The sequence below is a fragment of the Alosa pseudoharengus genome, unplaced genomic scaffold (genome assembly GCF_046254945.1).
Source record: "Alosa pseudoharengus isolate Yale_2024_CS ecotype anadromous, Long Island Sound unplaced genomic scaffold, YU_APseudo_1.1 YU_APseudo_1.1_scf_16, whole genome shotgun sequence".
Classification (NCBI taxonomy): Eukaryota; Metazoa; Chordata; class Actinopteri; order Clupeiformes; family Clupeidae; genus Alosa; species Alosa pseudoharengus.
Genome location: NW_027468630.1, coordinates 21,129,822 through 21,190,769, shown reverse-complemented (window position 1 = coordinate 21,190,769; position 60,948 = coordinate 21,129,822). Strand labels below are relative to the sequence as shown.

The following is a 60,948-nucleotide window of genomic DNA, read 5'->3' as shown; positions in this document are numbered from 1 at the left end:
ACTGTCGGGCCTATAGGCCTATTGCCTGGCTTGCCTCAGCTTCGGTCACGTCCTTTTACAATTTTATCATTGTAATAAAAAACGCAATTTGCCACATAATTTCAGCATTCTCCTGGCCTACTAATTAATGCCTATTGTACTTTATTTTTTGCAAAAAGAAAGAAATCCTTGATAAAATAACAAGTTATTCACATTATAGGCTACTTTACACATATGTCAGGTTGACTGACAAGCCTGTTCTGAAGACTCCCATTCATTTTGACTGCACGAGCGCGTCTTTTTCAGACAGACATCGCATTTCATTTTATAGCAGGCCATCGGACAAATATGACGCCTCGATATTAAAGAAACTCCGACTCCATTCATTCTGAAAGTCCACCGCACAACAGTGCAACGTGCATGTTCACATTTTTAGTAACAACCGCCAAACTTGCTTGCTTGCCTTACACATCTAAGTTTTCCGACTATTTTTCTTACCTTCTTTTTCTGCTGTGGATGTTATGGAGTTTGTAGAAGTTTTAGCTCTTACGTTCTGAACATCTCGCACTGCCATCGCCCGATGTCATTTCTGAGTCATATCACTCTCTCTCTTTTAAATGCCTATTCCCTGAATGGTAGGCTACAATTATGTGTTTTATATATAGGCTAATATCTAAACAAAATAACCCAGGCAGTCTCATCTAGGATATAACACAGGTTGAAGTCAACGTCAAGTTGGTTCTATTTAGGGAGGTGAATGTGTGTAAACATCTGTAGATGACTCAGAAATGACATCGGAAGACAAGGAGTAGCCTATAGTGGCAAGAGGCAAGCCGAAGTCTGCTGACAAGGGCCCGACGGTAATTGGGGGCCTAGCAGCGAAGCTGCGAAGGCACCCATTGTTTTAGTAGTTTTTCCTATTATTGGGGGCCTAGCAGCGAAGCTGCGAAGGCACCCATTGTTTTAGTAGTTTTTCCTATTATTATTATTATTATTGGGGGCCTAGCAGCGAAGCTGCGAAGGCACCCATTGTTTTAGTAGTTTTTCCTATTATTATTATTATTATTATTACACTTCTGCCATTGGAGTCTATGGCAGCCCATAGAACGCCTGGCTAAAAAGTGCAGATTTTTTGGCAGAAAGTTTCGGGACACTCCACTGACCACTCACACTCATTTACGGACCTCTAAACCCAGCCGTCTAGCGCCACCAACAGGTCAAAGTTTGGCTGAAAGTTGAAAAGCTGGGTTGAAAGGTATTTGCAAGTCATTATTATTATGAAATTTAGCGCCCTGATTCAGGACCGTCCCATGATCACTCTCACGAATTTACAAAGCTCTATGCCGAACACTCTAGCGCCACCAATAGGTCGAATCTGGACTCACATTTACGCATGTAACAATTGAACGGTGTGTTCGATTTTCACAAATTAAGCACCGTTGGAATCCCTGGACTGACTTGAGTTGATTGACCCCTATTACATCACTTTTGGCCATACTGGACCTCCGCCATATTGGATTTAGTCCAAACTCTACGAAAAGTTTCAGCGGTTACAAATTTCCTCAGATCTTCACGAAACTTGTTGGAGATGATCTTCTGCCCGAGCCGCACAAACGATACTGGTCAGATTTTTCAATTTCATTTTTGTTTGCCCGTGACAGCCAATCAAATATGGTGACGAGGACGCCAAACAGGAAGTGGACAAACATCTAGGTGATGCTTTGAGATAACATAACAAAACTCAAGACCATTAGTCAGGACACTGTCCCAATCACTCACACCAAATTTCATGCATATACATTGAACACACTAGCGCCACCACCAGTTTAATGCTGCACATGCGTTTATGCGCGTGATCCTTGACTCTTTTGTCTGATTTTCACAATTGAGGTAGCGTCTGAATCCTTGGACCATCCCGAGTTCATCGACTCCTATCCCGTCACTTTCTGCCATATTGGACCATCGCCATATTGGAATTGGTCTAAACTCTACGAAAAGTTTCAGCGGTCACAAATTTCATTTGATTTTCACAGAACTTGGCAGAGATGATCTTCAGACCGAGCCGCACAAACGATACTTGTCAGATTTTTCAGATTCCACTTTATTGGCCTATGGCAGCCAATCAAATATGGCTATGAAGCCGCAAAACAGGAAGTGGGCTAACATCTCGGAGACGCTTTAATGTATGAAGTCCAAACTGGGTACAGGGACTTTGTATCTGATTGTGAGGACACAGCAGGAAATTGGCATCATTTGGCCTCTATAGGGGGTGCTGTAATACAGGAAGTGAGCTTGTATCTCAGCAACGCTTTGGTGTACAAACTCCAAACTTAGTATAAGGACCTGTTACCTGATTATGATGATGCACTAGGAAATTGGAATCATTTGGCCTCTACAGGGGGCGCTGTAATACAGGAAGTGAGCTCGTATCTCAGCAACACTTTGGTGTATGAAGTCCAAACTTGGTAGAGGGACATGGTAGCTGATTGTGAGACCGCACAAAGACATTGGTGTAATTTGGCCTCTTGCTGTAAGTGCTTGCTCATGCCGTGGCAATGCCATTTCTGCTATAGCGCTCTGCTAGGCCCCCGCATTGCTGCTTGCAGCTATATTTATTATTATTATTACACTTCTGCCATTGGAGTCTATGGCAGCCCATAGAACGCCTGGCTAAAAAGTTCAGATTTTTTCGTCGAAAGTTTCGGGACACTCCACTGACCACTCACACTCATTTACGGACCTCTAAACCCAGCCGTCTAGCGCCACCAACAGGTCAAAGTTTGGCTGAAAGTTGAAAAGCTGGGTTGAAAGGTATTTGCAAGTCATTATTATTATGAAATTTAGCGCCCTGATTCAGGACCGTCCCATGATCACTCTCACGAATTTACAAAGCTCTATGCCGAACACTCTAGCGCCACCAATAGGTCGAATCTGGACTCACATTTACGCATGTAACAATTGAACGGTGTGTTCGATTTTCACAAATTAAGCACCGTTGGAATCCCTGGACTGACTTGAGTTGATTGACCCCTATTACATCACTTTTGGCCATACTGGACCTCCGCCATATTGGATTTAGTCCAAACTCTACGAAAAGTTTCAGCGGTTACAAATTTCCTCAGATTTTCACGAAACTTGTTGGAGATGATCTTCTGCCCGAGCCGCACAAACGATACTGGTCAGATTTTTCAATTTCATTTTTGTTTGCCCGTGACAGCCAATCAAATATGGTGACGAGGACGCCAAACAGGAAGTGGACAAACATCTAGGTGACGCTTTGAGATAACATAACAAAACTCAAGACCATTAGTCAGGACACTGTCCCAATCACTCACACCAAATTTCATGCATATACATTGAACACACTAGCGCCACCACCAGTTTAATGCTGCACATGCGTTTATGCGCGTGATCCTTGACTCTTTTGTCTGATTTTCACAATTGAGGTAGCGTCTGAATCCTTGGACCATCCCGAGTTCATCGACTCCTATCCCGTCACTTTCTGCCATATTGGACCATCGCCATATTGGAATTGGTCTAAACTCTACGAAAAGTTTCAGCGGTCACAAATTTCATTTGATTTTCACAGAACTTGGCAGAGATGATCTTCAGACCGAGCCGCACAAACGATACTTGTCAGATTTTTCAGATTCCACTTTATTGGCCTATGGCAGCCAATCAAATATGGCCATGAAGCCGCAAAACAGGAAGTGGGCTAACATCTCGGAGACGCTTTAATGTATGAAGTCCAAACTGGGTACAGGGACTTTGTATCTGATTGTGAGGACACAGCAGGAAATTGGCATCATTTGGCCTCTATAGGGGGTGCTGTAATACAGGAAGTGAGCTTGTATCTCAGCAACGCTTTGGTGTACAAACTCCAAACTTAGTATAAGGACCTGTTACCTGATTATGATGATGCACTAGGAAATTGGAATCATTTGGCCTCTACAGGGGGCGCTGTAATACAGGAAGTGAGCTCGTATCTCAGCAACACTTTGGTGTATGAAGTCCAAACTTGGTAGAGGGACATGGTAGCTGATTGTGAGACCGCACAAAGACATTGGTGTAATTTGGCCTCTTGCTGTAAGTGCTTGCTCATGCCGTGGCAACGCCATTTCTGCTATAGCGCTCTGCTAGGCCCCCGCATTGCTGCTTGCAGCTATATTTGGGGGCCTAGCAGCGAAGCTGCGAAGGCACCCATTGAGTTAGTAGTTTTTCCTATTATTATTATTATTATTATTACACTTCTGCCATTGGAGTCTATGGCAGCCCATAGAACGCCTGGCTAAAAAGTTCAGATTTTTTCGTCGAAAGTTCCGGGACACTCCACTGACCACTCACACTCATTTACGGACCTCTAAACCCAGCCGTCTAGCGCCACCAACAGGTCAAAGTTTGGCTGAAAGTTGAAAAGCTGGGTTGAAAGGTATTTGCAAGTCATTATTATTATGAAATTTAGCGCCCTGATTCAGGACCGTCCCATGATCACTCTCACGAATTTACAAAGCTCTATGCCGAACACTCTAGCGCCACCAATAGGTCGAATCTGGACTCACATTTACGCATGTAACAATTGAACGGTGTGTTCGATTTTCACAAATTAAGCACCGTTGGAATCCCTGGACTGACTTGAGTTGATTGACCCCTATTACGTCACTTTCGGCCATACTGGACCTCCGCCATATTGGATTTAGTCCAAACTCTACGAAAAGTTTCAGCGGTTACAAATTTCCTCAGATTTTCACGAAACTTGTTGGAGATGATCTTCTGCCCGAGCCGCACAAACGATACTGGTCAGATTTTTCAATTTCATTTTTGTTTGCCCGTGACAGCCAATCAAATATGGTGACGAGGACGCCAAACAGGAAGTGGACAAACATCTAGGTGATGCTTTGAGTTAACATAACAAAACTCGAGACCATTAGTCGGGACACTGTCCCAATCACTCACACCAATTTTCATGCATATACATTGAACACAGTAGCGCCACCACCAGTTTAATGCTGCACATGCGTTCATGCGCGTGATCCTTGACTCTTTTGTCTGATTTTCACAATTGAGGTAGCATTTGAATCCTTGGACCATCCCGAGTTCATCGACTCCTATCCCATCACTTTCCGCCATATTGGACCTCCGCCATATTGGAATTGGTCTAAACTCTACGAAAAGTTTCAGCGGTCCCAAATTTCATTTGATTTTCACAGAACTTGGCAGAGATGATCTTCAGACCGAGCCGCACAAACGATACTTGTCAGATTTTTTAATTTCATTTTTGTTTGCCCGTGACAGACAATCAAATATGGCGATGAAGCCACCAAACAGGAAGTGGGCTAACATCTCGGCTATGCTTTAATGTATGAAGTCCAAACTTGGTACAGGGACTTTGTATCTGATTGTGAGGACACGGTAAGAAATTGGCATCATTTGGCCTCTATAGGGGGCGCTGTAATACAGGAAGTGAGCTTGTATCTCAGCAACGCTTTGGTGTACAAAGTCCAAACTTAGTATAAGGACCTGTTACCTGATTATGATGATGCACTAGGAAATTGGAATCATTTGGCCTCCATAGGGGGCGCTGTAATACAGGAAGTGAGCTCGTATCTCAGCAACACTTCGGTGTATGAAGTCCAAACTTGGTACAGGGACATATTAGCTGATTGTGAGGACATGAAGGAAAGTGTTCTCATTTGGCCTCTAGGGGTGCTGTAATAATGAAAGTGAGCTCACATCTCAGCAACACTTTGGTGTATGAAGTCCAAACTTGGTAGAGGGACATGGTAGCTGATTGTGAGACCGCACAAAGACGTTGGTGTAATTTGTCCTCTTGCTGCTGAGTGCTTGCTCTGCGCTCTGCTCTATAGCGCTCTGCTAGGCCCCCGCATTGCTGCTTGCAGCTATATTTGGGGGCCTAGCAGCGAAGCTGCGAAGGCACCCATTGTTTTAGTAGTTTTTCCTATTATTATTATTATTATTATTACACTTCTGCCATTGGAGTCTATGGCAGCCCATAGAACGCCTGGCTAAAAAGTGCAGATTTTTTGGCAGAAAGTTTCGGGACACTCCACTGACCACTCACACTCATTTACGGACCTCTAAACCCAGCCGTCTAGCGCCACCAACAGGTCAAAGTTTGGCTGAAAGTTGAAAAGCTGGGTTGAAAGGTATTTGCAAGTCATTATTATTATGAAATTTAGCGCCCTGATTCAGGACCGTCCCATGATCACTCTCACGAATTTACAAAGCTCTATGCCGAACACTCTAGCGCCACCAATAGGTCGAATCTGGACTCACATTTACGCATGTAACAATTGAACGGTGTGTTCGATTTTCACAAATTAAGCACCGTTGGAATCCCTGGACTGACTTGAGTTGATTGACCCCTATTACATCACTTTTGGCCATACTGGACCTCCGCCATATTGGATTTAGTCCAAACTCTACGAAAAGTTTCAGCGGTTACAAATTTCCTCAGATCTTCACGAAACTTGTTGGAGATGATCTTCTGCCCGAGCCGCACAAACGATACTGGTCAGATTTTTCAATTTCATTTTTGTTTGCCCGTGACAGCCAATCAAATATGGTTACGAGGACGCCAAACAGGAAGTGGACAAACATCTAGGTGATGCTTTGAGATAACATAACAAAACTCAAGACCATTAGTCAGGACACTGTCCCAATCACTCACACCAAATTTCATGCATATACATTGAACACACTAGCGCCACCACCAGTTTAATGCTGCACATGCGTTTATGCGCGTGATCCTTGACTCTTTTGTCTGATTTTCACAATTGAGGTAGCGTCTGAATCCTTGGACCATCCCGAGTTCATCGACTCCTATCCCGTCACTTTCTGCCATATTGGACCATCGCCATATTGGAATTGGTCTAAACTCTACGAAAAGTTTCAGCGGTCACAAATTTCATTTGATTTTCACAGAACTTGGCAGAGATGATCTTCAGACCGAGCCGCACAAACGATACTTGTCAGATTTTTCAGATTCCACTTTATTGGCCTATGGCAGCCAATCAAATATGGCTATGAAGCCGCAAAACAGGAAGTGGGCTAACATCTCGGAGACGCTTTAATGTATGAAGTCCAAACTGGGTACAGGGACTTTGTATCTGATTGTGAGGACACAGCAGGAAATTGGCATCATTTGGCCTCTATAGGGGGTGCTGTAATACAGGAAGTGAGCTTGTATCTCAGCAACGCTTTGGTGTACAAACTCCAAACTTAGTATAAGGACCTGTTACCTGATTATGATGATGCACTAGGAAATTGGAATCATTTGGCCTCTACAGGGGGCGCTGTAATACAGGAAGTGAGCTCGTATCTCAGCAACACTTTGGTGTATGAAGTCCAAACTTGGTAGAGGGACATGGTAGCTGATTGTGAGACCGCACAAAGACATTGGTGTAATTTGGCCTCTTGCTGTAAGTGCTTGCTCATGCCGTGGCAATGCCATTTCTGCTATAGCGCTCTGCTAGGCCCCCGCATTGCTGCTTGCAGCTATATTTGGGGGCCAAGCAGCGAAGCTGCGAAGGCACCCATTGAGTTACTAGCTTTTCCTATTATTATTATTACACATCTGCCATTGGAGTCTATGGCAGCCCATAGAACGCCTGGCTAAAAAGTGCAGATTTTTTGGCAGAAAGTTTCGGGACACTCCACTGACCATTCACACTCATTTACGGACCTCTAAACCCAGCCATCTAGCGCCACCAACAGGTCAAAATCTGGCCAAAAATTGAACCGCTGGGTCTAAAGTTATGAAATTTGGCACACTGATTCAGCACTGTCCCATGATCACTCTCACCAATTTCCAGAACTCTATGCCCCACACTCTAGCGCCACCAATGGGTCGAACCTGGATTGCATTCACGCATGTGACCATTGAATGGTGCGTCCGATTTTCACATATCAGGCATCGTTGGAATCCATGGACTGACCCAAGTTCAATGACCCCTATTACGTCACTTTCTGCCATATTGGACCTCCGCCATATTGGATTTAGTCCAAACTCTACGAAAAGTTTCAGCGGTCAGAAATTTCATCCGATTTTCATGGAACTTGGCGGAGATGATCTTCTCCCCGAGCCGCACAAACGATACTTATCAGATTTTTCAATTTAATTTTTGTTTGCCCGTGACAGCCAATCAAATATGGTGATGAAGCCACCAAACAGGAAGTGGACAAACATCTAGGTGACGCTTTGAGTTAACATAACAAGACTTGATACCATTAGTCAGGACACTGTCCCAATCACTCACAGCAATTTTCATGCATATACATTGAACACTCTAGCGCCACCACCAGTTCAAAGCTGGACATGCGTTCATGCGTGTGATCCTTGACTCTTTTATCTGATTTTCACAATTGAGGTAGCGTCTGAATCCTTGAACAATCTCGAGTTCATCGACCCCTATCCCGTCACTTTCCGCCATATTGGACCTCCGCCATATTGGATTTAGTCCAAACTCTACGAAAAGTTTCAGCGGTTACAAATTTCATCCGATTTTCACAGAACTTGGCGGAGATGATCTTCAGACCGAGCCGCACAAACTATACTTGTCAGATTTTTTATTTTCAAGTTTGTTTGCCCGTGACAGCCAATTACACATGGCGACGATGCCGCCTAACAGGAAGTGGGCTAACATCTCGGCTTCTCTTTAATGTATGAAGTCCAAACTTGGTACAGGGACTTGGTATCTGATTGTGAGGACGCCCTAGGAAATTCATTTGGCCTCTATAGGGGGCGCTGCAATACAGGAAGTGAGCTTGTATCTCAGCAACGCTTTGATGTACGAAGTCCAAATTTGGTATAGAGACTTGGTACCTGATTGTGGGGATGCACTAGGAAACTGGCGTCATTTGGCTTCTACAGGGGGCGCTGCAATACAGGAAGTGAGCTTGTATCTCAGCAACGCTTTGATGTATGAAGTCCAAACTTGGTACAGGGACTTGGTATCTGATTGTGAGGACACAGTAGGAAATTGGCATCATTTGGCCTCTATAGGGGGCGCTGTAATACATGAAGTGGGCTCAAATCTCAGCAACGCTTCGTTGTATGAAGTCCAAACGTGATACATGGGCATATTATCTGATTGTGAGGACATGCAAGGAAAGTGGTCTCATTTGGCCTCTAGGGGTGTTGCAATAAAGAAAATGAGCTCACATCTCAGCAACACTTTGGTGTATGAAGTCCAAACTTGGTAGACGGACATGGGAGCTGATTGTAAGAACGCACAAGGACATTGGTGTAATTTGGCCTCTAGGGGCGCTGTAACAAAGTAAATGAGCTTATTTCTCAGCCGTTCTTTATCCAATTGCCATCAAACTTGCTGTGAGTGGTTGCTCATGCCATGGCAACGCCATTCCTGCTATAGCGCACTGCTTGGCCCCCGCATTGCTGCTTGCAGCTATATTTATTATTATTATTACACTTCTGCCATTGGAGTCTATGGCAGCCCATAGAACGCCTGGCTAAAAAGTTCAGATTTTTTCGTCGAAAGTTCCGGGACACTCCACTGACCACTCACACTCATTTACGGACCTCTAAACCCAGCCGTCTAGCGCCACCAACAGGTCAAAGTTTGGCTGAAAGTTGAAAAGCTGGGTTGAAAGGTATTTGCAAGTCATTATTATTATGAAATTTAGCGCCCTGATTCAGGACCGTCCCATGATCACTCTCACGAATTTACAAAGCTCTATGCCGAACACTCTAGCGCCACCAATAGGTCGAATCTGGACTCACATTTACGCATGTAACAATTGAACGGTGTGTTCGATTTTCACAAATTAAGCACCGTTGGAATCCCTGGACTGACTTGAGTTGATTGACCCCTATTACGTCACTTTTGGCCATACTGGACCTCCGCCATATTGGATTTAGTCCAAACTCTACGAAAAGTTTCAGCGGTCCCAAATTTCATTTGATTTTCACAGAACTTGGCAGAGATGATCTTCAGACCGAGCCGCACAAACGATACTTGTCAGATTTTTTAATTTCATTTTTGTTTGCCCGTGACAGACAATCAAATATGGCGATGAAGCCACCAAACAGGAAGTGGGCTAACATCTCGGCTATGCTTTAATGTATGAAGTCCAAACTTGGTACAGGGACTTTGTATCTGATTGTGAGGACACGGTAAGAAATTGGCATCATTTGGCCTCTATAGGGGGCGCTGTAGTACAGGAAGTGAGCTTGTATCTCAGCAACGCTTTGGTGTACAAAGTCCAAACTTAGTATAAGGACCTGTTACCTGATTATGATGATGCACTAGGAAATTGGAATCATTTGGCCTCTATAGGGGGCGCTGTAATACAGGAAGTGAGCTCGTATCTCAGCAACACTTCGGTGTATGAAGTCCAAACTTGGTACAGGGACATATTAGCTGATTGTGAGGACATGAAGGAAAGTGTTCTCATTTGGCCTCTAGGGATGCTGTAATAATGAAAGTGAGCTCACATCTCAGCAACACTTTGGTGTATGAAGTCCAAACTTGGTAGAGGGACATGGTAGCTGATTGTGAGACCGCACAAAGACATTGGTGTAATTTGGCCTCTTGCTGTAAGTGCTTGCTCATGCCGTGGCAACGCCATTTCTGCTATAGCGCTCTGCTAGGCCCCCGCATTGCTGCTTGCAGCTATATTTATTATTATTATTACACTTCTGCCATTGGAGTCTATGGCAGCCCATAGAACGCCTGGCTAAAAAGTTCAGATTTTTCCGTCGAAAGTTTCGGGACACTCCACTGACCACTCACACTTATTTACGGACCTCTAAACCCAGCCGTCTAGCGCCACCAACAGGTCAAAGTTTGGCCGAAAGTTGAAAAGCTGGGTTGAAAGGTATTTGCAAGTCATTATTATTATGAAATTTAGCGCCCTGATTCAGGAATGTCCCATGATCACTCTCACCAATTTACAGAACTCTATGCCGAACACTCTAGCGCCACCAATGGGTCGAATCTGGACTCACATTCACGCATGTAACAATTGAACGGTGTGTTCGATTTTCACAAATCAAGCACCGTTGGAATCCCTGGACTGACTTGAGTTGAATGACCCCTACTACGTCAATTTCCGCCATACTGGACCTCCGCCATATTGGATTTAGTCCAAACTCTACGAAAATGTTCAGCGTTTATACATTTCTTCCGATTTTCATGACACTTGGCTGAGATGATCATCAGACCGAGCCGCACAAAAGATACTTGGCAGATTTGTCAATTTCAAGTTTGTTTTCCCGTGACAGCCAATCAAATATGGTGACGAAGCCGCCAAACAGGAAGTGGACAAACATCTAGGTGACGCTTTGAGTTAACATAACAAAACTCGAGACCATTAGTCAGGACACTGTCCCAATCACTCACACCAATTTTCATGCATATACATTGGACACACTAGCGCCACCACCAGTTTAATGCTGGACATGCGTTCATGCGCGTGATCCTTGACTCTTTTGTCTGATTTTCACAATTGAGGTAGCGTCTGAATCCTTGGACCATCCCGAGTTCATCGACTCCTATCCCATCACTTTCCGCCATATTGGACCTCCGCCATATTGGAATTGGTCTAAACTCTACGAAAAGTTTCAGCGGTCCCAAATTTCATTTGATTTTCACAGAACTTGGCAGAGATGATCTTCAGACCGAGCCGCACAAACGATACTTGTCAGATTTTTTAATTTCATTTTTGTTTGCCCGTGACAGACAATCAAATATGGCGATGAAGCCACCAAACAGGAAGTGGGCTAACATCTCGGCTATGCTTTAATGTATGAAGTCCAAACTTGGTACAGGGACTTTGTGTCTGATTGTGAGGACACGGTAAGAAATTCACATCATTTGGCCTCTATAGGGGGCGCTGTAATACAGGAAGTGTATCTCAGCAACAGTTCGGTGTATGAAGTCCAAACTTGGTACAGGGACTTCGTATCTGATCGTGAGGACACAGCAAGAAAATTGGCATCATTTGGCCTCTATAGGGGGCGCTGTATTACAGGAAGTGAGCTCGTATCTCAGCAACACTTCGGTGTATGAAGTCCAAACTTGGTATAGGGACATATTAGCTGATTGTGAGGACATGAAGGAAAGTTGTCTCATTTGGCCTCTAGGGGTGCTGTAATAAAGAAAGTGAGCTCACATCTCAGCAACACTTTGGTGTATGAAGTCCAAACTTGGTAGAGGGACATGGTAGCTGATTGTGAGAACGCACAGACATTGGTGTAATTTGGCCTCTTGCTGTAAGTGCTTGCTCATGCCATGGCAACGCCATTCCTGCTATAGCGCTCTGCTAGGCCCCCGCATTGCTGCTTGCAGCTATATTTATTATTATTATTATTACACTTCTGCCATTGGAGTCTATGGCAGCCCATAGAACGCCTGGCTAAAAAGTTCAGATTTTTTCGTCGAAAGTTTCGGGACACTCCACTGACCACTCACACTCATTTACGGACCTCTAAACCCAGCCGTCTAGCGCCACCAACAGGTCAAAGTTTGGCTGAAAGTTGAAAAGCTGGGTTGAAAGGTATTTGCAAGTCATTATTATTATGAAATTTAGCGCCCTGATTCAGGACCGTCCCATGATCACTCTCACGAATTTACAAAGCTCTATGCCGAACACTCTAGCGCCACCAATAGGTCGAATCTGGACTCACATTTACGCATGTAACAATTGAACGGTGTGTTCGATTTTCACAAATTAAGCACCGTTGGAATCCCTGGACTGACTTGAGTTGATTGACCCCTATTACGTCACTTTTGGCCATACTGGACCTCCGCCATATTGGATTTAGTCCAAACTCTACGAAAAGTTTCAGCGGTTACAAATTTCCTCAGATTTTCACGAAACTTGTTGGAGATGATCTTCTGCCCGAGCCGCACAAACGATACTGGTCAGATTTTTCAATTTCATTTTTGTTTGCCCGTGACAGCCAATCAAATATGGTGACGAGGACGCCAAACAGGAAGTGGACAAACATCTAGGTGATGCTTTGAGTTAACATAACAAAACTCGAGACCATTAGTCGGGACACTGTCCCAATCACTCACACCAATTTTCATGCATATACATTGAACACAGTAGCGCCACCACCAGTTTAGTGCTGCACATGCGTTCATGCGCGTGATCCTTGACTCTTTTGTCTGATTTTCACAATTGAGGTAGCATCTGAATCCTTGGACCATCCCGAGTTCATCGACTCCTATCCCATCACTTTCCGCCATATTGGACCTCCGCCATATTGGAATTGGTCTAAACTCTACGAAAAGTTTCAGCGGTCCCAGATTTCATTTGATTTTCACAGAACTTGGCAGAGATGATCTTCAGACCGAGCCGCACAAACGATACTTGTCAGATTTTTTTATTTCATTTTTGTTTGCCCGTGACAGACAATCAAATATGGCGATGAAGCCACCAAACAGGAAGTGGGCTAACATCTCGGCTATGCTTTAATGTATGAAGTCCAAACTTGGTACAGGGACTTTGTATCTGATTGTGAGGACACGGTAAGAAATTGGCATCATTTGGCCTCTATAGGGGGCGCTGTAATACAGGAAGTGAGCTTGTATCTCAGCAACGCTTTGGTGTACAAAGTCCAAACTTAGTATAAGGACCTGTTACCTGATTATGATGATGCACTAGGAAATTGGAATCATTTGGCCTCCATAGGGGGCGCTGTAATACAGGAAGTGAGCTCGTATCTCAGCAACACTTTGGTGTATGAAGTCCAAACTTGGTACAGGGACATATTAGCTGATTGTGAGGACATGAAGGAAAGTGTTCTCATTTGGCCTCTAGGGGTGCTGTAATAATGAAAGTGAGCTCACATCTCAGCAACACTTTGGTGTATGAAGTCCAAACTTGGTAGAGGGACATGGTAGCTGATTGTGAGACCGCACAAAGACATTGGTGTAATTTGGCCTCTTGCTGTAAGTGCTTGCTGATGCCGTGGCAACGCCATTTCTGCTATAGCGCTCTGCTAGGCCCCCGCATTGCTGCTTGCAGCTATATTTGTAAAGTAATTTACAAAAGATTCACTGAACAAAAATGCTGATGTGGTACATGAAAATTTAGCTAAAAATGTGGAGAATGCAGGGGCGTAGATTTGCGTGGGGACCAAAGGACGTGTCCCCACCAATGTCAAATTACGACTGAAATGTCCCCACCAATATTCAGGTTGAAATGGGGGGAAAAGCGCTCACATGCGCTACACAAAGAGTTAAATCATTTCTCACTTCAGTGCTGCATCTCGTACAGATCTTGTAATGTGCAGTAGCCTATAAGGGTAAATCGCGCTGATTTGAAGTTACCTATAATAACTACCAGTGAGCCGCAGTCTCCTGCGCAGCATGCAGCGCTTCATCTTTACTTCACTACAAGCACTTCGTCTCGGTGGAATATCGTAATCCTACACACTCTTCACACAACACGACAAACCATATATCAGAATAAACAGCAAACCTTACCGAACACAAAGGTGTAATGCATTCCCGTGTATAGTTAGCTGTTCCAGAGTAATCCGGTTTTGAAATAAATTATAGCAAAATTCAACATGGTCTTTCGGCTGCATTTCTTAAAACTGAGCTGTGCTTACATCGCCTAGATATCTGTAAATATTAGAATGAGAGAATATACAGGCAGCTCATGTTTGTTTGATTACTTTTCACAAAATGCTAAGCATGCATGTATTTAAGTTTCTTAAAACTGAGCTGTGCTTAAATGGGCATGATTTCATAACAGACCAAATAGAAAATAAATGTTAAATATAGCCTACATATCTGTAGCCTACATATTAAAATCAGATTATGTAGGCTACACAGTGTAGTTAGATCAAGTTGGACAGTAGCACATTTTTAATCATGGATAGTAGTTGGACAGTAGCACATTTTAATCATTTTATATATTCGGGGGGGGGGGGGGCTATAGTGGGTAGTGTCCCCACCAAAGCTCAGACCAAACCTACGCCCTTGGGAGAATGCAATGCAATCAAGCATTTTGGACGATATATTGTCACAAGCTGGCAGAATAGGCAACAGGCCGATGTGCGTTTTATTTGGAGACTGTTTTGCGCGACAGAGACTGAGTTTGCTGCTGATATTCTGGGGATAGGCCTAGCCAATGTACGACTTCAGCCTTTTAATATATTTGCTGCATTAGATCAGTCTTTCTAGAACAGGCAAGGGCTTTCTAGCCTCACGTCAGCAGCGCTGCATCACCCATATAGCCTACATTAAAACAACCAACGGATGGTGGGCGGGTGCAGTTTTGAAAATTGGTCAACAAACTTTGGTGCTGATGGATGGCTGATGGATGATAAGTTTTGCTATGCAGTTATGGTTGAAATAAAAGCCCATCAGCGCATCTCTAGTGTGTGTGCCTCTCTCTCGCTCAGAGGGGAGGGAGAGGCTGAGGGTCGATCCAGCATGGATTCTAAACTCTGTGGTGGATAGGATCTACAATTAGGTGTTAATAATATTACCACGCTAGGTCGAAGTACTCCCAAGTGCTATTGCGCCACACATTGTAGTTCTCCTGTTTATTCGCTTGGAAAATCGCCACGTTTCATGTTGTGTGACGTACACATTTTGATCAACTACTCGTGCAACTGTATTTAAGTAGGGAAAAAATGGAGGTGTTTGATTACTGCTATGTTCCTCTCTCTACGGCCACGGCAGAGCCCGCTAGCATAGCAACATGCTAACACATTCGCGCCGCGCGACAGAGCGTTTGAGTGCACCTACCGGCGCGGGAGAGGTATGACTCAACTCGTGAAAGTTAAGGTAAGAACATATATTACTACTGATTTTGGGTGGCGTGTTCCTTTAAGGTACCTAAACAACGACTGTTGCAGCACTGTCCTTTACTGGAAATTATTTTCACACTTTCAGATCACTTGGAGCTAGCCTAGCATACCGACAAGCTAGATCCGACCCAAAACCTCACGTATCTGGCACTGCTGAACTTGCACAGAAACATCACCAGCTTTTTAAAATAGTTTTGAAAACTAAACATTTAGACTATTTTAGCACAGATTATGAGATTATTTGCCGCTTTTTAATAATTCTTGACAAAATTAAAATATATTAAAAGTTTTATTTTTTTTTTAAGAAAAGTTTTGGGTGGGCCTGTTAAAAAGTGGGTGGGCCTAGACCCGTCCAGGCTCACCCGTAGCGCTGTGCCTGAGTGTGGTATCTTTTATATATATTTTATGTATCTTTTATTAAGTATCTTTATTTTGTCTGCTATTTATTAACATAGGTGGTGGGAAAGCCACAGAAGGTCCAGTCTAGGATAACTTGAAGGGGTATAAAGGCTGGACAGCAGCCAGAGTAGGGCAGCTTGTTTCATGAACCAATGCTCAGGTGTGCATTAAAGCTACACTTCTTCAGTATTCTTTCGCTTTGTCAAAATTATTCTGAGTTTGACTCAGTTGATCAGAATTTTTCTACAACAGAAGATCAAAGAATAAGGATGGGCGACTAGATAGGCTGGTAAGGAAAGCTGGCTCTGTCGTGGGAGCCGAACTGGAGTGCATCACTTCAATATCAGACAAAAGGACCCTGAACAAACTGATCAGCATCTTGGACAATGTCATCCACTCCACAGCACTATTATAAAGCAGAAGAGCTTGATCAGCTGGAGACTTCGCTCACTGTCATGCACAACTGACAGACTGAGGAAGTCATTTGTCCCCAGGGCCATTGAACTGTTCAATGCTTCACTTAAGGGTATAGGAGAGATAGACTTCTCTGCATAGTCTGTCTGCCTCTTCATCTTCTCCATGTTTGTGTACGTACTGTCCACTAGTCGCCCTCACACTGAACAAGTCAATCAACACTGTTCTGCTCATCTACCTCATGTGTACTTCAACCTTACAGTTACAATAGTATTATTGATATATGATCATTGCACTGAACTGCCTTGCACTATATTTATTTTTAATCTTAAACCTCAGTGTATACTGATATTGCACTATCCCCACCCTTTCAACTGTATATTGCATCTTGCTTGTGTCTGTTGAGGGGTCCACGACCATGGCACCCTTGACAGGGACAACAAGGAAGCGATCATCCTCAGCTGCACACTGAATTACAGGCTCAGTCCCTGCCCTGTCATGCTTGATCATCCTTAAGCACACTATGTTGATATTTGATTTAGTTTATATATTACATTCAGTATTTAGTATTTTAGTATCATGTTTATCTTCTACTGTCTCTATTGTACAATGGAGTTTTTTATATATTACTTTTTCTGCTGTAAGTGCATGTTGTATGTGATGTCTGTATGTTACTGAGACCTTGAATTTCCCCTTGGGGATCAATAAAGTATCTATCTATCCATCTATCTAAATATCTATCTATCCATCCATCCATCCAACCAACCACTGCCCTCTGGGAGAAGATATAGGTCCATCAGGGCCAAAACCAGCAGGCTGGCCAACAGTCTTTACCCCCATGCAGTCAGGCTGCTTAATGGACAGTCTAACCCCCCACTCCCCATCGGACATCCCTTTGCATTGCTGCAAAAACACTCCAACAACCTTATCTCTATTAGATTTATCTAATCGGAAGTGGCTACCCGCCCTAAAACCAAACAATCCCAATCTTATCTGCTTTCGGCCCCCCCTCAACCAGCACTGGACTTGGCCAAGGCCACGGCTGGAACAACAACTCCCCTGGTAGAACACTGCAGTGAGACGCTCTTGCATTCCTTCCCCCACTCCAGGCGCGCGGGAACATATTTTTGACCAGGGGTGCTGAATAACAAAATAATGGATGTCCAACGATTTCTCCCCTAGCTTGATATGATTGGAATTTAGACAGCTAAATACGCCATTTCAGCGCCGTGTATGAGTAGGCCTAAGAGCGAGAAGTTTTATAATGCCCTGGGCAGCCACATTCCACTGCAACTATGCGCAGCACTTGCCACTCCGACTCATCAATAAAAACTGTGCGCACACACACCAGACAATAGGCTACCCCAAGCACTGTTTGACATGGGCCGTGTTTGCTTATTTAACACTTTACACTAGACTAGGTTCATTAAACGAAGACACAACAGTGAATAATTTATTAGTTTATCCATTTATTAATTTCAACAGCAAATAGCCTACATTGGCCTGTAGCCTACTACGGCTCAAGTTCATTGGTAATGCTCATGTATCCAAAGCCTTCCAGAACAGCTCAGAACACACTCATAAGTGTCAGGACGCAGCAATGTCTCCCTCTGCATCTGAAGTTCTGGTCTCGAGCTGACATTATCAATCGCTTGGCACCTTGATGCAAGCTGAACTGTGTTTGATAGCCCTCCATATCTACATCCGCTGATAAAATGTGATCACCAACACTGCGCGCTCTGTTATATGTATCAGGTCACTCCCCCTACGCTTGTGGTTCAGCCCAACAAAAACGATAAAAAAAGGCAAAAATCCAATATTAACTGAATTTTACTTTTGTTTCCAATCCAGTTTCTGTTTTTTCTTTATCTTGTGTGACAATTGACAAATGTAGAAAATAGCAGCAATTATCTATTTGCTGACCAGTTAAAAAAAATGAAAATTGGATTATTGAACACATTTTGTATTTGGATCAGCTGGATGGAGCAAATAGAACAAAGCACTGCAAAGCGTTACACGGACCACGGACACAAGTTACTCTCCTTCTTAAAGTATATATACAGCTCTGCAATTAAGAGACCACTGCACATTTTCTGATGTTATCCTTTTTCTGAGTGATACTTATATTTATAATGAGTATACTATGTGGTATATATAAGATTGTAGTGTTACAATACAATAGAGTCAATCACAAAGAAAATAGGTAGGCTTCCTGCATGACCCATTCTGAATGAATTGTCTCTGATATAATAAATACAACACATTGGGTTTGGCAAGAAATTAGGTAATACTTTCAAACAAGTGATGGCACCCCTGACCCAAATGATAGCAAAATGACAGCAATCGGTGTTAAATGCAATACATTTTTTTTTAAATGCAATTAAGTACAATTTAAGAGCTAATAATTAAATAGAGTCAATTGAATAGAGTCATTGTTTTTGGTAATCCATACTGGAACTTAGCAAAGCAATTCCTACCCCTGACCTGGAGATGTACAGGTACCGCTACAGCAGGAGTGCACCTGCTGTTCACTCAGATCTTTTTCAATCATTTTTGTTGCAGAGACAAATGTATTCAGTTGCATCATCAGTACATAGGTACTGATATTTTTAGATGGAAAATGTTTCAATTCATGAGTACACAGTATATATTCATATAGTACAGTACTTCTTTGAATAACTGACAAACAACATTATTTACAGTTGCACCAGTTTATTCAGTGAGCACCTGTCAACATCAAGTCAACATGTATCATATCTCATTTTGAGGCTTAGCCAGGAAATCATTCATGTTTTATTTTCTTCATTCCTAACAGTTTAAAGCATGTATATCTGATTACAACAAAGGAAATCAAAACAACAGAGATAACCGCAGCCAGTAAGAATACAACCACGTCCACAGAGTGGTAGGAGTACCAGGGCATCTTGTAGGACTCTGTGCGCAGGTGAGCAGCACCTTTGTTCCTCATAACAAACTCAATCCAGAAGAGGGCTCGGTCCAGGGGCTGCATTGGCTGGTCTCTGTGCAGCCTGGAGAGCCTCTGCATGTTCTCCCTGTAGGACGACTCATGGAGCACCTCCTGCAAAGCCTGGAGGAACGTGTCTTTATTTATGGTGGCAATGCTGAGCATCTTCGCTCCTCCTCTCTCTTTCAATCGCAACAGATTGTCATACTGGTCAAAAAACAGAGGTATGCCCACAACTGGAACACCATGATACAAGGCCTCTTGAACTCCATTTGTTCCTCCATGGGCTACAAAGGCTCTGATTTTAGGGTGACCTAGTAGGTCTTTTTGGGGCATCCACTCCACTAGGAGGGTGTTGTTACCCAGGGTGGATGGTCTCTCTCCAGTGTACCTCCAAATAACTTTCTGGGGGAGCTCAGCAAAAGCTGCTGCTATATCTTCAGTAATGTCACTTGGAACTTCACTTACAAATGTCCCTAAAGACATGATGATGACTCCATGTTCTCCAGAGCTCTGGACAAAGTCCTCCAGGTCTTCAGGAAGGGGCTTTGCTGGCTTACACTGGAACCCACCCATGTAAACAACATTGGGCATAGTGGGGCGTGGGAACTCAAACACAAAATCGACCCGCATCAGCCAAATATCAGCTGACTGCTGCAGCTCAAAGAAATCCACCTTTGGTGTCAAATACTTATCACACACAGCTTGGTACCGTGGTTTAAGGATCATGTTGTTCTGTGCCATTAACAGCAAATAGAATAGCATGTTCTTAACCCTCTCTGAGAAGGTCATCTTGTCTGAGAGCCCTGATCCTGTCAGTGGTATGTAGGATAACGGTGAAGGTGCTAACGTAAGATGTCCTTCCCCTGTGGTGATCCATCTGACATTGTAGACTAAGGGTAGCTGAAGGTAGTGAGCCAGCATTATACCACTTCCCCAGGCAGGGTCTGTGAGCACCAGATCAAACCGGCTCTCATTCAGGCTCTGCATCAGGGCTTTGTCTTCGAACATGGTGGTCGCCATTAAACACACATGATCAACAGATTTGGGGATGAAATACATTGCCTCCAGCTGCAGACTAAAGAAATTCAAAGCTGAGCTTTTACCCCTCTCTATGTCAAACAGTTTTTGCAGGATTGGCTTTATAAATTCCTCATCAAAGCCTTCAGTGACAGATACCGTGATTGAGTCGTAGTAGGTTGAGTCCTCTTTGATGTACCAGCTCTTGGTTGTCCGTACCACAGTGATGGAATGTCCACGGTCGTGTAGAGCCCTTATCAGAATGTCCATGTTCACCCAGTGGCTTCCTTCCAGCGGAACCACCAGTATCTTCCCGCCATGGCACCCGGGACCCGACAGGTAGAGGATTGTCATAGTAAGTAAGAGAGATGAAAGGAGACCGTGGTGGAAATGTACAAACATATTTCTATGAGGAAAAATAAGATGAAAAAATGTATATTTAGGTTAGTATGTGTAAATCAAGTCAAGTCACTTCATTTACATACATCTATACATACATCGGAAAACAACAGGAGTTGTACATTCCGTCCCCTTAGAATTACAGTATAAGGTTTTGACATTTTGACAGGTTCTGACATCTGACATTTTTGTCAAAACTGAGTTATTGACATAATTCTTATTCTGTGACACTTTAAGAATGTGAGGTGAGGTGTTTCTTGTAGTTGTATGCATTTTTGGACACTGGTAAGACTAAATGAACACTAAAAGCCTAGTAAAAATCAAATCAAGTCAACTTTGTTTATATAAAGCATTTCATACACAGAGGTCGTTCAAAAAATATTGAATATCATGCTTGCAAACTGCATGAAAGAAAAGCAAGTCTATGATAATACAGTTTCCAGTTGCTTTGGCACATTTCTCAGATCAGCATGGTAATTCTCAAAACCTTTTGTTCAAACTCCATATCATCTTATCAGTTGTGCACATCATTGAAGCCATTTCTCCCCATTTTGAACAAATAGCAACGCTTTAGTACACCCATGATGCAACTGATTTTGTACAAATGTCTGCTGTGTTTTTAATTTTCAATGGCTAATGTCATGTTGGTCAAAATGCACTATACTGGTTCCCAGCTGAATAGTCCTAAACAAATTGGCCTTTTTTCATTGCTTGTGTCATTACATGCAAATGTGTTGAACTAGTTGTCATAGTCTGTCTAGCATATGTGACCTGATAGGAACGTCAGGATGTATAGAAAGATGTGCACAGCTCTGACCAAGGGATATTTTACATATATTGGTCATTTTTCCTTTGCATTTGTTTACTTTATACTGTCACAATGTCTGTCAACAGAAAAAAAAAACGTTGAAACATATCCACTGTCTTGCAATTAAGCCCATCCACACACAAAAATGTGTAACTTTGTAGTTTTGAAATAGAAAATAGTGTCACATTGACATTACAAAACAGCTTGACTATCTTGACATACACAATGGCATCATGACTTGTCATTTTGATTGTACTGACTGTTTCATTGGGATAAATATTTGCTTTTGAGGCACAAACTAAGCATTCTGAGCAAGACATGCTTTTGCAGCTTATAACATATGTGGTGCAGTTGGCACTAATTGTTTTGAGAAATTCATTGCAGAGCTTAGAGCCTGAACAGTGCAAACCCTGGACTATGCTCTCAGGGTATATTCATGCTGTTGTTGTGTACTTTGCATTTGCACCCCGTGGCTTCCATTTTATCCCAAAAACTTTTCAGAGAATTCAGACAGTCATATATTAATTCATTCCAAGGCCCAAAAGGTTAGTGTTGAACCAAATAATAGATCAAGGAATATATTGACATACAACTCACCCAGGTTAAGTGACCAAATAGGCTGAAATGTTCTTCTGTTGTAAAGAAATACAAATAGATGTGATTCCATGCATGCCAGCTTCCTGAGAGGCATGTGTCACTTAACTTTAGGTGTGATTGTATACTGCTCCTCAGCCTGTAGAGTTCAAAGTGCAGAGTAAGATAGCCATGGTATGTTGTCCCCTGAATAACTGTAACAGATCGCTTGTGTTATAAAACCCTAACAAGAGCCTGCGATTTCCATGTTTTGAACATGGAGATGATGGCTGTACTGTGGTTGAGAAAGTTGAACTTTACGATTGGGTGAGAGGGCAGAGAGTATTACATTTTGTACTTTGTACATTTGAAGACCGCATCAACCATCTGAATCCGCAAGTTCAGCCAAGTTTATTCAGGTTCACTCAAGTTCAATCTCTGTTGTTTTGTATGCTAAAGGTAATCCTCATATTGTGTGTTACATATTTTAAATCTGGTAAAAAAGGGTACATTTGACCCAGTCTCATGTCAGAACTTTTCGAAAACATTTAGAATGGGCTACAGTAAAAAAAAATTGACCATTAAGATGACTGTTATGTCGTGGTTGAAAAAGTTGAACTGCATGACTGGGTGAGAGGGCAGAAAGAATATTACATTTTGCCCTGAATGTCATGACCAGGAGTTACACATCAAGTTAAGTGAAGTTTGTTCAGGTCCACTCAAGTTCAATATGCCCACATGACTCATTCTCAAGTTACATTTAGAATACAGCCAATTATACAGATCTTAGTAGTTGTGTTATATTGGTATTTTTTGAGGACAATATTGCTGTGCCCCAAGGCAGTTTTTTTTATAGTGGTAAATGTATTAGATTTCTCTTTTTTTGATGAATGAAGCAACTATTGACATACAGACTTCTGTCTGTGTAGGTCCTTTGCAATACCACTAGAGAGCAGAGCTGGTTTATCTTTCAGGAAGTGTGGGGAACTTTGGATGCACAGGTAAATGCTTAGTCACAGTGAGCTGTTCTGAGCATGATCACAATGAAACAATTATATAATGTTTTATGTCCTTTACGTGGGGACTTTTACACATTTGCAGTACAGCAAACACCACTACAGTATGTGTGCATTATACCAGGACTTCTAATATGTGGTTAGTGGCAGGATACAGGAAAACTAGACTTAAAGCAGCTCTAAAGATTTCCTCTCGGGGTCCCCCGACAGTTGAGAAGCGCAATAATAAACGACCTAAATATGCAATCTCCAGTACAATATAGATGGACTGCACCGGCAGCAGTCTGTAAAGAGAGATTACTGAAATTCTGTAGCATAGCAGCTGTTTTGGATTTCAATTTTGGAGTTGGGATACTATAACAGCAACTTCCTATGGCTTTTGTTATAAGGAATAAGTTCGCCCTATTAAATGTGCCATCAAAATGATTTTGGAAACTTTATTTCAAGGTAAAAAACTCTTTAAGGGGCCTTTAAGCAGAGAGACTCGACTAACTTTCATAACACACAAAGCTGCTGTTGAAGTAAACATGTGCTGACTATTTACAGTTGATCCTACAGGTCATCCTTGTAAAACACATGTAAACCATGTAAAAACACACTGATAATCTCTGTGGTGTGCTTGTGCACAGAAATAACAGTTCAATGCATTAATGACCCTTCAAAGCAAGACCTTTCCCATTCATTTTTGAAATAATTTAATGTCTGGCAGACCTCCCGCACAAGAATCTCTGTCTCATCTGGTGTAAACTGCTCTGTTTGTGGCACATTTTATGTTTACTCTTGTAGAAATATTAATTATTAATACTGATAAATTTGTACCGTATCCGAACATTATCAGATAATGTGATTGATTGTACAGATAAAGAATGTATCTCCACTTATGGTTGCTCATGTACAAAGCTAGTTCCCAATGCTTTTTGCATTTTCATATTAGGGCACTTTGTTCTCAAATAAAAATAAAACAAATAAAAGATTATCAACATTTTCAATAGCATGATGTCACTCATGTTTAATTTTCCTTCTCAAACAAACCCTTCCGCAAAAGAAACTAATGCTGTAAAGCAAAATGTACATAAAGCTGAGCAATACGGCAACTAAAAACACCACCACATCCACTGAGTGGTAGGAGTACCAGGGCATCTTGTAGGACTCTGTGCGCAGGTGAGCAGCACCTTTGTTCCTCATAACAAACTCAATCCAGAAGAGGGCTCGGTCCAGGGGCTGCATTGGCTGGTCTCTGTGCAGCCTGGAGAGCCTCTGCATGTTCTCCCTGTAGGACGGCTCATGGAGCACCTCCTGCAAAGCCTGGAGGAACGTGTCTTTATTTGTGGTGGCAATGCTGAGCATCTTAGCTCCTCCTCTCTCTTTCAGTCGCAACAGATTGTCATACTGGTCAAAAAACAGAGGTATGCCCACAACTGGAACACCATGATACAAGGCCTCTTGAACTCCATTTGTTCCTCCATGGGCTACAAAGGCTCTGATTTTAGGGTGACCTAGTAGGTCTTTTTGGGGCATCCACTCCACTAGGAGGGTGTTGTTACCCAGGGTAGATGGTCTTTCTCCAATATGCCTCCAGATGACTTTCTGAGGCAACTCCGCAAAAGCTGCTGCTATATCCTCTGCCAAGTCACTTGGAATATCAGTTACAAATGTTCCTAAAGACATGATGATAACTCCATGTTCTCCAGAGCTCTGTACAAAGTCCTCCAGGTCGTGAGGAAGCGGCTTTGCTGGCTTACACTGGAACCCACCCATGTAAACAGCATTGGGCATAGTGGGGCGTGGAAACTCAAACACAAAATCAACCCGCATCAGCCAAATATCAGCAGCTAGCACAAGCTCATGAAAGTCTACTTTAGGTTCAAAATACTTATCACAGACTGCCTGGTATTGTGCTCGAATTGGGAACTTAAATTCAAACTGTACAAGGAGATGAAAAAGCATATTTTCCACCCTTTGTAAGAAGGTCATTTTATCTGACAGGCCTGATCCTGTAATTGGTATGTACGATACCGGTGAAGGTGCAAGAGCACAGTGCCCATCAATGCCGGTAACCCATCGCACGTTGTAGACTAAGGGCAGCTTAAGGTAGTGAGCCAGCAGAATGCCTTCACCAAATGAGGGGTCAGTGAGAACCAGGTCAAACTGACTCTCATTCAAACGCTGCATTAGGGCTCTGTCCTCAAACATCGAGGATATCATTTTACAGGCTAAATCATGGAGATCATACATGGCTGAGAACATTAGTAGCTGAAGAGGAATAAAATTGATCATGGAACTCCTTCCCCTCTCAACCTCCATCAGTTGCAAAACAATTGGTTTGACAAATTCCTCATCAAACCCCTCTTTAACGGGCACTGTAACTGAGTCGTAGTAGGTCGAGTCTTCTTTGATGTACCAGCTCTTGGTCGTCCGTACTACAGTGATGGAATGTCCACGGTCGTGTAGAGCCCTTATCATAATGTCCATGTTCACCCAGTGGCTTCCCTCCACTGGTGCCACAAGTATCTTCCCTCCATGGCAACCAGAAGCAAACAAGAAGAGGAGAGGCAGAAGAAGAGGATGTGACAGAGAGCCTCTTACCATAAGGTCTGTCATTATGCTGAATTTAAATAAAAAAGTAAAGTCATTATTTTTTTAATCCCGCATAAAGAATAAAGAAAAAAATATATAATTCTTCTCTCCGACCATTTTCATCATTGATTTCGGTAATCTTATTACAAATGTAGCTAGATACTATTACTGTTATCTAAACTTTAATGTTTGTAATCTGGTGTATAACGTTTGCAAACATCTACATTAAAAAAAAACTATGATTAAGCCTACATAAAAGATGCTGTAGTTTAATGTTTGATATTTGCTTTTCTCAATGTAGAGACAGAGCTAAATCAGCTTACCTTGGCGTACTGTATGTTCTCTCACGGAGAGTGTGCAACTCTGAGGGGTGGATTCGTCTACTCTACAGACACAGTGTACAATCTGCTCTGTTGGTCAATATAGACCAAAGTACTGTGACATGTCCTGATGGGGTTAACCATACAGTTTAAAACCAGTGAATAGAAAACTTAAGCAACATCATTTTAAAGCAGCAGTATCTGTATTTCACAAATAGGACGTTGGACTAACAAAATAATTCAGGCTGGGCAGAGCAGACAGAGGTCGGAAGGTTGAATTTGATAACTTTTGGTTAGCGCATTTTTGATTAGCATATTAGGTTGTGAAAGTGAGCAACTATGGATGAACTGTTTTTTAAAAAAAATCAATCTGCCTGGAAAGTTGCATTTGTACGGAGCCCCAAAAGGGCGATGCCAAGGGGCCATGTCAACCCATCCCATATCCACTCATTGGAGGTATAGCGCCACCTATTTAAAAATGAAAAAGCAAAAACGAGGTGTTGTAATTGCAGGTAACTCTGGCTGACATGTTCAAAACTGCACAAAATTGTGTAGGATCATTTATAACACACATGCGCAAACGCATGCACACACACACACGCACACAAACACACACACGCACACACACCCACGCACGAGCACACACGCGCACGCACACAGGCATGTACACATGCACACGCACACAGGAATGCACACACTCAACGCGCACACACACAAACACACCCACACACATGCACGCACACACACACATAAAAACATACACACATGCAGGCACACGCACACACACACAGAAACATACACACACATGCACACCCCATTGCCCCCACATACACACTCACAAGCGAACACACGGACACACACACACAGAGAAGCACACATAAACACAAATACACACTATGCACACACTCATTTACATACATAAAAGTTGCAGCAGTAGTGGCTGGAATAGGAGATGGAGACAAATTGAAAATCGTGATTTATTTTTGTGAAGAGAATGTGCAGGACTGAGTGGTGGTCGTATTTTGTACCACTTTGCGGTACATCTAGCTCTGACTTTTCCAGTTTTGTTTTGTAATGTAAAACATAATCAGAAAAGGAAGACCCATAAATGAGTAGGTGTGTCCAAACTTTTGAGCGAATATCTCTGAAGTATTGAAGTATGTTATGAGGTTGTCAGGATATGTAGGAGTTTTTGTTAATACCCCGACACTTATTCACAACTAGATGTACCCATTCTTTCTGTTTGTTTTTTTGTTAGGTGTTCCATTTTCTTCAGCTGTGTCTTGTTTGTTAATTGTGTATGCCTGTATTGTTTGAGCTTAAAGGATAATTCCAGTATTTAGCATTTTGAGTCCCTTTTCTGGTTTGTTTTGGATGAACTAGAGTGGTGGACACCGAAATTTTGACGATGGGTCCTGTCTCGATTTTCTGACTCGTTTTGAATCGCCTTTGACCTTTTCAGAGTGGCTGGCTATGGGCATGCACAAACATGTCCTTAAAACAACCCTTAACGTTCGTTTTTAAAACTGTGCAACTCACCGAGTGGTTGGCAACTGGCATTATTTACGGTCGAACCAGTTTATTCAGTGAGCACCTGTCAACATCAAGTCAATATCATATCTCATTCTATGACTTAGCTAGGAAATCATTCATGTTTTATTTTCTTCATTCCTAACAGTTTAAAGCATGTATATCTGATTACAACAAAAGAAACCACAACAACAGAGATAACCGCAGCCAGTAAGAATACAACCACGTCCACAGAGTGGTAGGAGTACCATGGCATCTTGTAGGACTCTGTGCGCAGGTGAGCAGCACCTTTGTTCCTCATAACAAACTCAATCCAGAAGAGGGCTCGGTCCAGGGGCTGCATTGGCTGGTCTCTATGCAGCCTGGAGAGCCTCTGCATGTTCTCCCTGTAGGACGGCTCATGGAGCACCTCCTGCAAAGCCTGGAGGAATGTGTCTTTATTTGTGGTGGCAATGCTGAGCATCTTAGCTCCTCCTCTCTCTTTCAGTCGCAACAGATTGTCATACTGGTCAAAAAACAGAGGTATGCCCACAACTGGAACACCATGATACAAGGCCTCTTGAACTCCATTTGTTCCTCCATGGGCTACAAAGGCTCTGATTTTAGGGTGACCTAGTAGGTCTTTTTGGGGCATCCACTCCACTAGGAGGGTGTTGTTACCCAGGGTAGATGGTCTCTCTCCAACATGCCTCCAGAGGACTTTCTGAGGCAACTCCGCAAAAGCTGCTGCTATATCTTCTGCCAAGTCACTTGGAATCTCACTTACAAAAGTACCCAAAGACATGATTACAACTCCATGTTCTCCAGAGCTCTGTACAAAGTCCTCCAGGTCGTGAGGAAGCGGCTTTGCTGGCTTACACTGGAACCCACCCATGTAAACAGCATTAGGCATAGAGGGACGTGGAAACTCAAACACAAAATCTACCCGCATCAGCCAAATATCAGCTGCTAGCACAAGCTCATGAAAGTCTACTTTAGGTTCAAAATACTTATCACAGACTGCCTGGTATTGTGCTTGAATTGGTAACCTAAACTGAAACAGCACAAGGAGGTGATAAAGCATATTTTTCACCCTTTGTGAGAAGGTCATTTTATCAGACAGGCCTGATCCTGTAATTGGTATGTATGAAACTGGTGAAGGTGCAAGGTGCAAGTGTCCTTCAGTACCAGTAACCCACCGCACGTTGTAGACTAAGGGCAGCTTAAGGTAGTGAGCCAGCAGAATGCCTTCACCAAATGAGGGGTCAGTGAGAACCAGGTCAAACTGACTCTCATTCAAACGCTGCATTAGGACTCTGTCCTGAAACATCGAGGATATCATTTGACAGGCTATATCATGGAGATCATACATGGCTGAGAACATAAGTAGCTGAAGAGGAATAAAATTGATCATGGAACTCTTTCCCCTTTCAATGTCCATTAGCTGAAGAATAATTGGTTTGACAAACTCCTCATCAAACGCCTTCTCAACGGGCACTGTGACTGAGTTGTAGTAGGTTGAGTCTTCTTTGATGTACCAGCTCTTGGTCGTCCGTACTACAGTGATGGAATGTCCACGGTCGTGTAGAGCCCTTATCACAATGTCCATGTTCACCCAGTGGCTTCCCTCCACTGGTGCTACAAGTATCTTCCCTCCATGGCAACCAGAAGCAAACAAGAAGAGGAGAGGCAGAAGAAGAGGATGTGACAGAGAGCCTCTCACCATAAGGTCTGTCATTATGCTGAATTTAAATAAAAAAAGTAAACAGTCATTGTTTTTCAAATCCCACATAAAGAATAAAGGTATACAAATAACATTCATCTCTCCAAGCATCAGCATAATTCATACTAGTGTATATCTTGCTCAGTTATTTATTATAATTTAAAGTAAATATTTGTATATTTGCATATACTGTATTCTGCAGTGAAAAAAAACATGGATTTTTGTCATGATTAGTTCTAGATGAAATAATATTATGGTGCAGTTCATTTCAAAGTTTGAGATTTGCTTTTTAAATGTAGAAGGGTTAAAACGACTTACCTTGGCAGAAGTTTTCCTACTGAAAGTTTGCAACTCTATGAGGGGTGGATTCATTCAACTCTGCAGCAAGCCTAACACTTGTTATGTTGGTCAATAGAGACCTAAGTATTGTGACATGTTAAGATGGGATTAACACGTTTAAAACCAGAGAACAGAAAACTTTAAAGTAACAGTCACTGTTTTTTCTTGTTTTTTTGTTTTCACAAATGGGACATTGGGCACATAAAGTAAATAAATAGCATGTAGGAGGTAGGAGGCCGAGAGGTTTAATTTCATATATCTGGCTTGAACTGACAGGATTATCTTTGCTTGAGCAGCAGTGTATGAAATAATATTTGAAAACATTTCAATATACCTGGAATGTTATTTTTTGTGTATGGAAATGACTTGTCATTTTAGGAGTCATCAATTAAATGGATATGAAATCACTTGCACATCTAACAGAAAACGTGATATCTACTATAGATGTCATATCTTCAAGCCTTCATGTGTGTAGCAATAATTGTTTGACCCAGTCTTCAGGTGTATGTGATTTTTTTTCTTATATTGTAAATATTGAGGAGGTACAGTAAGTTATCAAGTGGTTAGTATTTGACTTTTGTCACTACTCTAATACTCTTTCACCACTAGGGGTACCCATTGTGCCCTATTGTTTTTTCTTTGGGTTTTCTTTGTGACTGACAGCACTCCTACTGAAGCCAATGCCCACCTCCACTCCAGTGTGGGATGTGTGGGTGCATGCTGCTGATTGTGCACCTCCTAGTGATAACAGCACATACCTTACAATACAAGTAAAAGATTATCTTTTAGCAATAGTTCTAGAGCTTATGTAACAGTTATACTGTATTTGTGTTGGAGGTCCATGCCCCTTTGTTCCGGCTCTGACACTGAAACCGTTACCATGACACGAATGGTTCCCTGTTGTTTCTGTTACTGTGAAATAGTCATTAACAGGCTACACCTATACATATATTTACCCTCTCTTCTTTCTGATGTTTTAGTCTGCTTGTTGACTAGACACCATAGACTGTATAAAATAGCTATACACTGCGGTTTCAGGTGCCTGTGATGAGATACTTTGTTATTATAAAGTGCTTGTAACTGTTTCTTATAAAATATGACCATGACTGATGATGAATATGACTACAGCTGTTTCAAATGGAAAATAGTATGGCTGCACAACACATACCCAACACATACTCACACATGCGCGCACACACGTGCACACACACACACACACACACACACACACACACACACACACACACACACACACACACACAATACACAATATTGGTTACTATCAAATAAAGCATGACTGGCTAAGCACAGCACAGGGATCTCATCTTGTGAGAAGGCAAACTGAATAATTGAAGAGCTTTATTATAATGTCACTTAGGAGACAGTGAGAGAGCCTTTGGTTAAGACTGAGAAAAATGTGGCTTTTATCAGAGTGAGTGTGTTCCACATATCTAACAATACACACATCTTTATAAATAAAAGCTCTATTTGCAGGACGATACAGAATGTAATCATATGACATTCACTATTGTCTTTGTTCTTGTTGTTTTATAACAGTGATACATTCATTATTTGGATGTTTCATTGTTGGTTGCTCCATATAGCATTACATTTGAACTGTACAACAACAAGGCAAGATCCTGCAAAGGCATGTAAAAGGAGAGCATAGTTTCCGGTGCACAGTCAGTGCACTGTCAAGCAATGGGTGAACATCCCACAAGCAGGGCCGTAGTCACCATAGACTTTGGTGTCCCCCCCAATATTCAGACGTGACCAAAATGTCCCCCCCAATATTTGGACATAGAAAAATAAATAAGGAAAAAAACGCTATAGGCTACAGGAAACCAACAAGTCCCGCCATCTGAAATGCAATCAAACGTAAATAACGCAGAAATTAGTGACCTGTTGATGGTTTCAGAGAGAGTAGCCTACATTGTGAGTGGTTTGTCCTGGAGGTTTTGCGTTTATCGTTTGAGGCGTGCGCTATCAAAAGCTTCCTGCACCCTGCTGCGGTGCGGGCTGTCAACAATATCGCAAAAGATACCGGTATAATTCTCACAAAACTTGTTGGAAAGGTGTAGCACTGTCTAAGGAAACCCCATTCATTTTTGAAGCTGATCAGACTCAAAGGGAACTTTGAAGCAATTCCATATTGTAGCCTATTTTCTCGCAATGATAGCGAAAGTGAAAAAGCGAAAGTGTCCTTTTATTTGAATTTGTGCGTGCCTGTGTCATTCATTTCTTTCACATGTCTTACAACATAAATAATGCATTCATATGCTAGTAGTAATGTCAGAAATGAACCGGTTTATAAGCCTCTTAGAAATGGTTGTTGCATCTTGCATGTTACATTTAGATGCACGCTCAATCGCACATCCATGCTGGCAAAACGTAGCACTCAAATGTGGCGACGGCACAAAAGTTGAAAAAACTTTTACAATAGCGGTGATAGCCTACAGTTAATGTGAATCGCGGACAATAACCAAAGAAAGGAATTTCCACCTCCATTCACCAAATAAAGGCTGTGATTCTACATTTTGTTAACACAAAACGTAATTCAGAAACCAGCCTATAATGCAGGGTAACTTGAGGTGAGTCAGACAGAAGAGGGACCTGACTTAGGCTAGCCTATCTTGAATCCCATCCCTTTCAAACTACCTTAAAATTGTGTGATTAGCTGCCAGAATAATACAATCAAAATACAAAATATGATTGGGCTATAGGTCCAAACCTATGAGTAAGCATTCAGTGTAATATAGAGGTTATCAAAGATACTCTAGTTTGTATTTTCTTTTAAAATATACATTTTGGAGACAAATGGAGTCATACCACAGGTCTATATCCAGGGATGATATTGAATGGACCTACTGGGGCCAAGAGCTCAGGGGGCCCTGAAGCCTAAGACTGTGTGAAGTTGCTTCTCTGCCCTTCTCTTCTATTTCCACAAAACTCACAAGTCGTCATAATATAAAGGGTCATTTTTTTTAAGTCTTCCGGGGAAGTATGCTCCCGGGCGCCCCTATCTTAACAGGGGAGGGTTTTTTTTGCATCTGCCCAGAGGTTCATAATCCATCCGTGCCTATGTCCGTCAAAAGTTTGGTATATCCTAATTGACTGACTTAACTAATGACTTGGTTGTGATTGTAATAATATTTTTGCATGGCAGGAAATGTGAATTGAAATTCTGTTATTGAAATTCACACCGCACCACAGATTTGGTCCCCCCCAATGTTGACATCATGGCTACGGCCTTGCCCACAAGTACCTTGTGCAAAAAAGGTAAAACCAAATCCTCACTGACACAATTGCACCCAGACTCATCCTAGCTTCTATATTAAAAGTACAGGCCTTCATCCTGGTGAAAGACTGTTAATATTGGAGCTCAACAGCCAATCAAATACACTCCACACTCCCATGTTCCTGAAACACCATTATTCATTGGCTGGAATATAATATATGGTTTGGTCCATTCGTGTTTCATTGTCAGAGCCAAGGCTGGGCAGGGGCACTGTTTTTTAGAGCACACACACCAGACAGATAGACAAAAATAGGTCAGAGAATTTCTCTGAATTCAAAGGGCTGCACCATTAATTCCATCCAAATCCATCATATTTTCCAAACAGGTCAGAAAGCAAAATAACATGAGTCATGACACTTTTGTGACTTCTAGATCACAAGCAAAATTCTTCAGGCATTTTTTGATACCACCATTCTCAAGCCACCTCATTTATAGAGCTGTCTGTCTCTTTCTGTTGATATACATTGATATGCTCATGATAAGAAAAAAAGTGCCTTGGTACATCACACACCGCCAGCCTATAGTGAACACAGTTTGAATGAACACAGCTTAGTTACAGTGACACACATTATGAGCTTTCTGTCACTGAGAACTCTTGAGATCCAGTTGAAGAAGAGCATCATGAGTGTATATGGTGCTTGTGCTTTGGATGCATCGGTTCACCAGTATGGTATTGGCATACTGCACAGTGTGTTACAATCTCAATATGATCCCAGGCATGCGGCTCAACTGCTGATGCCGTTGTAGCTTGGGACGATGATGTTAGCCCATTTGTAAATGACGGGGATGAAGAGCAGAGCCGAACCCAGAACCGAGACCAGCAGGAAGGCCCACAGAAACACCCGGTCCAGAACCTGAGCAACAAACTTCCAGTCCTGGACCACCTAAGGAAGGAAATAAGACAACCATGAACACCCAAAGGTGAAATATTTTTGCTGCTCTGAGAAAAACTGACACATGAACAGTGATTATAATGATCATACAGAGTGTAAAAGCAGATTATTTTAATTTATCTCCTGAAACTGACATGATTCACATAGAATTTTCCAACACTTAGACTTACACAGAGAAAGATATTTGCTCATAAATGTCTTGAACATTTCTAGAGAGGACACAAGCATTACCTGGCATTTATACACAGGAGAAGTTAGATTCCTTGTGCTTAGGGGATTTGCCACAGTAAGCCTATTTACTATAGAAAAACAACCTCTACCTGAAAACAGTACATTCAAATATCTGGAACCTGATATTTTGTAAATCCAGATGTAAAGTTTACTTTTAACAAAGGGGTGTATTTGTACCTCACTCCACAACACCCAATATTACCATAGAATAACCCAACATAATCTATGGATATGTGTATGCAGGTGGCATACTGTATAATATATAGGATACTGTAGCACAGACTTTCTAATGAAGAGACACAGCACTCAACAAATCCTCCATAGAAATGCATGGGGTTAGTTTGTAACACCAATATGGCAGTTGTCATATAGTATACACATATCCCACCCCTTACGCAGCAAAACGATTACATGTGAATACATTGAGCCAATCATGTGTTGTGTTGTGAATACATTGAGCCAATCATGTGGTGTGTTGTGAAGACATCGTGCCAATCATGTTTTGTGATCTCGCCGCTGGAGCAAGATTGGTGTCGTGAAGCCTTGCGCACGCGCATTTCTGCCGAAATAGATGACCGATAAGTGCCCAAAAAGTGTTGCAATATGGCCGTTGAGTGGAGGGACTTGCCTAAAATAATTTTGACTGTAGGTTACACACAGCACACTGACAGATGCCTCACCTCTCTCACTTCGTTCTCCTTCACCACGTGTTGAGTGATGTAGCGAATGGAGTCCAGGGCAGCCTGCAGGTTGTTCCTGGAGGAGAGCAGTGGGGTGGTGTCCTCCTGTTCCAGCCCCTTCGTGAAGCCCCCAAGGCCCATCCGGCCTGCTCGCTGCTGCCCACTAGTGGTAGTGGCGTAGCGGTCCACGTGGCTGCGCATGCAGAGGAGCTTGGGCAGGCGGTGCAGGAAGATGCGGCGCACCCAGGGCGCCATACCGTGGTGCGTGGACGAGGAGCGGTGGTGGATGTTGATAGCGAAGACGGTGATGACGATTGACAGTGTGACGAAGATCATGGTGAACACCAGGTACTCGCCGATGAGCGGGATGACCTTGGAGGAGGACGGGATGATCTCCTCGATCACGAGCAAGAAGACGGTGAGGGACACGAGCACCGAGGTGCACAGGGAGATCTTCTCGCCGCTATTGGACGGCAGGTAGAACACCAGCACGGTGAGGAAGGACAGGCCGATGCAAGGGATGATGAGGAAGAGTGTGTAGAAGAGCGGCAGCCGTCGGATGAGGAAGGAGTAGGTGATGAAGGGGTAGTAGGCGTTCTCGTCCATCCGCAGTCCCCGGCTGCCCGTCGCCTTGACGATCTCCCACTCGCCATTGTCAAAATAGTCCCGTTTGTCCACATGAACGTCAGCTAGGACGATGTCCACCTAGAGGTTAAAGATACAATCACCATATTAGTGACTGTACTCCAGTAATCTTGCAGAGCAAAACAGGAAGTGCAGAACTCATGCCTCAAGCTCTCTATATGGCTAGCAATCTAGTGGTCAAAGCCTTGGCAAATGTTATTATGGTGGCTACTGTAATGAAATGAAAAGTTTTTCTCATGCCTTATCCAATCACACCATTTTGTCTCATTTATGTATTACTGGTAGACACCACATGATTTAAATTAGTTTAATTCCAATGTAAAGACTAATAGTAAAATCAGAAAAAGCTGAGAGGTTTCAACCTGAGAGCCATCATATGTCCAGGAGCCAAACTTCATGGTGCAGTTTTGAAGGTCAAAGGGGAAGAAAGTGACGTCTATGGTGCAGGTGGACTTGTAGTTTGCAGGGGGGGTCCAGGAGATGGTACCATCATATCTCACCACGGTTTTGGTGACTGTGGCCTCAAACTGACCATCTGCACTGCAAGAGCAAACAGCAACTTTGCATTAATATTATGAAGGGTTGCCAAATTAACTTGGTGTGTAAATAAATACATTTGTTCAAGGCATCAAGGCAAACACATTTCTTCATGTTCTTATTGCTATAAAACAGCACTATTGGCACCCCTGGTACAGATGAGTCATTTTATTTATTAGTTTCTCAATGAAAACATGAGGAAAAATTAGGAAAAATCCAACCTTGAAGGAAATCAAAGAAAAAAGATTTTTAACCAGGGAAAGTGTATTGACCTTTGTAAATTAGGAAAAGGATATAAAAATGCAAAAAAAATGCTAATTGGTTTTTACTGGGTTTTCTGATCGAGTTTGTCACACAAGGTGAGGATTAATACACAAATTGGGTGACTTTTTGGAAAAAATTGCCTCTCAACCTGTGATACCAGACCTAACGATCTGCTAGGCTACGTTAAGTTATATTAGTGTATTACCTTTGCCATTGCAATCCATGGTACTGAAAGTCATTAGATCACAGCAATAATGTAATACTGAGTAATGTGTTACAGTCCAACACTGTTCATATTCATTCATTCTCTTTGGAAACAAGTATTAATTGAAAGGAATTGGTATCAGGAGAGCTTCACTCTTCCAGCAGCTAATAGCGCCACCTACTTGTCATAAAGCACAATGTCTGGGATCCATATGGAATCGGAGGGGACTCGGATGGAGGTAATGCCCAAGTACTCTTCAGGGTTCCAGCGGAGCTTCATGTCTATCCATTCCTGCCAGAACATTGACAATTTTTCATGATTACTACCAAACTAGCAGTCAGATATCACCAAGATGCCTCTTGTGGAATATGCTAGACATTAACTAATTAGGCCACTTTAAAGTACTGCATATGACAGATTTTCTTTTAAATTAGCATTTATTTATATCAGGCAGGTTTTTTCCTAAATCGATATTTCAGACCAGGAAGAGTGGTATTTAGCGGCTTCAATCAAATGACAAGTAAAATCATTTGATTAATGTATATGTGTGGAGAGCATCAACTCATCATCGTTATCTCTAGGGTTTTGCATGTGAACTGCTGTCCATATCTCTGACCAACCATATATCCCTGACAGACTCTGTCAACTTCCCTAGCACATACATGAGCAGGTATCTGAAATTAGGCATTACTGTAATACCAACTATATTTCATTGATATTCCAAGTAGGCACTTCCTACACATAATACACCTTTAGCCAGCTCCGGAAGGTGCTACAGATCTGTATCATCAAAAACAGCATGTTTCAATAACATCTTCTTTCCTTCATCTGTAAGATTACTCATTGCATCTCCTAACCTCCCATGAAACAACCATTTTGATATGTATGTGTGTATGTGTGTGTCTTTTAAATTAATCTATTATTAGCTCTCTCTCTCTCTCAAAAGCACTCCCCTCTCCTTTCCCCCCTCCCCTCTCTCTCCTGTTGGGGGCCTGTTTGTCATCACCCTCAACAGCAAGTGACCCATCGACCCCTCTGCTGGGGACTGATGTCTGTCTGGCCAATGAGGGCACAGGCAATCTCAGCAGATGAATAAAGCTGTCAGACTGCAGCGTGGGGAGTGGGTGTGCGTGCTGTTGGTGTGGAGGTGGGGGTGGGCATGATGGGATGGATGAAAGATTAAAGCAAACGCGCTGTTAAATATCACAGCAGTCTGCTGCAGAGGATTGTTAAAAGAGCATGGAGTGGTGGGTGTAAATTGGGAGAGGGCTCCATTAGACACAAAAGGCCATAAAACCCAATCTAACACAAATGGACACAAATGGATACATATTTCTCCTGTGGTTGTTAATATGCCTCTAGTCAAGCACTGCCTTTTTTATCACAAGGGACATCACATGTTTGTACCTGTTTCATCCAGACATTTGTTGTCATCAGCTGGTTCTTTTCATTCTGGAGAGGAAGGCAAATTGTCACAGTAGAGAGCTTTTAAATATATCAGTGAGTGCAGACGAATAAAGGTCATTGAGCACCTACTCCGAGAAATAACACTCAGCCTCAGCTAGTGCCTAGTGATTCACACTAATGTTTCCTGTCAGGGATAAAACAAATTACAGTGATACATTACTGTAATGAGCTTGGCTCTGTCAGACATAAAAAGTACAATAAAACAACTTGCAAAAGCAGCTTTGTTGTGATAGGTACTATGAGTGACTGTTGGCTCTTCCTGCTTCATTACAAATGTGTATGTGCATCTGTAGCCCCTGTAAATGTCATGTGTCACTTCCTCACCACATCGACGAGCTGTGAGATAGCCAGGCCAAATTTAACCCTCACTGTTCCGTTGAGCTCCTCCACTGGTCTAACCCACTTCTGGTAAGTGCTGAAGAGGTCTTTGAACAGCTGGTCCTCTGTCCTGGCATAGGAGGACAACTTGGGGCTTCCTGCAGAGAGACACAGAAACTCTACCTCAATTACATCTATGTTCAATCACATTTAGGGAGGCAAAAGGAGGAGACAGACAGAGAGAGAGAGAGAGAGAGAGAGAGGATGGATGGAAATCTGTTAGACAACGTGGGGCTCCCTGCAGATAAGCACATAAACTACCTCAATTACATCTATGTTCAATCACAATTAAGGATGGGACGAAAGGAGGGAGAGAGAGACAGAGAGAGAGAGAGAGAGAGAGAGAGAGGGAGGATGGATGGACATCTCCAAACAAAGATCCAATTACTTGGCCAACACAACAACCATGTGCTCACAGGGAAAACAATGACCAGTGACTTGTGTACCATGTAAATGAGACTTTGTCAATCAATAAAACCATTAATCTGCTGACCAACATGCAGTAAATCGCATGTTTGATTCTAGCTACACAGGCACTGCAGTGAGCACAGCAGCAAGTCCCCACACCCAAAATCAACTGCTACACTTCCACATCAAGAATGTTTAGATGCAGTCATGGAACGTTGTGAGTATGTACAAATAAATCTACCTTGTAATCTGTCTAATTTGTGCTACAGAGAATTATATTGTGACAAAGTCTTTAATGTCTATTATTTTAGTTCTTTATGCAACAGTTTACTTTTTGCATGCTTGTGTTAGTTCTACAGCTATCCTTTTTTTTTCTAACTCATGAGTGTCGGGTTTGTCACAGTAATACAAAATCTGTTTGGATCATTAAATAATTTTGCATGTAACATGGTCACCTTTTCCCATGGATGGTGGGTTTTAAACATCTGCTCCCAATGGCACATCCTAAGGGAATTCACTTGAATTCATTTGAATTCACTGGCCTCCTTTTGGGGTTGAGGGGTCAAGGAGAATTATGGGAGAGGTATGGGAGTGGTACACGATTACGGTTGTAAGCTCATCCAGAACATTTTAAATTGATCATCTGTCCATGTGATAATAAAAAACGAACAAAAAAAAAATGAAAAGAAAAGGTTTTTCGTGAGGCCTGCTCACGTACACTCAGGCGCAGGCCTGTTTCTCTCTGCTGTACAGAAATAGCTCAGAATATGAAAATCTAACGAGGACTTTATTGTATTATGCTGTGTTTGTGTGTTTGTGACTTTAATGATCCTGCTATCAGCCAACTCTGATGGCTTTCAGTCGGCTGTGTTTGATTGGATCTCAACACTGAAGTCCCAAACCGCAGGCCCATCCTTTGATCTCATTTCATTTGCCTCTTTGGCTTCCTGGAATTGGATTAGCCGGAGGAAAGCCCAGTGTGTTATAGTCTCTGTAAGTACATTACAGCACAGGGAGAGATGCATCGCTGTCATTAATTAACACCGGCGCAGTGGGAGATGGATATGTAATGTGTTGTCGGCTATATTAGGTTACATACTGTGTGTACGAGCAAGCGCTGGCAAGTAGTGGCAGCAGCCTAATGTTGCCCATAGAGATTTCACGGAGGAGATGGGTACAGGCTGGGGGTGTTATAAATCACAGATGCACGAAAGATGGGAGACATGTGGTGCTTCAAGGACAACCTGTCAGCTAGAGGTATTAAATGCACAGACAGCTGCTCAGCCCGACTCTCCAACACTATGGCCTTCAGGTGCTAGATGTCTGAGTGTCTGACCAACCCGGGGAAAACAAAAAAAGACATAAAATACTTATATGATCCAGGCTGTTTTGTGTGTGTGCGTGTCAAGGCCGTAGCCATGATGTCAACATTGGGGGGGACCAAATCTGTGGTGCGGTGTGAATTTCAATAACAGAATTTTAATACATTTCCTGCCATGGAAAAATATTATTAAAATCACAAACAAGTCATTAGTTAAGTCAGTCAATTAGGATATACCAAACTTTTGACGGACATAGGCACGGATGGATTATGAAGCCCTGGGCATAGATGCAAAAAAACCCTCCTCTGTTAAGATAGGGGGGCCCGGGGGCATACTTCCCCGGAAGACTTTAAAAAAAAAATGACCCTTTATATTATGACGACTTGTGAGTTTTGTGGAAATAGAAGAGAAGGGCGGAGAAGCAACTTCACACAGTCTTAGGCTTCAGGGCCCCCGGAGCTCTTGGGCCCCGTAGGTCCATTCAATAATTGATCCCTGGACATAGACCTGTGGTATGACTCCATTTGTCTCCAAAATGTATATTTTAAAAGAAAATACAAACTAGAGTATCTTTGATAACCTCTATATTACACTGAATGCTTACTCATTTGTTTGGACCTAGCCCAATCATATTTTGTATTTTGATTTTATTATTCTGGCGGCTAATCACACAATTTTAAGGTTGTTTGAAAGGGATGGGATTCAATATAGGCTACTAAGACAGGTCCCTCTTCTGTCTGACTCACCTCAAGTTACCCTATGCATTATAGGTTGGTTTCTGACAGAAATTACGTTTTGTGTTAAAATGTAGAAACACAGCCTTTATTTGGTGAATGGAGGTGGAAATTCCTTTCTTTGGTTAAGGTCCGCGATTTACATGAACTGTAGGCTATCACCGCCATTGTAAACGTTTTTTCAACTTTTGTGCCGTCGCCACATTTGAGTGCTATTTTGCCTGCATGGATGCGCGATTGTGTGCGCATCTAAATGTAACATGCAAGATGCAACACCCATTTCTAAGAGGCTTATAAACCGGTTCATTTCTGACATTACTACTAGCATATGAATGCATTATTTATGTTGTAAGACATGTGAAAGAAATGAATGACACAGGCACGCACAAATTCAAATGAAAGGACACTACGTTTCACTTTCGCTATCATTGCGAGAAAATAGGCTACAATATGGAAAATGCTTCAAAGTTACCTTTGAGTCTGATCAGCTTCAAAAATGAATGGGGTTTCCTTAGACAGTGCTACACCTTTCCAACAAGTTTTGTGAGAATTGTACCGGTATCTTTTGCGATGTTATTGACAGCCCGCACCACAGTAGGGTGCAGAAAGCTTTTGATAGCGCACGCCTCAAACGATAAACGCAAAACCTCCAGGACAAACCACTCACAGTGTACTCTCTGAAACCATGAATAGGTCACTAATTTGTGTGTTATTTACGTTTGATTGCATTTCAGATGGCGGGACTTGTTGGTTTCCTGTAGTAGCCTATAGCGTTTTTTTCTTTATTTTTTTGTATGTCCGAATATTGGGGGGGACATTTTGGTCACATCTGAATATTGGGGGGGACACGTCCCCCCCAAAGTCTATGGTGACTACGGCCCTGGTGCGTGTGTGTGTGTGTGTGTGTGTGTGTGTGTGTGTGTGTGAGTGTGTGTGAGCGTGTACTGGCTTTGCTTCTGGGTAAGAACTCACATTATTGCAGTGGTCAGTCACTGAAAGACCCAATGTGAGAGCAAAAAATAAATATTTTTTTTATTGACCGCAGGTCTTGCCATATTAAATCAGAGCTGTGTCTTAAATCGACCCTAATATGCATATGAGTTTATTTCTTATGCACTCGGATCCACTGTAAATCTCAAGGTTGGGTGACTGGGCGCTGGATCCAGCCCCAGTCTCCAGAAATGCCCCATTAGGAGGGTGGGTCAATAGAGTACATTTCTGGACCTCCTGGATCAATGTGCTACTGATGAGCAAATATATCATCTCTTGACACACACCTCCCAAACCCCATTTTCTCATTTTCATTAAAAGGGAATTCTACCGACTGCAGGAGCGGTGAGAATGAGCTCTTTCTTTTAGCTCCAGTGAACACAGAAGGGCTAGAATAACCTCTGCATCCTCATTGCAGTATAAAAGCAAAGCACACATAAACGCTGAGAGTGTCATCACTCTTTCAGTGCTGCGGTAGAGGTCTCTCAGCATGGGGTTTGACTGCTGAATGTTCAGGAGTGACCTTCCATTCCTCCTGCGTTGTTCGCCTTAATGAGATTCATCAAACCTTTGGCGCAGATTCATGCTGGCATCAGACCGAGGCATGTCTGTCTCCCTATTGCTGCATCCTTCATGTGATCAGTAGCAGGAAGTTCTATCTAGATGCATTGTGCAGTTATTTCTTACTTGAAGAGTGTACTAACTAAGCATAGACATATATTTTTTATCTCACTATACTGCTCTCCCCACCTTTGTAATTAGGCTAGAATTTAGTATTTTGTTAAAAAAAAGGACTTAATATTTAAATCTGACTTGTGACCAGACTAAGGGCGATAATTGAGGAAGCGACAATGACAAATAGCCTAAGCAGTAAAATACATTACTGTCCAGTAGTATAATACTATTAGCCACAAGATCAAATTTGTAACTGGGGATGTGTCATCTAGGGCAAACCATTTCCAAGAAATTTAGTAATGGACTGTAACAACACAGCTGATACTGTAGCTGACAGAATAATGTTTCAGGGTCTTTCAAAGGTATACAGTATGAATGCAGACCACCACTAAGTAAAATCAATCACCAACTGACACCTCCTTTCACCACTGTATGAAACTACTAAGGCTGGTTGAGTGTTTGGCTCGTAGGAAAAAACAAACAACATATTAGGCCTAAACGGACTGTTTTAAGAGTGCTGCTGTACCACAATCTCTGCTGCTTCCTGCCAGGTCAGATCAGAAAGCGGCCATGTGGAACAGACTCAGGATTGTATTCCATCTCCCTGCTCTCCTGTGAGCCAGACCTCGGCACTGCCTGTCCAGAGGAATGAGTAATGCTGCCCGGCTGGACCAGCTGCTGCAGCCTACCCTTCAGCCCAGAAATCCAGCTACACTCGTAGAAACAGAGTGCCATTTCAAATGGTCAAGAGCTCATTTTTCTTGTCTCTTTTTGCAAGATACAGGATATGCTTTTAAACTAACGGTACTTTTTAAAACCTCAAAATAAGCGTTGTTTGTGAAATATTTTTTGTTTATTATTGTGTTGTGTTTATCATTTGTGAAAAATTACCAGCAGTTACAGTAGAATCATGCCAGTTGTCAGTTCTGGAGGTATACCTCTTGATTCAGCACTCTTAAGAGTTCTTGCGAGGAAGCATTTTCATTCTGTGAGTATAATTATTACATGGGTCATCATGAGGTTGGTCATTTGAAAGGAATTTAGCAAAAAACCAATAGGTCTTAAGAGAAAGAGCAAGGAAGAAAGACAGAGAGAGAGAGAGAGGTGTTCTTGCAGCAGGTTAGCCTCAGGGCTTGACTCTCACTGTAAAACTGCCAAATCTTTTATGTCCGTGTAGCGCTTATGTTTATGTCTGTACATCCTGCCTTTTTTCTTTTCTTGCAAATTTCAAGGTAGACTTTGAAGAATGTAAAACACATAGTCATTACAACCATTTATACAACCATTCTTTTGCATTGTGTCTGCAAAATCAAAACACTATATCTGATCAGCAGTATAATTGTACAGTGTGTGAAATATCCTTATTCTCCCAAATTCTCCAGACCACTGCTCTTTTCTTATCAGTTGGGAATGTAATAGATGAGTCAGAGAACTGTACTGATAACTATGCTCTTAATCACAGCCCAAAATTCATATAATGTCCCTGCTATGCAGGTACTTTCAGAACGCGAGGACAGATAAACCATAGACACAGAAGACAGAGGGAGAGAAATACAGATGGCAGAGGCAAAACAAGAGGGGTAACTGAGTCGAGACGGAAGGGTTGAAGAAGAGATTGGGGGAGGAAGGATGGTGGAAATGTAATAAGGGACAGAGAGAAAAGGACTGAGTGAAACCAGATAGGGAGAAAGAAAAGCTGTCATCACATCCAATTGGTGGGATGAGGAACTCATAGAGAGACAGAGAGATGAGAATTGTGAATTGTGAGAAACCATGTGATCAAAACACAATGCATTATGGGGCTATAGGGCAGCTAGGCAACCAAAACATTCAAGCTTCGCGCTTCTACTTACCCACAATACTTGCATTAAATCCTATGTTAAATCACGGCCATAATGTCACATAAGCGAACTCAATAGCAGGTAAACGTGATCTCACCTAGTGCAGAAGAGCCCGAAAAGCAACACACCAGGAGCGCCAAGGCGTACGCTGCTCGGCGATACCTCGCCATTGGTCCAGAGATAGTGGAGTACCCTCAGCTCCTGGAGCGGTCTGCTATGGTGATGCCCTGGTGGTCCTTCATAAGCACTCAGTGCAGGTGAAGAGGGCTAGAGCCTGGCCCAGGAACACAGGGAACACGTCAGGGCACTCACACACATATGGAGCGCACACACACACACGTACACACACACACACACACACACGCACACACACACATACACATGTATACACACACACACACACACACACATACACACAAACACATTAACCCCCACTACAACAGCAATCTAGCAATCAGCCTCCCAGGTAAAAAAGCCTGAGCAGTTGGATGACGTGAACATGAATACATTTCTCCTGCAATACTAATGTCTAGTAAATGAAAGTCGGCTTTGATATGGATGACAGAAGCACACACAGACACACACACACACACACACACATTAACACATGTTTAATCAATAAGACACTGTCATGCTATTTAATTAAAATAACTGATTCAGGAACATCCACTGGTGTTTTTCTCGTGGTGCATGCCATTCTGCAATGCCTCTGACCAGGACACATATTCTTGCAAAGGAGCACATAAGTCTCATGTAAGTCTCAAAGAAATGCTGCATGTCTACTGATCACATGCACACACGCCACACTATTCACTATACACGTTAGTAGCACTGAATCAGATCAGTGCTACCTTCCATTCCAGCTCTTGAGGTTTTTTCTCAGCCCTCTTTCATCATCACTCATCTCCATTTTTCTCCTTCTCTCCTTCTCCTGTTTCCTCTGCCTCCATCTGTCCGTCTCCTTTCTTTCTTTATGTCTGTCTTTTTTTTTTGTTCTTGTCTTACCTTGACAGTGGGATGGGAGAGGAGACGTGATGCTCAGATCCACCATTCTATGCAGAGCTGCTTCAGCACGATGCTGCCTGTTCCCCAGCTGTCTCCTAATGAGCATGCACACACACACACACACACACACACAAACGCCAGTGTGCGTGTACACACACACACACACACACACACACACACACTCCTCCTCCTCCTCCAGAGGCAAAGCCCTGCCCCCTTCTCCCGCCTTTTTCCCTGCTGTTGAGATTCTCCATTGCAGCGAGGCAGCTCCCTAGACCTGCGCCTATCCCTAGGCTACTCTAATAATAATGAAAATCACAGCAACAACAACAATCAGTGTTTTATTATCATTACATTATCATTATTATGTATTTATGTATGTATTTGTATTATTATCTCTGTATGAAACTAGAGAGAAAGATCCAATGTTTCTCTATTTTTCCCTTTAAGACAAGAGAAAACCAAGACAAGACTACAAATAAACTGATTTCATTGAAAAATAATGCCATTGGTGATGTGCAACAACTAACCTTTTTTGTATTTTTGTAGCCTGTTGCTTGAATAAAAATAGAATATCACATTTGCATTAGGAAAGGAGAGGCTGCTTTTGCATTTATGATTTATTTATACATGTATTGAATTACCCCATTATGTTTGGTACTGTGTCTTCCTGCTCCCTACTCACTCTGTCCTTCAAGGTGCTACGAGGGACATTCATATGTGGTGGTGAATTGAAAGTCAAATTCAGACAAATTCGTTATCCTCACTAGGTCCCTACTACATTGGGGAATCAGCACATTTGCTCAGATCAGTGGGGAACTACCACAGAAAATGTTGGAGGAAAAACGTTAAAGCGGAACAAATGAACGTCAGACAAAGAATTCTTGTTCGCAAAATAAAAATTCCATGCGGTTTTGTGCATAAAGTATTACAACACTGTTTACTTCGAGTCACTGTGCATTGTCATTTTCAGTACAGAGATAATTTAGATACCCTTTTGCGATGGTCTGAAAACTTTCCTGTTGCACTGTATGATAACGTAGAGAAGGCAAGACAGCTAATTGGAGGGAATGAAACATGAAAGGCATCTGCAGTCTGAATGAGACTTTATTCTTTATTTATATAGCACTTACCAAGTTATGTAGTGCTGTACAAAGGCAGCAAAAATAAACAGACATTAAAAAGTGGCACATTTTCAAAATAAAACAATTAGATGTGTAAAGCAATACAATATAAAGCTATACAGGCTTAACACAATAAAACAATACAATTATAGAATAAAATCAATACATTTTAAAGAAATTATCAAGCTAATAATATACCACATGACGTGTGTGTGTGTGTGTGTGTGTGCACGCGCGTGCTTTTGTATTAAAGAAAGAGTTTAAAGACTCAGCTATACAGATATGGCAAAAGTACACACTTTCCATACTCAAATAAAAGTACAGATACTTGTGAAACTAAAGGCTTGTCTTTACTCAAGTTAAAGTAACAAAGCTTTCTGAAATGGACTAAAAGTATACACAAGTACAGTACATGCATCCAGCCATTTTGAAGGACTTTTTCAGCAGTGTCTGTTAAAAGAATAGACTGTAAAAAGATATTCAAATTCTAACTTTCACTTTAATATAACCTTTACGAAGCCTATTTGTTAGCAAACAAACTTGTAATAGGCGAACTAGCTACAGTATACAGCCAAGTGGGGGTGCTGGGGGTGCGGTAGCACCCCCTGCAGGAAAGCACGCCTATTTATGTCATACCACTCACGATCAGAAAAAAAGAAGCTCTCCGTCCCCGTCTATTATTCTATTATGCACTAAAAAATGTTACATTAGACCTGGGAGATCTAAACAAAAACTAAATAAATTAACAAAACAAACCTGAGGGAGTTATCCTATGACGCTAGCTTTATGGTACGACAATATGCCATATTAAGTATCTGAATATTACCGTGAGTTTCCCAAGGAGCTGAACACGGGCCGCCAATCTTCAGCTTAAAATGATGTATAGTGTCATCGGGGAGTCTCGGTGCACCACGGTGAAAGGTGGCATGGATATTGAGTAAGCTACATCCACAAACAAGAGCTCTCCTATACATGGCTTCGATTAAGCCATTTATTTCTAACTCCCTTTAATTCCTTCGTAATAGGAAACTGATCAGTATTTATACCAGACATGAGTCTCTATACTACAGTCATGGTGACCCTCAATATTTACATCAGTCTACATTCTTTTGTAACCTTATTCAATCAAATGATTTAAAAGTGCATTGTTTGAAATTGGAATACAATAAATATGCTGCCTGTATCTTTTATTTTATTATTGGTTTACAAAAGTTAGGCTACATGAAGCAATGACTTCTGGGAATTTCAAAACCGAATGCGTCTATTCCTTCAGCATGGGGAATTGCCGATCTAGCATGCCTTGATCATCGGAATTTTCCCCTTTTCCCCATTTGCCCCCAAATGCACTTCGAAGAGAATGCCTGCTTAAATTCAGTGAAGGTGCTACGGTTGAAAATCTACAGTCGGAATTGACACATCTCGCCACGCACTGGGGCAGCCTGAAAAAGTCTCCTCTAAACGAGTAGGCCTACAGTCAAAGCGTCAGACTTTGATGATGCCGCGGAGATATAGGAAGATACAGAAATAAACCTGGTGAGCAAGAAATGTGCTACCTGCAAGAATTGTGCAATCTGTTGCTATTTCCTTCTCCAGCAGTTAAACCTCTTCACCTGTGCCTACAACTATATATGGTTAGCAAATTAATTCCTACTAACACTGTCATGTACTCAAGTGGCATGCAAACGGAGTTTTTCCACTCTTAAATTCATCAAGAATCGCCTAAGGACAAGATTGTCACAGGATAATTTGGAGGCCTTTATGCTGATGGCGAAAGAGAAAGAGGTCCTAATGAACTTGGATGCTGATGACGTGATAGACAGGGTTGCGGAGAAGAAGAGCAAGCTCCTTCGCACCTTTTTCACTGCATGACGTTAATTAAGACACGTTTGTGGAGCGGCTGCTCTAATGGGTTTCCCGTTTACCAACAAAACTACATTCGCGCGCATGCCGTGGCAGAAGACGCTGGTGCCACAACGTTATAAACTTGACTTAAATAGTCGGCTGCTGTAAGCTACAATCGGAATTTTTTAGATACCCCTGGTCCCCTGTTGTCTCAATGATAATAACATCTCATTTCAGGCTATTTCAGAGTTTGCCGTTCATTTGCATTAACATCGTATTTTGTCATTTTTTGCGAAGACATGCATTCCTTTAGGGATATTGAACATATTGAACATTCTCTAACCATCGTGATTTCGAATTGGTGCTTGGTGCAAATTGTTTTTGTTCTTTTCATGGAGAGCACTGCTCTATGCTGTTCTATGGTGCTTTCTGCCTCTTGCGCACGCATGTTTTCGTGACGTTGCATAGAAATCCATGTATTCTAGGCTATTCTTTTTTCATTTTCATATTTCATATTGCATTCATTTTTTTGGAGTTGTGCGTTGATATATCCATGTTCTTGGTTCAGTCTTTATGCATATTAAAGTTAGAGTTCATAACCAATGGGGCTACAAACGTGTTATGTCCATGCATGTGAAGTTATATCTGTGTGTTGCGGGCACATGCACGCGCGTGCATGCGCGTCCCCGTGTGGGCCGCTGGTTGGTGAAAATGCCAGGGCCGTTTTTTAATCCCAGTCCGTCACTGGCTGTGAATGCTAAGATTATTTTGACAGGCCACAGGCTAAATAAAAATCGCTATTAGTAGGACGCAAAGCAGAATATTGAAAGAAGGGGGAACCAAGGCCACCGTGGCCTGTAAACCTATGATTTTCAAAAGGGCTTCACATCCAACTCAAGGGGCTACGACGGCCATGGCCATCGTGGCCGCTGTGAAATTCCTACCCTGCTATGGAGTATATTGAGGATTTTGTACTCTTGTCAGTGTGTTTTATATAGTTTTAGCTGTGTCCGTTCTTTTGCCAGTGTTGGTCCAGAGTTTATTTTTACTGCACAAACTCCCAGGGTGTCTATAATCTGATTGAGTCTTTAGAGTTCGCATATTACGTCATTACGTCGTCGGACGTCTCTGTCTGGATAAGTTACAGTTTTTCTCAGTCGCTTTGGTGCTATTCTCACATCACTATTAACATTTGCACAGCAGTTAGTGCATTTCTCAAAACAATTAGTGCAAACTGCAAAACCTAGTGGATGACCTGCAAAAGCACGTCACTTGCTTAAAATGGATAGTCCATTCCTCAAAAGCAGGTATTCATGTCAATGAAACTGTCAGTGTCATCAAAATGAGAAGTCTTGACACCATCGTTTATGAACAAGATAGTCAAATGGCTTTGTCATGTTTTCATTATGACAGTTCTCTCAGTGTTTTCCAATGCAAAAAAAAGGTCAGAACTCGGTGACACTACCTGGACATGCTCAAGACAGCACTATACAGTACTTGTACAACCATTTGAAAACCACAGTAAAGTTACACATTGCTGTAGTTAGGGGAGTAAGTGAGTACAAGACACTGAATACGTACATTTTTACTGTATGCTCTTTGCAATTCTACAGTATTGTGATAGAATTTGATAACTAGTTCACCAATTTTGTATGTAATGACTCAAGCAATGAAATGAAGACTATTAGTTTTATTGGGAACGACTATTCAGTACCCATAAGTATAGTTCATTTTGACTGACATGACATAAGCAAATGATAATGTTAAAAAACAGCAGAGAATTGTATGAAAGCAACTGATACATGTCCAAAAGCATTTGCAATTTGTTCAGAGGAAGGAGAAATTGCTACTATGATGTGCACAAATGACTAAATGTTGTGGAGGTTGAACTAATAGTTATGAGAATTTTCATCCTGATCTGAAAAAAGCACCAAAGCGACTGAGAAAAACTGTAAGTCGCCTGAGAACAATGGCTGCCTGACTTCGGCGAAAGAAAGGTAAGGTGAAATGCAAGATGTAGTTTGTCTGAAGAGTTTTCTTTGCCCAGCATTTGTAACTTTCTTTTAACATGTCGTGCATGTTTAAACTTAATGTTTGTGCTAAGGATTTATTGGGTTCACGAGGTGGAATTCCCGCGTTAACGTTACTAACGTTAGAACTAGCTTAACTTTAATGTTAGCGCACTAGCAAATTTTAGCACGCCATATCAAATCTGACCAAACTCTTTTTCTGATAAATGTTGGGATTCGCTCGCCATGATTGAATTAATTTGACGTTTGTGCCGTCAAATACTGGTAAATATAAGCATTGGTCATGTTTTACTTTTTTGTAAGAGACTGGGTTAACGAAGCTAGCCTACTGTGAAGTTTCCAGGTTATTTTAACTTAAGGTAGCACGCTAGCATAACGTTAGTTAGCTCACCGTCAATCTTATATCAAAGCCAACGAACTTTTCAGTTAAAAGTTAGCATTCACCCCCACCATCACTAAGTTAATTTGAAGTTTGTGTTGTCAATACAGGTCAATATAACCGCTGGTCAAGTTTTAACTTGCCGTTTGCACGAAGGTTTCTTTTTTAAATGTGTTAACGTCTCCATTTTTTTTTTTTTAAAAAGGATATCAAGAAAGAAGTGGTGGACTGGATGAAGCTGGATGATGGACTTTTCTAATCAGGATTTCTGGAGCAAGGTAAGGTCCTAAATTATATGAATATCTACAATTAAAATTTGATACCTTTTTCTTTTTTCCTGTCAAAGAATCAGGAATTACAAGAGGTAAAACAATGCATTTTTGACAGCAGCCAGTAAATGTAGACGTGTATTAGAACATTTTAAACTATTAAGTGATGTATAAAACATTTGATCAGTGTATTATTATTTCAAATGACCTTGTTTTGACTTAACTCTTGTTTTGTCTGTCATGGTGGTGATTGTAGGTGCTGCAGGACTTCCAGCTACTGTTTGGAGAAGATATTTCCTCTCAATTTATAGAAGTGGGGAATTTTTCTGAAGCCAGAAATCATTAAAGGATCCAAGAACCTCACCAAGACACCCATGTTGGACTCTTGATTCCCAAACACCACTTTATGATGCACCAAAGTCCTTTAGGCAAGTCCCTCCACTCTGCGGCCATATTGCAACACATTTTGGGCCCTTATCGGGCATCTATTTCGGGCAGAACTGTGCGTGTGCAAGGCTTCACAACACCGGCCTCGCTCCAGCGGCGAGATCACAACACATGATTGGTACTGTGTATTCACAACACATCACATGATTGGCACGATGTATTCACATGTCGTCTTTTGGCCACGGAAGGTGTTGAGATGTGGATACACTACCCCAGAGCACTGTACACAATCACATAATTACACCAGTCCAGTACGTATACATGTTTTTATATTTTGCCAGAACTTACTGATGTTTAGACATGATTATTTAAATCCATTCATGAATTGTAACAATGAAGAACAAATGTAATGCCTTTAGTATATTGCTTTTTATGAATGTCAGCTGTATTGTTTCAAACTAGATTGTGGATTTTATCCAAACATTGTAATGCTTTTTTGACACTGTCTTGACAGGTTTGAAATTAAATGAGACAATTTAGACAACAACCGTGAGTTGTTGTCTAAATCTATTGGTGTAAAATAATTTCTAAATTAGTTACTATTGTTTTGTAGTCATAGGTGTTAAATGTTATTTTGGTGAGCGTACAAAACTAACAGTGTTGCATAATTTCTGCATAAGAGTAAGTGGTACACTCTTTATATTTTGGGGATAAATATTATCTTTAAAGTGGTGCATTTTACCTGATGATGCAGACATATCTAGTCCACACACGCCTGGTTCATGGAGGAAATAGAGGAGTGTAGTTGTAAGTTTTAGTTGCTGTCTGCTAAAATGTTTTGCATCTCTTAAGTTATATATTTCTGAGATATCTACAGTATTATGTTCTATATTTTGTTATAGCTTCTAAATATGGTCTGCTGGAATATTTCTTGTAGGCGTATTTAAAAACCAGTGTGTCTAATCAGGGCCGGCGGAAGGCATGGGCATTCTCAATTGGAAAAGATTTGGAACAACCAACAGCCTTCTTGATCTGGCTGCCCAGTCAAACTGAGTAATCCGGGACAGATGGCCTTGATTAGACAGTAATCGAGGACCCAATGGTCACTATGAATGAGATCCCGAGTTCCTTTGTGAAGATGAAAGAAGCGTACTGAAGGACAACCATCAGTGCAGCACTCCAAAAACCAGGAATTTATGGTAAAGTGGCCAGACAGAAGCCATTTTTTGCCTGGAGTTTGCCAAAAAGCATCTGATTGACCCTCAGACCATGTAAAATCCTATGGTCTGATGAAACGAAAATTGAACGAACTAATTGGTCACAATTACCAACGGCATGTGTGGAAGAAACCAGGCATTGAGCTGCACTGATGGTTGTCTTTCTGTATCTAGAAAATATAAACTATAACTAAAAAAATGAAGAACGATATTGTTAGGGATCATTTTCTGAATGATTTTGAAAAGAAAAGAATCCATCACATTTTTAGCTATCACATTCAGAGGCGAGCTAAACTGATGACGACAGCGCTGCAACGTTGGAGGTCAGTAAAAATTGGCCGTAGTGTTATCCAATTGCGTCGAAGTCCGGAATCATTCAGAGTAAACATTGGTCTAGTGTTATCCAATTGTGTGCAGTGAGATTTTCAAATGCATGCTTGGTGCCGCCCTGGGAGTTGGGCCATTACAGACCCTTAATCTTTCTAGATTACCAGGGTCTGGATTTTCCAGGCGGGATAGGGGGACAATAATGTCTGTAGATTTGTATGACTTTTTGTATCTGTACTGTATACTGTAAATACTCTCTGTATTTTATTGCACCATCTACCTGCCCAGAGACTACAAGCGGAAACTAGCAATTTGCAACAACCTAGCACAAGACATCTAATAATGTTTTTTGTGCACTGTCCCTGTTACAATTACAACTGATCCACCTCGGCTTATAGGTGAACTGGACAAAATACACTCTCTGCAACTCTCTGCACATTCAACAGCTGCCATTTGTTGTACTCGAACTATACCTGATGAATGATAACCAAGCTGTCACGCAGAAGGCAAGTGGATATCCGGCAAAGGTTAGTGTACACTGCTGTCTAGACTTGTGTGTCTGCTTGTAGTAGCAATTTGATGGAGAAGCCTAAGCCAAGGTTGCAATATTTTGGAAACTATCCAACTTGGGGGCACCTCAAACAAAGTATTTTCTTGCAATGATAATGAAAGTGAAACTGAGCGAAAGTATGTGCTTTCTGACTCATACCATAGTTTAAACATTCTTTCTGACTCATACCATAGTTTAAACAAATAAATTGTGTGTAAAGTTATCTGTTATTTATTTGTTTTATTTTCCCTTACAACATAAATCATACATTCTTAAACTGATATCAGATATGAGCTTACAAGTAGTGATAGCCTAGGCTACACTACGATTTATGTGGAACACAGTCTGTAGCCGGCCTCAAGGGAGATGATATGTACCTCATACCTCACAAACCGGACAGAATACATCTCCCTGGGTCACTCCAAATCAAATCCACACACAGTCACCTGCGGTGTCCCCCAGGGGTAAGTCCTTGGCCCCCTCCTCTTCATCCTCTACCTCACACCCCTTGGCCAAATCATCAGCCGTCACAAAATTTCATTCCACTGCTATGCTGATGACACACAGCTCTATGTAAATGCCACAGCTGCAACCCCATCCTCACAGTCATCCCCATCAAAACTCACCACCTGTCTGGAGGAGATAAAGGTGTGGATGGAGCACAACCTCCTCCAACTAAACAGCTCTAAAACCGAAGCCATACTGATTGGCACTCCTCACCAGACCAAATTATTATCCATAACCAGCATCACCTTTTCTGGCTCCAACATTCCCCTCTCATCAACAGTCACAAATCTTGGTGGAAAAATGGACTCCCAACTCACTTTTGAAGCCCATATAAATCACCTCTTCAAGACCTCATTCTACCACCTCCGTAACATTTCTAAACTCCGCCCCATTCTTTCTCTCTCAGATGCTGAAAAGCTGGTTCATGCCTTTGTCTCCTCCAGACTGGACTACTGTAACGCACTTCTCATTGGGATCCCTAGCAAGAGTCTGCAGAGGCTTCAGTACATCCAAAACTCTGCAGCTAGGATCCTGATAAGAGTGCGGAAACATGAGCACATTACCTCCATTCTCCACTCACTCCACTGGCTTCCCGTCTCCACCAGGATTGAGTTCAAGGTTTCCCTCCTAACTCACCAATGCATCCATGGACATGCCGCCCCCCCCCCCCCACCTCAAAGAAATTATCAACCCACAAAACAACACGCTCCCTCCGCTCAACTCACTCAAACCTGGGAGATAGGGCTTCCTGTGCTGCTGCCCCACGTCTGTGGCATGCCCTCCCGGACACCTTGAGGGCACCACAATCCACTGACTGTTTTAAGAAAGGTCTTAATATATGTGTGTGTGTAAGATAGTGTTAATCCAGCTATATTTGAATTATTTTTTTCATGACTTGAAATTAACAGTCTAAACAATCTAAACCACTTTCAATGAGTTGTTTGTTTTCCTCAATTTAAATAAAGATCTGGTTAAAGAAAGGATAGCACACAGTAAAGGCATTAGTTTGAGAGTGTCAGGTGTCTTTTTGGGCAATTTGACTGAACATTGAATACAGTACATTTTCTATCAAGGGAGCTACACACATCTATTTTCTTTCTCTCTCCTAATGTAACTAGCAGCTAGCTCGCTTTCTCTGTATTGCTGTCTGTCCCTCCCTCCCTCTCTCCGCCCCCCCCCTCTCCCTTTTTGTCTCAATGACAGCCTATCTCAATCTCTATCTTTCTTTCTCTTTCGATGTGGTCAAGTAAAACAGTACACATATGCCATATGTGACAATGTGTTTGTCATTGTCTTCACTAAATTAACTGTCTGAAGGACGAAACATAAATGTTTCAACTCTACTGCAGCCTATCTGTCTATAGTTGTGTAAGCCACTAGTCTATTCTGATGGATTACATTTTTGTCACTTTTTTTTTTTGTCTAGTCACTTAGCGATTCTGAGCAACTGTGTGTGTCTCAATTTGTATGTAGCCACACACACAGACCACATATGATGCAGGTGGCTAAATTTGGCCAGGGCTGTCCAGGGCTCAGCTCCGGCACATAAGGCTACATTTTGTCTGGTGCTGAGCGCTTCTGCACATAGGCCTACTTAGCAGGATGCAGCCATTCACACATCTTCAGCAATGTGGGTTTCTCATTCTTATTAATGTCAAATGGAATGTTCTTTGCTGCTTAGTTTTAGAAGAATATGCTAATGCAAGTGGAACTTGGGAACATTAGAACTTCCATAGGGTTTTCTTTTTTCTGTCAGTAGGTTAAAGCTATGTCAGCTGCTTGTGAGATTGCAGAGTGAGAAACTGATAGATTTACTGATACATTTACATTCTGCTTAAAACAATGTTATGAATATCACCTTGGTTCTCTGAAAGAAAACACAACCAGTCACCCCCACTCAAATTGGGTGAATGTGAGCCTCCCCTTAGAGTACATAAGGACAGAAACATGTTTGACACAAACAGGTTTCATTTTTAAAACAGAATGTGACCACATAGGCTACTATAATTATTATAAACGTGGATTCTTTAAAAAAAAAAAAAAAAAACTCATCTGCAACAGCTCAACTTTCTGATGACATTCATGCTGAGAAAACATTTAGCCTGTGTGGTGTGACAGAAAGTCTTTGTTTGGTGAACTGAGGTAATAATAATAATAATAATAATAATAATAATAATAATAATACATTTTATTTATAATGCACTTTTCATCATAGATCTCAAAGTGCTACAGGTTAAAAACAAAAAAATATGTTTAAGGAAAAAGAAAAAAACATCTAAAGGGGACCAAAAGCTTTGCTAAAAAGAAATGTCTTAATAATATCAATTAATTTGTAAATGTGTGATTTTTGGTGTTCATATATATCTTACTAGTGTCCTAGAAGTGATTTTATGCATCTTTTGTAGTTATATTATGGTGCTATTTCTTTCATTTTATTTCCCCAAATAAGGACTGTAAAGAAATGACTCTTTGAGCATACATTCTCCAACATTGAGTGAGATGAGGACATTGGCATGAAGATAACCATAATCCATGTTCTGTCTTCTGTTTTACAGTTCTATAATATCAAGATGTTTTATAAATCTGTGGGTGTGATGGGGCTGCAGTAACATTGCTACCTGACAATCAGTTTGCTTGGGTCTGATTCCCAAGCCCACCGTTGCGAATCTTTGTTTCTTTGGGTAAAAGCATACGTTTACTTCAATATGAAGAAAATTTGCCACCTGAATTCTATACTTGCTATCTGTTGTGTTTCTGTGCACCTTATTTGTATGAAAAACTTGACAGGCAAAGTTTTATTTCATGTCGATGAGAAGTCATTGTTTATTATATTATTACCAGTGTTGGGCAAGTTACTTCAAAAGCGTAATGCATTATTTATTACTTGTTACTGTCATCTCAAAGTAATTTGTTACATTACAATATTACTGTCTTTGAATTGTAAGGCATTATACTACGTTAACATTACTTTCACCAAAATAATAGGAAACATGGATTTGGTGTTCTCAATAGATCTTCATATGTTCAATGCGGCTTATTACACGGCAGAAGGTGATGTGGTATGGCATAATGACTGAGCTAGGCTTAAGGCTAACAAAAGAACAATATAATGGTTGCAGTTATGGCTCATGGGACAATGTAGGCCCCAAAGGCCAAAGGTCACTCACAACTTAATATAGTAAAATATAGCCATAGTGAAATTGTATGTTGACTTTAAATGGTTCTCATCATTGCTGGTTGCCTTTCTTTCCACTTACAGTGGTGTAGACTTAATGCAAATAGTTTGAGAATAATGACTACGATCTTTGTCTGTAAAAGCAACATTTTAGATATTCTCACTGCTTGAAATGAGAAGTATAGCCTAACCATGTTTGATCTGTTGCATGACTGGCAGAGATAACTCAAATTCCCTTTCTACTGTACAGTAATCTAAACAAGGCAATCAAATTCCAGGACCAGCATAGATGACTTTTTTTAATTCTTGGATAATCTTCTCTGGTGCCAATTGAGCATTTCTCAATTTTTGATTAAAAAGCAAAGTAACTTCAGTTACTGAGAATTGTACCGAGTAAAATATTACTGAAATTGTATTGGTAATGCCTTACATTACTGCATTACAGCAAAAAGCAATGCATTACTGTAATTACATTACTCTTTTAATGCATTACTCCCAACACTGATTATTACATTATACAAACCATATATCCAAGAAGCTCATCAATCTTATTTAGAAACAGTAGGAAGCGTAATACAAATATATGTTAATTACTTAAATGATGCATCAATTGAAAGATAAACAAATAAGCAAGCAAACCAAAATAAACATTTCCTGATCCAAACTATATCTCTTATAGTTGCAGAAGATATGTGAAGAAGCATGTGAAGCTTAACAATTCAGTCTAATCTTATATCCATAGATCTTGTCTTGATTTCTTGCTGTGCCTCCTAGGACCTGGATTAGGGAGTGTGCATTGGAGAGATCCATACAGTAAACATTATTTTTTGTTTGTTTGCTTTCAGTTAACATAGTTCAGAAATAACCCATGCTGTCTTCTGCCACTTGTCAGACATTGTGCAGATTCCTCCCCCTTTTTCAACTGTATTATTGTTCAAGAAAGTTTACAAAATAAAATTCATATCATGAATAATAGTATTAAAATTCAAACGTATTTTTGGTAGTCATATGTAAACCATGCCCATACTCAGACCAATTGTGTATGGTGAAAGTGAAACTGAACATTAGATGTTCCACTTCCTGGCCTGACCTGAATTGTATCACCACAAGGCCTACATCTATAGATATAGCTGACAACCCCTTTTACCGTAAAGGTCAAAAGTACCTAAACTCACCTCTGACTTTTATACTGCTGTAGAGAACTCTGCTTTCTCTGCTGTTAAAATTAATAGTGTACATGATGTCAGTGAAATATGAATTTTAAAAATAAAATGTATGTGAAAAAGTATATTGTTGTATAGTGCAGTGATTAGCAAGACAATACTCACACATGAACATTTGATGTTTTTTTTATCTACAAAGAGAAAGATGTTAAAATGTTGAGGGGGAAAGAGCAACACACTTTGAACTCAATATGGTGGAAATAAATACACAGTAAGAGGCAATTGAAAATACCTGGGAAATTTATTTCACAGTAAGTTACTTCTTGACTTGTGCTGTGAAGAAAACATAGGGAAGTTAATAATTATGTAAATTCAGTTCAAGTAAGAGTCTTTTATATCATGCATTGTTTCTCAAGTCACTGAAATAAAATGTTGATTTTGTTTCATTTTACCTTTTTCTGAAATTGTCCTGCTTTCCTGTGATATAGCAAAAACATTATTTTAAGTGTGCTGTCATTCATTTCATTTCTGTAATATGATACAAATGCAGTAAAAGCCTGTGAAGAACTTACCTCTGGTCAGGGCTATTTTGTAGAAACACAGTCCAACTAATGTCAACAGCACCAAGAAGTCAACCAGAAACGCCAAAGAAAATAAAATTAGCTTCTTCAGTGGGGAGGCTAAAGAGGCATGAAGCATTAGTAGAGTATTGAATGGGAATGAATGCTTTGGTTAATGTGACAAGCAGGTTAATCAAATAACCTCTGGCAGCAATCAATGGGGTCCAAGTAGTTTGGATGAAGTGGCCCAGAGAGGAAAATGGTTGAACAATTTGACAAGTTCAACACGTGATGAAAGGTATTTTTATTTAGCATTTGACTAATTTGACACCAACAAATGGTACTTTATATCAGAGGTTCTCAACTATTTGACAAGTACAACTTTTGATAAAAGGTATCTGCAGTTTAGGAAATGTGATATGGGATAAGCACTCCTAATTTTACATTTGCAGGTGAAGCAGTTCTTGAGATATTGACTTGTGTTTTTGTAGCATTGTAGCATCCCCTTCCAGACATTTACATCGATAGTCTGACGTTATTATTTATTTGCCTCGGGTAGCTACTGTTGGAGTGGGTAAGACTGTTTTTAGTGGCAGGCTAACACATACTGATGACTTGCGTTAGCCTAGCACCTGCCAACTCTGCAACTAGAAGGACTGGATGAAACATGCTGAAAACGGTCTCCACTGATAAATATCAGACTTGCTAACTTGGAAATGAGGTCCTATGTCCAAATCCTTAACCACCCCTTTAAGTACAGAGTTTCAGTACTTCCTCCACCACTGATGGCAGATATAGACTGGTAAAATTTGAATGGCTGTTGGCTGTGATTTTATCGTGAGCCAACTGGCAATTCAAGAAATGTTTTCAAATGAGGCCATGTATAAGTGTGCCAAATTTTACGTTATTATGTTGAGCGGTTCATGAGATATTGACATGTGGCAGTTGTAGCAGCGCCCTCTATGGACGGAAGAAATGTGTGCATCCACAGAATGTTGAAGTGGCTACCTAGTTTAAAATAAATCCGAAGATATTAGCAATAAATCATTATGGGCCATACCCTAATAACCATAATCCTTGAAAACTGCTCAACCAGTCAAACAAATATGTTTTTTTGTTGACATGGTCTATAAATGATGTGTACCAAATTTTGAGAGATTTGATTCAGGTACTTCCAAATAGAGGGAAAAGAAGAATTTTTCAAAAATTGATGACCCAAAACATATATCAGAGCCATATATAGAGAGAATTTGGCCAACTAGGGAACCGAATGGTCTGAGCTATCCTGTTATGCAATTGGTTCTTAGGTGGTCATGTGGTTTGTGGACGACACCAACATTCATCAGATCCTCATTGACATAGTGCAATGAATAGTGGAAAAATATGCTAAATTATTACAAAAATAACATAAATTATTAACGAAATGCTCAACTTTTGCACATTTGGCTTGCAGTGCAAGACCAGGAAGCGGGAAACAATTGCACAAGTTCCCTCATGACCCAAAAAGTAGTAAAACATTTTTTATTTTCATTATGATAATAAATTACATAGGAAAAGTATAGTAATACTTATTGTATACCATGCTTGTTGGCCTAGGTCTTACAAATAACAATCAGATCAGAATCATCAGAATCACATAATGTCTTAGTCTATGTTGGGGAGGGTTTATCAATGTCTGTTAATTATAATGATAATACCTTAACGTTACTAACAATGCAATAAGAATTACAGTTACAATTTACCATCGAGTACGCTTTACCTGTCCTCGGCGATGGATGAACTACGAAAGGTTACGTCAGGAGACTGAATAGGAAAATAAAAGTAAACACTGCTCCAAGACTGATTAGGCGATGGTGTCACTCACTACAATGGGGATTTTACAAGCCAATTTAAGATATATAAGGTAAATATACACTGAAATATTTCTGTAAGGGCCTTTTAGATATAGACAAACGTTGATAATAACATTTATATGGCTGTTATTGGTGAA

General features: G+C 41.4%; 1 protein-coding gene and 3 pseudogenes across 1 annotated transcript; all 4 read right to left on the bottom strand.

Annotated features, from left to right (window-relative positions):
• Positions 1–19,388: 19,388 nt before the first annotated feature.
• Positions 19,389–20,966, bottom strand: LOC143126250 (UDP-glucuronosyltransferase 1-2 pseudogene; annotated as a pseudogene).
• Positions 20,967–24,386: 3,420 nt separating this feature from the next.
• Positions 24,387–25,961, bottom strand: LOC143126249 (UDP-glucuronosyltransferase 2B31 pseudogene; annotated as a pseudogene).
• Positions 25,962–27,929: 1,968 nt separating this feature from the next.
• Positions 27,930–38,321, bottom strand: LOC143125722 (UDP-glucuronosyltransferase 2B31 pseudogene; annotated as a pseudogene).
• On the bottom strand, positions 33,879–38,543 carry chrna5 (cholinergic receptor, nicotinic, alpha 5). Its single transcript, XM_076287425.1, has 6 exons — positions 38,400–38,543; positions 38,016–38,060; positions 36,790–36,899; positions 35,965–36,142; positions 34,958–35,662; positions 33,879–34,037 (listed from the first exon to the last, which is right to left on the bottom strand). Exons 2-6 carry the CDS (start codon positions 38,040–38,042, stop codon positions 33,879–33,881), a joined length of 1,179 nt encoding a protein of 392 aa, XP_076143540.1. The 5' UTR covers positions 38,043–38,060; positions 38,400–38,543.
• Positions 38,544–60,948: the final 22,405 nt, after the last annotated feature.

Excerpts from the sequence above, each read along its gene's own strand:
- chrna5 (XM_076287425.1), bottom strand. The coding sequence starts at position 38,042 with ATGACAACAAATGTCTGGATGAAACAG. Across the intron at positions 36,900-38,015 it reads CAAATGTCTGGATGAAACAG|GAATGGATAGACATGAAGCT; the intron begins GTACAAACATGT and ends ATGTTCTGGCAG. Across the intron at positions 34,038-34,957 it reads AGGAGAACGAAGTGAGAGAG|GTGGTCCAGGACTGGAAGTT; the intron begins GTGAGGCATCTG and ends TTCCTTCCTTAG.